Below are 60,948 nucleotides of genomic sequence, written 5' to 3' on the forward strand. Positions count from 1 at the left end.
TTTTAATGAATTTCTGCACCCGAGACCTCTTTTATTCCAAAGAACCTGAAAACATAGAAAACAAGCGTAATTCCGTCCCAACACAGCTAGAAATGCACATAAATTGGATCCAAAACATAGGCTAAAAATAGCCTAACAAACTCCCCCAAACTGACTCTTTACTCGTCCCCGAGTAAACTAAGACTAAACTAAAAAAAAAACTGACAATGATAGCTGAACTTTCCAACAATTTAATTGTTACCACCACCTGCACAACTTCAATCCATCAATAACCAGAATTTCAACTTGCCAACTCTAAGAACTAAGTTGAATGTGCAATTTACAAGTAAGTAATTCATACAAACATAAAGCATCGCAATTTCCATCAATATCACAACTGTTCTAACTTTCCAACATCCCACTAACACATGATCAATAAGTTTGAATGACATACCTCTCTCCACTAATGTTGACAAATTTCTATTTGGAATCAATAGGTCTTTTTCGGTTAGCATCACATGGCTTAGGTACATGGGTAGGTGAGAAGTCATTTAGGCTATACTATACCATAAGCACAATTATACCAAACAAACCTAGACAATTCTTTTGCTTTCTTTCCATATATCCCAAAAACAGAAATAAGAGATTGCAATTTTTCTTATGTGTGTACCTCATAATTTTCTTAACTTTTTTTTTTTTCAAGAAGACACATTTTTTTTTTCATAGGCACAACACACAATATTATTCTCTTTTTTTTCAATCTCTCATTCCTACACTTTATATTTTTTTCACTTACAGCACTTATTCCCCCCAAACTTGCTTCAAGGCTCATGGCATAATAAGATATGTTCAGGGTGAAAAAAGTTCAAGATAACGCTCAGTTAAGTGGTGAAAAATTTTTTCAAACAGGCTAAGGCTCAACTTTGGGTATACTATGGTAAAAAAATTCATAGGCAGGCTTGAAAGGCTCAATCGTTCCAAAGAAAACTTGCCTAAATCACTTTCCAAACAAAAATCATCAAGGATTTCGCTTCAAGAGAGTATGTCAAACAAATTCTATTCCATGTTCAATCAATCATTCCACAAACCAAATAGAACAGAGGTGATATGTGAGAATAGCAAATGTTTTAAATCTACATGAATCACTTCCTAGCACACATCCAATTTAATTCAAACAGTTGCAGGTCAAGCACACAGTTATGTTTTAATCCATTGCACAAGTGATTAACAACAATTCAATCCATCTCTCAATTTAGCTATCACGCAAGACTAAAAAAAACTAAAACAAACTAAACTAGAACAAATAAACGCGAAAAAAATAAATTAAGTTCCCCCCCCAAACTAAAATGCACATTGTCCCCAATGTATGAAAATAAACCAGGGTGAGAGAAACTTACCTGAGCCCCATCAGAAGGGATCAAGTCCACCCTTTGCATTCAAAAGAGCCCTCGCACTAAATGAAGAAAATTTACCACCAATAGTGTTGATTTCAGAGTTTTGCACAAGAGTAAGCTCACCTTCAGAACTACCACACATCAATCTTTTCCAACGACGCTGAATCGTTCGAAGTCGCTCTTTAGGCTTTGCTTTCTTCTTATCAGTTTTAACAAAAGAACCCTTCACCACCTCAATCTTGCAACAGGTAGGAATGTCAGTTGGGGCAAAAACATTAAAATTGACCTCTTCATCTTGGACTCGCAACTTTAACTCCCCCTTTTGAACATCTATTAATGCTCGACCCGTGGCCAAGAATGGTCTTCCCAAAATAATGGGAATAGTTGAATCTTCCTCCATATCAAGAATTAAGAAATCCACAGGGAAGATAAACTTACCAACCTTCACCAGTACATCTTCAATTATGCCACGAGGATGAGTTAGAGAACGATCCGCTAGTTGTAGAGTCACTGTTGTGGGCTTTGCTTTTCCCAATCCTAGCCTTTTGAAGACAGACAACGGCATTAGATTAATGCTTGCTCCCAGATCACATAGAGCTTTAGTTTCCACTGAACCCCCTATAGAGCATGGAATATTGAAACTACCCGGATCTTTAAGCTTGGGCGGTAGTTTCTTTTGCAAAATGGCGCTACACTCCTCGCCAATGCCACTGTTTCATAGTCCTCCATTTTTCTCTTCTTAGACAATATCTCCTTCATGAACTTCACATAACGGGGCATTTGTTCCAAGGCTTCAGCAAAAGGAATGTTGATGTGTAGTCTTTTGAAGACCTCTAGAAATTTTGTAAACTGCTTGTCTAGATTGGTCTTTCGGAGTCTGCGAGGATAAGGTATCTTCACATGATGATCAATACTGATTGGTGGAGACTGTTGTGGTGGTGCAGGGCTATCAGTAGCCTTCTTTTCCTTTGGTGCCGGTGTCTGTGCCTGTTGATCCTGAACCCCATCTTCAACTGGTTGCTTGCCACTAGGTCCTTCATAACTCTTTCCACTCCTCAAGGAAATTGCTTTACATTGCTCTTTTCCTTTTGCCTCACTAGTGCTAGGTGAATTTCCTTGAGCTTGGTTTGCCACTTGAGTAGACAATTGTTCCATTTGAGTTTCTAGAGTTTTAATAGAGGCTTTAGTCTCCATCATGAATTGGAGCAATAAATCAGCTTGGATATTGGAGCCTCCACTAGGACTTTGTTGTTGGTTTTGTTGGGGCTGATTTCTCTGCTGGTAGAACCCCTGTTGGTTGTGCCCATAATTATTATTTTGGGAGTAGTTCCCAATGGCTTTAGCTTGATCCATTGGCAAATTATCCACATCTGCCTGACACTCTGAAAAGTGATGGTTGCCTCCACATATCTCACAAATAACTTGGGCTTGTTTAGCTTGCCCTGCAATCAGCTTTGTCAAGGCCTCAACTTGAGCTGTCAACTTTGTGATGGCATCAACCTCTAGCACACCAGCTACTTTCTTAGTTTGACTCCTTTCAGTTGGCCACTGCTGATTATTTAGAGCCATCTCCTCCAATAGATCGTAAGCCTCATTAGCACTCTTTCTCATAAAAGCTCCGCCCGCTGCTGCATCTATTAGAGTTCTAGTATTACCAACCAGCCCGTTGTAGAAGTTGTGAACCAGCATCCACTTCTCTATACCATGATGAGGGCATTTTCTGATTAGATCTTTAAACCTCTCCCAAGCCTCATGGAGAGATTCATTATCTTGCTGACAGAAGTTGTTTATTTCTCCTCTCAGCTTTGCAGACTTTGCTGGAGGGAAGAATTTAGACAGAAATTTTGTTGCTAAGTCTGTCCATGTTGCTATAGAATTTGGTGGCAAGGAGATCAACCAACTCTTGGCTCGCTCTCTCAGTGAGAATGGAAACAGTCTCAAACGGATGGCGTCATCACTAACCCCATTGACTTTGAAGGTCTGGCATAACTCCATGAAGTTCGATAGATGCAGATTGGGGTCTTCAGAAGGGAGTCCACCAAACTGGACTGAAGACTGCACCATTTGTAGTATGGCAGGCTTAATCTCGAAATTGTTTGCATCCACTGCCGGTGGCCTGATACATGACTGCACTCCCGTCAGAGTAGGGAGAATGTAATCTCTCAAGCTACGGCCATTAGCTTGATCTTCCACGGCACCTCCATTATTACCGTTATTACCCCCATTGTTTCCAGCATTATTGTTCACATTCGCAGCCATGATCTCTGATGTTTCAGCAGTTGCTGAAACTCTTTCTTGCCTCTTGTTCTTTCGATTCCTCCTGCAAGTTTTCTCAATTTCAGGATCAACTGGTAATATGACTGTTTGTCCTTGACGGCGCATGCACTTAGGATTCCTGAAATAAATCAAGAAAATATTGCAAGAAAAAGGTTAGAAAAATCAGCAAGAGAAAAATATACCAAATTAGAAGTTAGTATAATTTTATGTAATATTAATCTTTAACAATTCCCCGGCAACGGCGCCAAAAACTTGTTGCTATAAATTATAATTTTAAACACTACGCAAGTATACGCAATCAAGTAGTAAATCTCACACAGGTGAGGTCGATCCCACAGGGAATTGGATTAAGTACCACTAAATTATACTTATGATTCTATTCGGTAAATCAAAAGCAATTATTATTTAAAAAAAACAGTAAAATATGAAAGAAATTCAGAAAACTTAATAACACAATTTAAAGTTGAGCAAGATGAGACAATAGGGAGGAGAATCCTGTTGTTGTTTACCCAAGTCGTTAATGCTTAATTACTATCCTATTCTTGGAGTGAATGACAGATTATGAAATAACCTAGCTCCTTTCAGATCTTCTAGATTCTAAATCACATGTTATCTAATTGATTTCTTAATTAAACTAACATGAAATCAGCATTAAGTAATAATCTACTCGTCACATAAGTCATGCGAATACTTTCGTTTCACATAGAACATCGATTATCTTAATTTTAGCATTCTCAATTCTCACTTTTCAGATTTTGAATTGAGATCATAGAGCATGCACAAGGTGATCAATCTTAAACATGAAATTAAACACAAATTAAGATAATTTCACAAACAAGAATTGAGGAATGGTAATTAAACATTAACTAGGCAAAACATTAAACAACAATCATCATCCTCCCTAAATGGGAAATTTAGTTCAGAAACAAATCCATAACCATTCCTATGACAATATTCAACATAAATAAATTAAAGAGGAATAAAGAAAAGAACTGTTGGTGGATGAATTCTGGATCTTCACTTGAATCTCTATGCTCTTCCTGCCGCTCTCAGCTGTGTTTTAGGGTTCCAAATCGCTCTCCCTGACTTTCAATCGCAGTTTTCTATTTATAATTGAAATTTAGGGTTCGATGGACGAAAATGCCCCTGGTCCGTACGGGATTTCGCCGCGGCCAAGCTTCCTCTCGCCGCGGCGAGAAATTGCCAAATTTAGGCTCTCTCTGTATCTCGTAACTCGCCGCGGCGAGCCTCTTCATCGCCGCGGCGACTGATGCTTCTGAATTCTCGAGATCTAGCCGCGGCCAAGTTGTGTTTAGCCGCGGCCAGATATGCACAAAAACTCAAAAATTGAGTTTTCTTCGGCTCAGCACGTCTTTTAATGAATTTCTGCACCCGAGACCTCTTTTATTCCAAAGAACCTGAAAACATAGAAAACAAGCGTAATTCCGTCCCAACACAGCTAGAAATGCACATAAATTGGATCCAAAACATAGGCTAAAAATAGCCTAACAATAATGACTATTGCCCTTGAATGCTTGTATGTATGTTATATGGCCCTAGGGGCATTATTGTCATTTTGATATTTGTGTTATTTGTAACAAAAGGTAATTATTTTGGTTTGATTCAAGCTTCGATTTGTGAAATTTTGTGCTTGGACTTTGGAAGAGCTTAAGGTAGTGTTTCTACCACTTTTACCTTGAATTTTATAGCTGTAATTTTATAGTGAAAATATATGTGAAGCCATGGATTATGTTCTTGAAATTGCATGCTTGTGAGATTAGAGTTGATTATGGTGTTGTAGTCATAGTTGTGTTTAGAGTTAGTAGATATTACTTTGTGTTTAGATTGTGAAATTGGGTTATGTTCTATTGAAGATTTAGACCTAATTGAGCTTATTGTTTAATTGTGTGGTTGAGCAAGTTTGAGTTCAAGTACTCAAAGCTTGCTCAACAATGACACTTTTTGATTCTTGGTGCAATTATTGTGTTTGAGCTATAAAATATGTTTAATATGTTATATGATGATGCTCTGGAAAGTTTGGTGGTGATTGGGGAAGATTTGAGTAGGTTATGGAGGCTTAAACGTTGAGATTATTTTTCGTGTTGTCTCGCCCGTACAACTGGAATTTTGGTTGGTTTAGGGCTGTTCCAACTGGAATTCCGGTTGGACTGTATCGGGGAAGACTGAATTTTGTTTTGGCTATAACTTTTGACTCAGGACTCCGTTTTGGATGTTCTTTATATCGCTAGAAAGCTTGTTTCAAACTCTATATGTTAACCTGTAAATGTAATGCAAATTATGTGATTATTGAAAGTGAAATTTTGGATTAAACCTATTTATGAAATCCAGGAAATGTGTGACTAGGACTATCGACGCTTTCTCAGGAACACTTGGGGATTTGGAATCTCCACATTTGCGGGACATCAACTAAGACAATAATTAGCATGTAGAGTTATGCGTGGTAGCACTTATGTTGAATATTATATTTGGGATTCATTAGAAACCGGGATTACAGTTATTACCCTAAGTGAGCGGTTTTGTGGTCTAGGATTATTACCATAGTAATTGTTAAGGTTTAAATGCTATGCCATGCTATTTATATTGAAATTAAGAATTATGCGTTTAAGGCATAATTTAGTTAGACTCGGTAATTAGAACTGAGATGAACCATTCTAAGGCCTTATTGTAATTAGACGTGTTAGCGTAACACGTAAGTCTATGCCACATAGACATATATAGGCGTGTGAGTGTAACACGCATGTCTATGCTAAATAGACAATTAGTGCAATGGCATGATTATAATGTATGTGAAATATATAATTGTGATTAATGATATTTATACTGTCTTGCTGGACTTGGCTCACGAATTCTCTACTTTGTAGGAAAGGGTAAATCTATTACTGATCAGCCATGAGCGCGAGGGCTTGGCAATGCTTGTACATGTTCGAACCACACTAGACCAAGCGAGTTGGGGTCTACTTGTGATGTATTTTGTAATTCTGATTTTGTCGCTTAGGTCGACACGTAAAAGAGACTTGTAATATTTTGTAAAAATATTTACGGGATCCCGGAGCATGTATCTTTTAATTATTTGTAAAGTTAAAAATTATTACAAGTTTAATTTTCGACCTTGATTATATGCACTTGCGTAGTTATTCATATTTTTCGTAACAAGAACACATTTTATTTTTCAAAAATAAGAATTTAATAATAAAAATTTTACTTTTATTTTTGTGATTAAAAAATTTAAAAACAAAAGTGTTACTAAATGCCACTTAAATATCACATCAAATATTTTACCAAGTAAATATATTTTACTTAAAAGATCTCGCATTTTATATTATTTACATTAATAATCTAATAATTAATTTATTAAATAATTAGTAAGAATTATATCAATTCAAAACTATTAGTAAAAATTTAAAATCTTAAAATAGTTTAATAAAATATAATATTTATTAAATCAATTAAACACTATAATTTTTTTTTTTTAAAAAAAACTTATTAAAGTTCTATAATGATCCTATTGTATTATACGCGACTATTTTTAAAATAAGCAAAAAATAATTATGTAGAAAAAAGCTCTCCAACAATATCCAACATCTCAAGAATGTAAATATTTTCAAAATACTTAAAGTCTATATAATTAATATTTTGATATTCTTCGTAGTTAAGATTCACAAATGATCAATTTGACTTTAAATTATTATTTTAATTAATATTATTCTTTTTAGGTCTAATAGTATAGGTCTAGTAACCAGATACACTATAGCAAAACTCTACCATATTCTATTCTGTAATAATATGTATATCTTAGTAGAAGACATTTATACTTGTCCATTTTTAATCAACCAACACTTTATTTTCTTTTTGTAATTTCCACTAATTATATTTATATAGTTCAAAGTGTATGTTACCTATAAAATCATCAGGTCAGATTCATTATTATTATCACAACTTATTTCATTCATCAGAGGCCGTTTATTTCTGTTTTGAAAGCTTGGAAACATCTATTCATAAAACCCTCATTTCTTGTGCTTATTGTTTTCTCATTTGGTTTAATTATGAAAAAGAAAAACTTCTCAATCATTTTGAGGTTTTTTTTTTTTTTTTGATTGATGTAATTGCTCTTAAACATCTATTTGATTGACACAATTGTTTATGAACACTATAAAGGTGTTTGTTTGAAAATTCTATTTTGAAAATTTTGTTTCCATACAGAGTCAGATTGCTTCTCTTAACATATAGAATGTTAGTTAGTTAATTATGATGTAACAAACTCATTAATCAATGAACCTTATTATTCTCATTTTCATCAAAATCACATCACCTACCCACATTCATTAAGACCAATATTAATAAAAAAACAGAATAAAAAATAAAATATTTATTTATTAAACCAAATATTGAACAGTATGCTACATACATAATAAATTAATTTCAAAATAACCTACTTTTATTAATTAAGATGAGTTCTTAATGTTTTGACAGTTTCTGTTGAGTGGTCTGCCAAGTGACTTGCGATAGTTCTTTTTGTACACATCTGCCCAATCTTTATTTTTATCACAACGACGTCTCGTTAACTTTTCATATTCTTGTTTCAATTCTCTTAATATAAAAGGTGACGTACCAAGAGGGTTCTTTCTCATCGCATCGACAATATCATCAACTCCAAGCTCGTTGTACAACTTTTTAATACATCTAAGATTTTGAGGTGTTAAGTAATCTTCAATACGAATTATTTCTGCGATGTCGATGTTGTCGTTGATCTTCTCCATGAGCTGTGCCACATTCTTGATTGTTGCTTTCACAGACTCCACTAACATGTCAAATTCAAACATCTCATCTTCACATTTTAACATAAGTTTTTCGTATTTGTTTTTCTCAGCATGCTTGAAATAGTACTCGTCACTTTTTCCTGAAGTGACTAAAGCACAACGGTCGTTTAATACTTCAGAGCATAATCTTTCGGTATCAGTTAAAGAAGTAGGCGTGATTGCATCAAAGGAATTCTTTGGTAGAAAACGATAGCTCGGCGTCCCTATAGGAATCTTTATTTTGAATCTAAGATTAGGGCGTTTTTGATTACTATTATTGTTATTAGTTTTATTATTATTTGTGGTGGTATTGGTGAGAGGTAGCAAAGTATCATTTTTGGTTTTATCATGATGATGATGATGATCATCTTCTCTCGATCTCTTCATTTCTCACTAGCTAATTCTCTTCTTTACAACAAATAATTGAAAATGGAAATGAAATAATATTTACAAATGCACTACTCGTTTGTTCTATATATATAGTTAACCTAAAACCAATCCTTCTCCTAATAGGAGTACTTAAAATTTAAAAATAAAAATCAAAATCATTCAAATAAAAATATTTATATTACATAGTAAAAAAAAAATATCATTGTCCTAATAGCACTAGGAAATATTTAAATTAAAAAAATCAAGTTAGGTTTATGAAAATTTTAAACAATGTAAAAATCTTCAACATTAATTTTGAAAAAAAAAATTAAAAAAAAAAACATTACAATGAATATATATTTGTAAGTTTCCTATAGAGCTAATAACTCTTAAAAAATAAGTTAATAAACGGCTAATGAAATTATTTGTATGACATTATTATGTTTTTTTTTTCAATGAAATTATTCCTTGTTAAAAAAATATATATAAAAAATTAAAATTGATATTGGTTGATTTTTTTTATGTGAAAAGTGGTTCCAAAAATAAAATTAAAAAATGAAAAGAGGCTTAGATGTATTAGTGGGATTGATAATTTGAGTCACATTATTATTATCTTTTCTTAATCCATTTTATTAGTGAGTGGATTCAATTCAAATTCCAAATAATTTTATTGTGATTATAGTGAAACGACAATGTCATCTCAAAAACGACATAACACATTACAACAAACCAATACGCAGTTTTGTCTATTCAATGCCAGATTGAAAAATTCATAGCAATTATTCACATTCATATAGCTCGGAGAATGAAAACCCTACGATAATCATGAGTAAAGTGTTAAAAGCTTTTTAGAACCTTAATAAAGATAAACTTGTTAGATAATTAGGTTGTTACTAAATTAAAGGGTAAATATCTTTTGGACTATGTATTTTGAAATATTTATAAATTAGACATTTTATTTTGTTAAATGATAAAATGGACTTCGCAATTTTCAAAATGATATATATAGGATTTTAAATTGATTTTTTGTCAAAATAAAATTTAATGATAATCCGATTTAGATGTGTTATGACAAAACTGATTAAATTTTTTGCATCTGTTCGTGTTAATAATTGTCTTCAAATTGATTATATTAAAAAAAAAATTGTCAAAAATTGAACTCATGATCCTATTTGTAATATTTTAAAAAATACAGATTTTATTTTATCATTTAACAAAACAAAGAGTCTAATTTGTAAATTTTGTGAAACACATTATCCAAAATAGTATTTACCCTAAAATACTCAATGCCATTCTGTTTAATCTCTCAAATTCAAAGCCCTCCAAACACCATATGATCACTGCAACAAACAAAAAAAAAAAATACGAGAATAAATAACACATGTGAATGTGGTGAGCTTTTCATAATTAATAATTTAGCTACCATATTAAGCTAGTCTGTTATATAGAAGAGAGAAAAATTAACAAAAACATATTAACAAATGTAAGATAAGAACAAAAATAAATATGATGAAGACCAAATTTAGTGAATGAAGTACCATTTCTCTAACACTAAGAACAGAGTTACTACTGCACTTCTATGATTCATATAATTATTACTTCAATTCCTTTCCAATAACTAGAAACAAAAATCAATCCCACCCAAAAAAAATTCTTACTAGTATACTGAATCAAAAATATGGTAAAAGATGCTTCAAAGATATTGAAATTTTGAATTCTGGCATCGCTGAGCTTACATTAAACATATAAATATGTGAATATATGGAAAAAAATTAAGAGACATCTCAGGAAATGGTGAAATTTGGAATAATTTGCAATTCTTTCGATATTGAAAAGAAATCCTATACATTAATTTGCATTTTTAATTCCTTAGTAATGAAAAAAAGTAAAATTGAGCAAGTAATAATATAACAGAAAGAAGTAGAGATCGATTCTTACAAATTTTATGTTAATCCAACCTGACAGAAAGAATATTAAGCCCTAAAAATTCAGAATGAGGGCTTCGCTGGAGAAGAGAGCGGAGAAGTTTTTCTGTTGAGTAAGAAACTCAAATTTGTGAGTGAAATGAAAAACAACCCTTAAAATGGGTTTCACTTGCCAGCCAACAAAAATAAAATTATTATTTTTTTAATAATAGATGTAAAATTTTTATTATTATCCCTATTCCCTAAACTTTGAAATTATGTAAGTTCCAGGTTATTAGATTTAAATATTTTTTTTGTTTAATTTTAATAAAAAAAAGGTTCAATATAAATAAAAATTCAAGAAATAATTTGATACATTCGTATTTTAAACTCTGTGATGTAAAAACTATCGATTAGACTTTTTATTTTGTTAAATAACAATTTAAATCTTGTGTTTTTAAAATAGTACAAAATAGTCCTTAAGTTTTTTTGTTAATTTAAAATTTAATAATAACTTGATTTGGAAGTGTTATGATAAGAATGCTTATATTTTTTTTTATTGTATCTATTCGTGCTAGAAATTGGTTTCAGATTGGTTATATTAAAAAAAAATAACAAAAAATTGAGTTGTGTATTTATTTTGTACTATTTTAAAAAATACACGATTTAAATTGTCATTTAACAAAACATAAAGTCTAATATATACTTTTATAAATTTTGCAAAATACAAAATCAACAATAGTATTTATTCTTTTCCAAAATATAAGGGTATGACGTTGTACTCAGGCTAAATAGAATTTCCACTCATTTATTGACTTTTGGATCTAAAAAAATAAATGAACAAATTTAGTTGGGGAAAACAATTTTTAAAGTGTTTAATTGATCTCTTTGATGATGATTCTAAAATAATGAAAAACAAGCTGAGTTTTAGGATCCAATAGTCACTCATAATTTCTGGCATTTACATTCATATAATGTCAATAATTATTAATTGTCATTACATTGTTCAACACCAAATAATAAACAGAAATGTGAGAAGTTTCAAATTCTTGTTCAATTTTATAATTTTGCAATATGTTTCTACTGTTTAGTACCAAAATGATTTGTTTTTCATTTGTGTTGAATGTCTCTCTTCGTTAATCAAGAAATTTGAGTTTAAAGGGAATTTGAGAGGTTGTAAAGTGGCTCATGGAGCTCATATTATTTCTCATATACTATTTGCAGACGACAATAAGATTCAGCTTAAAATGTAATGAAGATGTTAAGGGGTGCTTGAGTTGGCTTCTGGTCAAAAATTAGAACAGGTATGCATCTTAACTTGATGGGAATCATAGAAGCTGATGAAAGAAGTTTGTATTTGGGGATGCCTTATCATGGGGTGGCATAAAATGTAGAAATAATTCATAGTATGAAATGTCGTTTTTTGTCTAAAGCAGTGGCTCTAGCTCATCCAAAAGTTATGCAATGTCTGTTTTTCTCTTCCTTTTAAAGACTTGTATAAGCTTGGAAATAATGGTGTATGTGCATTGTTGGTCTTCTTCTAATCGAAATTCTCATGGTATTAGTTGGATGGGGTGAGACCGATCGAATGTGTATACAAAAGCATGTCGGTGGCTTTGGCCTTGGTTGGAGGTTGTGCTACATGAATATCAACTAGTTGGCCAAATTTATTATAAGGCTAGATATTATCTGCAGGGGTCAGTTGGGCTAGACATTGTCCTTTTGTGATGTCTAGTCATCCAGGCTTGGAGAATTGTTAGTCCAGCTAGTGTTGCTCTAGAGATTGTTTATATTCCATGTGTTTGGTGGGATGTTCTGGAACCGGTCTGGTATGTTGGTCGAGGAGGCTGTGATGTGTTGTGGAAGAACAAAGGTAGTTCAGCAGCTAATGTGGCTCTCTATGCTCGAGTTGTTCTTGATCATGGAAGCATGATCAAATAAGGAAATTTGAACTATTATTAGTTCAGCATGAGCTAATAATGGAGATGATCATTGAACTAAGCCAATTGTGTTCATGTGTTCAAAAACTGTAAAAGCAGATTATCGAGCAGAGCAGATAATGCTGTCGAAAAACTCGAATGACTCACAAGCAGGCTGCCTTACTCATGTACTTGAAGATCTGACATTTCATTCATGTAAAAAAAAAAGGTGCCAATAAATGGTGATGTGCTATCTTTAAAGGGTGTCTGAGTAAGTTAGTTAAGTTAGTTTGGATGTGTTGTATCCAGTTAGTTGACATGTCATATTCTTATTGGTTCGCTCTATAAACGAAGCAATCACCTCACTTTTGTTATGCATTGTGCTATATTTTGATATGGGATCATTCCATATTTGATTTCTTCAGGCTTTGATAAAAGCTTGTTCATTTTCTGTGAGGACTGATTTTCTTGACATGAATTCCTTTGAAATGATTTTCAGCGATTCGCTGGGTTCAAATGATCAAGTTGGCGGGAATTGAAAGAGATGTTGTTTCAGACTGAAAATGCTAAAAATTCCATCAAGTCAGGCTCATCACAATCATCAATTGCATTTCACAGTTAATCTTTTAGATTAGAATGATCTTTATTTCAATTGGGAGATCATTAAGCAAAGCAGCTGAGAGATAAGTTCAAATTTACAAGTCTCAACAAGAAAATTCAGAGAAATGAGATAAGAAACATCACTGCTGAACAATTACAAGGCAATGCAAAGTTGCTGTGCTGTCAAGTTTGTAGATTATTAGTAAGAATTGTAACAATATGTATAAAAATAATTTGAACAATATCAACTGAGTCACAAAGAAGAAAAAAAAAATCTAAAGGAAAAAGTATCATTCTTAAGCAAATAGTCATTGCTACTCACAATTATTATAATGCAAACTAAAATATCTCCTTTCCGTTAATAGATAATGTTTCTAAAAGAGGTGACATCCACATCAATAAATACAAAGGTATTGAAATTATGCATTTATGGTATGACTGAGCTTTTATTAAACATATAAGTATAACCATTGCCTTATAGAAAAAAGCATAATATAATACTAATTTGAGCATATCCATTTCTTTCAATATTCAAAAGAAACTGTTAGAATTTGGTGATAAGATGAATGAGATTCTATCTCAAAATTAATTGGCAATGAGAGGAGTAGTTCATTCCTCTTATATATTCTATTATCTTTACATAGCAATTTAAGACTCTCTAACACCCCCCTCAAGATTCCTCTTATAGAACACATTTTTGTTTTTCAAAAATAAAATTTTAAAAAATTTAAAAATAAAAGTGCTACTAAATGCCATCTAAATATCACATCAAATATTCTACAAAGTAAATATATTTTACTTAAAATCTCGCATTTTACATTATTTACATTAATAATCCAAAATAACTAATTTATTAAATAATTAGTAAGAATTATATCAATTCAAAACTATTAGTAAGAATTTAAAATCTTAAAATAATTTAATAAAATATAATATTTATTAAATCAATTAAACACTACATTTAAAAAAAATATTAAAGTTCTATAATGATCCTATTGTATTATATGCGACTATTTTCAAAATAAGCAAAAAAATGATTATGTAAAAAAAAGTTCTCCAACAATATCAAACATCTCAAGAATGTAAATATTTTCAAAATACTTAAAGTCTATATAGTCAATATTTTGATATTCTTCGTGATTAAAATTCATCACAAATGATCAATTCGAGTACTTTAAATTAGGGTTGTACATCGGTCGGTTTATACTACATATTTTCTAACCCAACGTAAAGATCGGTTTGTAAAATTCTGCATGCAACCTGCCCAATTAAAAAAAAAAAAAATCTTAACCTGACCGACATTTTGGGCGGTTTGGTTGGGTTAACTCGCCCAAACCGAATTAAGAGGGTTTTTTTTTTTTTTTAGTTTCAACTAAAATAAAAATTAACCACATAAATACACAATATATGTGAGAAAGAATTTTTTTGAGAGGTTGAGAAAGAATTTTAGGATTTGGGAATTTTTTTTAATATATATTATATATTATTATATTTATATATTATATAATATATATAAAATAAAAAAAGTAAAAATCGGGTTAAATCGGGTTGGGCGGTTTGGGTCAATTTTCAACCCGCCCAATTAACTGATTGAGCTGTTTAGAATTTTTTCGAGTTATGTCGGTTTGTATTTTTTATTGATTTTGTCGGTTTGGTTTGGGCGGGTTATTCGGGTTGGGCGGTTTACGAAAATTTTTATACAATCCTACTTTAAATTATTATTTTAATTAATATCATTCTTTTTAGGTCTAATGACATAAGGGTAGTAACCAGGTACACTATAACAAAACTCCACTATATATTCTTTTATTCTGTAATAATATGTATATCTTAGTAGAAGACATTTATACTTGTCCATTTTTAATCAACCAAACACTTTATTCTCTTTCTGTAATTCCCACTAATTATATTTATATAGTTCAAACTAGTGTATGTCACCTATAAAATCATCAGTTCAGATTCATTATTATTATCACAGCTTAATATTTCATTCATCAGAGGCCGTTTATTTCTGTTTCGAAAGTTTGAAAACATCTATTTATAAAAACCTAATTTTTTTGTGCTTAAATTCTTTTCTCATATGGTTTAATTACGAAAAAGAAAAACTTCCCAGTCATTTTGAGTTTTTTTTTTTTTTTTAATTTTTGATTGATGTAATTGCTCTTAAACATCTATTTGATTGATGCAATTGTTTATGAGCACTATTAAGGTGTTTGTTTGAAAAGTTTCATTTTGAAAATTTTGTTTCTATACAGAGTAAGATTGCTTCTCTTACGCGTCAAAAAAAAAAAAAAAAAAAGATTGCTTCTCTTAACATATAGAATGTTAGTTAGTTAATTATGATGTAACAAATTTATTAATCAATTAACCTCTTTATTCTCATTTTCATCAAAATTACATCACCTTCAATATTCATTAAGACCAATATTAATAATAAAAAAAAACAGAATAAAAAGTAAAATACTTTATTTATTAAACCAAATATTGAACAGTATGCTACATACATAATAAATTAATTTCAGAACAAGCTACTTTTATTAATTAAGATGAGTTTTTAATGTCTTGACAGTTTTTGTTGAGTGGTCTGCCAAGTGACTTGCGATAGTTCTTTTTGTAGAATTTTTTTTTATGAATTAATTAACTTATACTGTTTCGATTTTAAGACTTTAATTTTTACTATAAATATTCAAAAAAATATCTGATTACACATTTAACCCAAATTTTACATCATTCAATTTCAAAAAAACAAAAAGATCTTAAAAAAGAAATAAATATACTAATCGATATTTTGTTGATTTTTGTGTGAAATATAACCTTTTTTTTAAGAAGATTTTCTCTATTATATTAGAAATAAATAATCATTTACAATAACAATAACAAAGAAAATAAGAGTGGTAATTTCTCCCATCCAACAAATATTTTAATCCAACTCTAAAGCATAATTGTATGTTTTGTTAATTAATTAGTCATAATACTTGTTGTGACTAAAATTAAATTAGAAACAACTTGTATCTAAATACTATATTTTAGTCGCAAGTAACATTTTATTGTGACCAAAAATCACATTTAGTCACAAAAAAAATTATGCTGTGACCAAAAAATTGTCACCAAAAATAACATTTTTTTTGTAGTGTATGTGAAATATAACTTGAAGCTCTATGTGTCACACATTTTTAAAAAACAAAAATTGATATTTTTGGTAATTTTTATGTGAAAATGAAGTTGTTCCAAAAGTAAAATAAAAATAAATGAAAACTATACAAATTATGGAAAACTTAAAGAGTTTAGTTTTTTGTGACATATTTTTTAAAATTCAATTTGTTATGGACTTTTACAAATATTTACATTTTTATGGTTTAAAATATATCATATTTTTGTAATATAAAACTATGGTTTAAAATATATCATACTTTTGAAATGACAAGTCACAATCTTAAAAGTTAGGGTTGGATGAGTGAGAAAAAATAAAATATGACATTTAATTAATAATAACAAAAATATGACAAAATAAATAGCATAAAATGATAAAAGAAATGCTTAAGTCCATAAAAATAAAAAGCAGACAAATATAAAATTGCCATATTTTCAAATAAAGTTTCAAAATACCATATTAAGTGTAATTTTCTCTTTTATTATTTGGTTTGTTTTTGTATTTTATTTTTACCACCTTGGAGGACAAGGTGATTTTGAAAGGGTGGGAAAGTGTTATGAAAATAATTATATAGGGGCTTATTAGTAATTTGTAAATAGTGTGAAAGCCTATAAATATGTAATTGTGTAACTATTATTGGATAGAGAATGAGAAATTAGAGCTTTATAGTTCAATTGGGAGATTGACACTATCTCCAAGAGTCTATTTCAAAAATTTGTCTTGTCTCGAAGAGGATCCGTTACCTATCAAATATGCTCATGAAGATTAATATGCATATCCATCATTTAATATAGATAATGACTTTTCTATCTTGAACTTTTTCATTCCTCATCATCTAATATAGACGTCTTCTCATTGTTGAGAATCATGGGGTTCCATCTCAAAACCAATTGGTGATGAGTGGAGTAGCCCATGTTCTTATATATGCGTGGCTCAATACTTTACTATTTATTCAATGTGGGACAATTTCCACAATATTCTCCCTCAAGATGGTGACTATTTTTTTTTTGCTCACCAATCTTGAACCATATCCGCAAGGGATATGACTCTGATACCATGTTGAGAATCATGGGGTTCCATCTCAAAACTAATTGGTAAACCAATTGGTGATGAGTGGAGTAGCCCATGTTCTTATATATGGCTTAATACTTTACCATTTATTTAATGTTGGACAATGTCCACAATATTCCCCCTACCGGGCTTTCGATCCACACCTATCAAAGAGTTAGCCAGCCGCAAGCGAGCACAATGGTACTCCCAGTAGTAGTATTTGCACTAAAGATTTGGCGGCATTACTTATATGGCGAGAAATGTGAGATTTACACTGACCATAAGAGTCTGAATTACTTTTTCATCCAGAAAGACTTGAACACGAGACAAAGGCATTGGCTTGAATTGGTAAAGGATTATGACTGTGAGATTCTTTATCATCCTGGGAAGGCCAATGTTGTGGCTGATGCCCTAAGTAGAAAAGGCCAGAGTCAAATAAATATAGTGAAGCAGATCTCCCAGCAACTACCAGATGAAATGACCTGAGCTAAAATTGAGTTCGTTGTAGGGAAATTGGCTAATATTACCCTACAGTCTACTCTTTTGGATCGTATCAAAGAAGCACAATTTCAAGATCCAGAGTTAGTGAAATCTCGAGATAGGGTTTCGGCTAGAAAGACTAGTAACTTTACAGTGGATGACACGGGAATGCTATGATTTATGAATCGTGTTTGTGTGCCTATGGATGATAATATTAAAAGAAAAATCTTAAACGAGTCTTATACGACTCCTTACTCAGTTCACCCGGGAACAACGAAGATGTACCAAGACCTCAAGACCATGTTCTGGTGGCCAAGCATGAAGAATGATATTGCTAGTTAATATGTTGCAAGATGTTTAACTTGTCAACAAGTGAAAGCTGAACACCAGAGGCCTGCAGGGTTGCTACAGCCACTGAATCTTCCAGAGTGGAAATGGGAAGACATTTCCATGGACTTCGTGGTTGGATTGCTTAGGACCACGGGACAGTATGACTCTGTGTGGGTCATAATTGACAGGTTTACAAAATGAGCGCACTTTTTACCTGTTCGGACGAACTTCTCCATTGATCAATATGCTGAATTTTATGTTAGAGAAATTGTTCGTCTCCATGGTGTCCAAAAGTCCATTGTTTCTGATAGGGATCGTAAATTCACATCAAGATTCTGGGAGAGTTTACATCGAGCCATGGGTACTCAGTTGAAATTCAGTACGACATGTCATCCTCAAACGGATGGACAGTCCGAGAGGACCATTCAGATTTTAGATGATATGCTTCGGGCATGTGTGTTAGATTTTGAAGGATCATAAGTAAAGTACCTTCCCCTGATCGAGTTCTCGTACAACAACAGCTATCAAGCAACAATCAGGATGGCTCCTTATGAACTTTTATATGGAAGAAAATACAGGTCACCTATTCACTGGGATGAAGTGGGTGAAAGAAAGTTCCTAGGTCCTAAAGCTGTTTTGAGAACAAGTGAGACAGTTGATAAAATTAGAGCGCGAATGCTCGTGGCTCAAAGCAGACAGCAGATTTATGCTGATCCAAAGCGTCAGAACATTGATTTTCAGATCAGAGATATGGTATTTCTCCGAGTATCGTCTATGAAAGGCATTAAGCGCTTTGATAAGAAAGGAAAGCTTAGCGCGAGGTTCAATAGACCTTTCGAGATCCTTGAAAGGATAGGGCAAAGTAGCGTGCACGTTGGCTATGCCCCCCAATGCTGGCAGTAGTGCATGATGTGTTCCACGTTTGGATGCTTCAGAAGTATGTCTTACACCCGTCCCATATTCTGAGTTATGAAGCATTGGAACTTCAACCAGATCTATCATACGAGGAACAACTGGTTCAAGTACTTGATAGAAGAGAAAAGGTCGTGAGAAACAAGACAATTGCACTGATAAAGGTATTATGGAAGAACAGTAAAGTGGGAGAGGCAACCTGGGAACTCGAGACGTATATGCAGAAGAAATATCCGGAGTTGTTTAGGTAAATTTCAAGACGAAGTTTCTATAAGGAGGGGATAATTGTAATATCCTAAGATTAAGAAAACGGATTAGCGAATCCTAACTAGTTAAATGTGTATTTATATGGAATTATATTATTATATAATTTATTATGTGTGGATTAATTCGATAAATGACATGCTAAGACCCCGTTGTGAGCCAGGGACATTTTTGTAATTTTGAACCAAGAAGGGTAAAACTGTAATTTTAATGTGATGACATGCTTATGGAATATATTATTATATAGTATACTTGTCTTGTCCTTTTTCAGGTATTTTCTGACAGGTCGGCGCAGTATAGTCACAATTGTGAATTTTGGGCCGAACTGGGTTCGGGGCCGAAATACATTTTTGGGATTTTATATTGGCATTTTATTGATATATGAATATTCTAAAAGTTATTTGAGTAATGTGATATGTGAATAATGACTATTGCCCTTGAATGCTTGTATGTATGTTATATGGCCCTAGGGGCATTATTGTCATTTTGACATTTGTGTTATTTGTAACAAAAGGTAATTATTTTGGTTTGATTCAAGCTTCGATTTGTGAAATTTTGTGCTTGGACTTTGGAAGAGCTTAAGGTAGTGTTTCTACCACTTTTACCTTGAATTTTATAGCTGTAATTTTATAGTGAAAATATATGTGAAGCCATGGATTATGTTCTTGAAATTGCATGCTTGTGAGATTAGAGTTGATTATGGTGTTGTAGTCATAGTTGTGTTTAGAGTTAGTAGATATTACTTTGTGTTTAGATTGTGAAATTGGGTTATGTTCTATTGAAGATTTAGACCTAATTGAGCTTATTGTTTAATTGTGTGGTTGAGCAAGTTTGAGTTCAAGTACTCAAAGCTTGCTCAACAATGACACTTTTTGATTCTTGGTGCAATTATTGTGTTTAAGCTATAAAATATGTTTAATATGTTATATGATGATGCTCTGGAAAAGTTTGGTGGTGATTGGGGAAGATTTGAGTAGGTTATGGAGGCTTAAACGTTGAGATTATTTTTCGTGTTGTTTTTGCCCAGACAACTGGAATTTTGGTTGGTTTAGGGCTGTTCCAACTGGAATTCCGGTTGGACTGTATCGGGGAAGACTGAATTTTGTTTTGGCTATAACTTTTGACTCAGGACTCCGTTTTGGATGTTCTTTATATCGCTAGAAAGCTTGTTTCAAACTCTATATGTTAACCTGTAAATGTAATGCAAATTATGTGATTAGTGAAAGTGAAATTTTGGATTAAACCTATTTGTGAAATCCAGGAAATGTGTGACTAGGACTATCGACGCTTTCTCAGGAACACTTGGGGATTTAGAATCTCCACATTTGCGGGACATCAACTAAGACAATAATTAGCATGTAGAGTTATGCGTGGTAGCACTTATGTTGAATATTATATTTGGGATTCATTAGAAGCCGGGATTACAGTTATTACCCTAAGTGAGCGGTTTTGTGGTCTAGGATTATTACCCTAGTAATTGTTAAGGTTTAAATGCTATGCCATGCTATTTATATTGAAATTAAGAATTACGCGTTTAAGGCATAATTTAGTTAGACTCGGTAATTAGAACTGAGATGAACCATTCTAAGGCCTTATTGTAATTACACGTGTTAGCGTAACACGTAAGTCTATGCCACATAGACATATATAGGTGTGTGAGTGTAACACGCATGTCTATGCTAAATAGACAATTAGTGCAATGGCATGATTATAATGTATGTGAAATATATAATTGTGATTAATGATATTTATACTGTCTTGCTGGACTTGGCTCACGAATTCTCTACTTTGTAGGAAAGGGTAAATCTGTTACTGATCAGCCATGAGCGCGAGGGCTTGGCAATGCTTGTACATGTTCGAACCACACTAGACCAAGCGAGTTGGGGTCTACCTGTGATGTATTTTGTAATCCTGATTTTGTCGCTTAGGTCGACACGTAAAAGAGACTTGTAATATTTTGTAAAAATATTTACGGGATCCCGGAGCATGTATCTTTTAGTTATTTGTAAAGTTAAAAATTATTACAAGTTTAATTTTCGACCTCACCTATGTGAGAACTACTTGATTATATGCACTTGCGTAGTTATTCATATTTTTCGTAACAAGAACACATTTTATTTTTCAAAAATAAAAATTTAATAATAAAAATTTTACTTTTATTTTTGTGATTAAAAAATTTAAAAATAAAAGTGTTACTAAATGCCACTTAAATATCACATCAAATATTTTACCAAATAAACATATTTTACTTAAAAGATCTTGCATTTTATATTATTTACATTAATAATCTAATAATTAATTTATTAAATAATTAGTAAGAATTATATCAATTCAAAACTATTAGTAAAAATTTAAAATCTTAAAATAGTTTAATAAAATATAATATTTATTAAATCAATTAAACACTATAATTTTTTTTTTTAAAAAAAAAACTTATTAAAGTTCTATAATGATCCTATTGTATTATACGCGACCATTTTTAAAATAAGCAAAAAATAATTATGTAGAAAAAAGCTCTCCAACAATATCCAACATCTCAAGAATGTAAATATTTTCAAAATACTTAAAGTCTATATAATTAATATTTTGATATTCTTCGTGGTTAAGATTCACAAATGATCAATTTAACTTTAAATTATTATTTTAATTAATATTATTCTTTTTAGGTCTAATAGTATAGGTCTAGTAACCAGGTACACTATAGCAAAACTCTACCATATTCTATTCTGTAATAATATGTATATCTTAGTAGAAGACATTTATACTTGTCCATTTTTAATCAACCAACACTTTATTCTCTTTTTGTAATTTCCACTAATTATATTTATATAGTTCAAAGTGTATGTTACCTATAAAATCATCAGGTCAGACTCATTATTATTATCACATTTCATTCATCAGAGGCCGTTTATTTCTGTTTTGAAAGCTTGGAAACATCTATTCATAAAACCCTCATTTCTTGTGCTTATTGTTTTCTCATTTGGTTTAATTATGAAAAAGAAAAACTTCTCAATCATTTTGAGTTTTTTTTTTTTTTTTGATTGATGTAATTGCTCTTAAACATCTATTTGATTGACACAATTGTTTATGAACACTATAAAGGTGTTTGTTTGAAAATTCTATTTTGAAAATTTTGTTTCCATACAGAATCAGATTGCTTCTCTTAACATATAGAATGTTAGTTAGTTAATTATGATGTAACAAACTCATTAATCAATGAACCTTATTATTCTCATTTTCATCAAAATCACATCACCTACCCACATTCATTAAGACCAATATTAATAAAAAAACAGAATAAAAAATAAAATATTTATTTATTAAACCAAATATTGAACAGTATGCTACATACATAATAAATTAATTTCAAAACAACCTACTTTTATTAATTAAGATGAGTTCTTAATGTTTTGACAGTTTCTGTTGAGTGGTCTGCCAAGTGACTTGCGATAGTTCTTTTTGTACACATCTGCCCAATCTTTATTTTTATCACAACGACGTCTCGTTAACTTTTCATATTCTTGTTTCAATTCTCTTAATATAAAAGGTGACGTACCATGAAATTCCGTATTTTAATATTCCCAGTTTGATTATTTAATTAAATGATTAATTAAATGCGGAATAATAAAACTGGTACTGAAAACAGTTTTCTGTAGTTACAGAATGCAACTTCCGTAACCTCCGTAGAAACCCGTAAAAACAAACAAAGGCATAAAAGTAAAAACACACAAGATTTTTGTACGTGGTTTCAACAATCCTTTCAGATTGTTACTAGTCCACGGGGCCACGCCCAGAGATAAGATTCATTAGATCGGTATCAAAAATACAAAGTAATTGACTTATGCATAAATAGACTCCCTCTTATTGTATGCCGCAAGCTTGATGTATTCCACCTACTAACCGAATCTTGATAAAACTCCAAGTGCTCGAACTCCCTTCGATCACCTTGAAGAGTGCTTGAATCCTCCCGATTCAAGGCTTAAAGGCTATCTCCCGAAAGCCTATACAACCATCTCCCGAAGGTTGTGTGCTTGTATCCTCCCGATGCAAGACTTCAAAAGCAATCTCCCGAAAGCTTGTAAATACCCTTCTCCCGAAGGTGCACTGATGTTCTTCTTCGTTGTAGACTTGAATACAGACTCAAGACAATACAAACAACAAATAAACAGAGTAAGAGTAGAACAACTCTTCTCTACAAATCAAAGACTCTCTTTTCTAAAGATATGAATGAAATTCAAAGATACAAGAGAGGTACCAAGAGAGGTACTAAACAAAGACACTCTTTCCTTAAGATATGAAAGCAATTCTAAGTGTATGAAAGAGATACAAAACCTAGCAGCTATAAGATGTATTTATAATGAATATACATCTCATAGACAGCTTACATTCGGTCTGAACAAGACCTCAACCCACTAGAAACTTCCCTAAAATAATTCTTCAATCAGTCCAGGAATTTCCGTTTATGTACCTGCAGAATCGTGGGCAGTAACTACAACTTTCCTTTTATAGAAAAGGAAAGTCTAGCTCCGGTTTTCTCTTCAAGAAACCTGATATAAGAAAATGGGAAACTCAACACAAGATCAGTTTACACAGCTGGTTAGATAAAAACGAAATGGGTAACCAAGCTTACCATTTTTACCTTTTTTCCAAAAATAGGAAAGCTAGACAACTTTCCTTTCAAGTTTGATTTACACAAATATGGAAACCATATCAATATATGCCAGCCGAAATATACAAAGAATAATAAAATATTTTTGTCAATAAAATATGCCAAAAATGGAATTAACAATCTCCCCCTTTGGCACTTTGATTGACAAAACATTTTATTATGAGAAAACCTGCATCAAGTGTTAGAAACCAAAGCAAATAGCTTTTTAAAGATACAAGAGTATAGAAAATACTCCCCCTGCATGAAAGCTCTCTAACACATAAAACATAGAACTTTTTTTGGACGGAAAAGCTTGCAAACCGAAGAACACAACTTTTTAAATGGAAAAGTGTTAAACCACAAACAACTTTTTAAACGGAAAAGTGTTAAACCACAAACAAGCAACTCCCCCTAAAACCAAGGGTCCAGAGTTGTAACAAAGAGTTCAATGAATCCAAAAAAAAATATGACTACTCCCCCTTTTTGTCTATCAAGGAGCCAAAGATAACAAAAACAAACAAGAACAAAGTCATAAAGTCAAATAAACATTAAAAAGCAAAAGATAAAAGATTGAACCACTTATTCATCATCATTGGGTCGGAAGTATTTCATGATGCTGTCCATCTTCCTAAGAAGCAAGGCCTGACTTGTCTCCATTCTTCCCAAACGCAAGTTGAATTCTGCCATTTCTGTAGGAGCAGAAGTGGAAGCAGATCCAACAGCAGGATCATTTGTAAGACCAGGGGAAGCAGACCGAGCCTTTCTTTGAGCAAACTTTTCCTTGAGGAGGCTTCTCAGAATTTTAAAAGTGGTTCCAACAAATAGTGCATCTCAATTGATTCATTCTCAAGAATCAATTCCTCTTGATCAAATAAAATTTTATAGATTAAGTGAGGAAAAATGAGATTGAGCCTAGGTTTCTTACCCTTTCGAAGAGAGACAATTTGCTCCCAAATCATGTCAGCCAAATCAATTTTAGCACCAATTGAAACTTTATATAAAAAGAAAGCAAGTTCATTTGAAACATTTACCGGATTGGAGCAAGGAAACCAATTGGATAGGGCAAACCTCATGAGAGCAGCATGTTGATAGGTGAGTTGAGACATATGCATGGTGTCGGAGAGTTCAATTTCATTATCACCAGAGAGATAACCAAACACCTTTTGACGATCAAACTCTACATCGCCTGGCTCAATTCCCATAGGCAAATTGAGAGCCTCGCAACATCCTTCACAGGAAGGAATACCGTTGTCCTCTCGACAAAAACTTTGCCAAACATGAAAGAGTCCTCATCGAGAAACTCATCAGTGATGTTAGCATAAAATTCCTTCACAATTCTATCCACATACCCATCAAAACCGATCAAGGTATCTACCCATTGTCTTTCTTTCAACATGTTATACACTCCAAAAGGCTTATGAGCAATAACATTAAAATTTTTCTCCACAGTAAAATTCCTATTCTCATAGAATTTCATATCTCTAGCATGATCATTATAACAAAAATAATGAGAGTGAGGCTTGAAGTTATCAAGAGAAATACCAGAGGGCCTCTTTCTTTTCTGTGGAAGAACAGGATTAGAGACAATGGGCCTTTTTCCTTTGTCCTTCTTTGGAACAGCAGGAGGCACTGGAGCAGATTCTGTAGTGACATGCCGCTTCGGTTCTTCACTCTCGGATCCGTAATCATCAACAACAGGAAGATCTTTGGGCACAAATTCTTCACTTGAGTCGGACAAGCCCCTTGCCGAATCATGATCCTCCTCACTTTCTTCTGGTTCAGAATCCGAGGAAGAGACCGAAGGGGGATTCTCCTTGAGATTTTTGGTCTTTGAAGATGAAGAAACCACCTTTTTCCCTTTGGATGCAATTTTAGGTTTAACCACTTCAGGCTTAGAAGGAGTGGAAACCTTGGACCTTGTTCGAGAACTCACCGTGGGCAAAGTCACCAAAGCTTGGTCGACATTAGGAGCACCATTCGAAGAAGAGGACTTTGACAATGTGTGATCGGATGAATGGGATTCATCATGATCACCCAACCCAGGTGTTGGAGAAGCAATAGGAGAGGCACCAACAAGAGGAGATGAGAATTTTGCCACTGATTTTCGAGCTTGGGTCTTCGATTTCTTGGCAGACTTCGTCGGAGCAGAAGACGAACCAGAAGCTCCGGTTGCTGGAGCAGGCTGCGCAGGCGGAGACACCGGTGAAGCAGACGCAGATCCACGAGTGGGCTTCTTGGATGGTTGGGCATTCTTAGTTTTGGCCATTTTTTCTTTGAAACCCTAGAACACAAACCCTCTTACACTTTGAACAATGTTAGACCTTTGAGAGAAAAAAAATAAAAAGAGAAGAGAGAGTGGTGATCGTGGGATTATGGGAAGTTGAGAATATATAACTTTCAATTTTAAATGCCCAAATTAAAAAAACTGAAAAGGAAGGTAACTTCCTTACCTTTGACCCACGTGTGGAAAGAAAAAAGGAAACCAAAGAAAGGTTTTTCAAATGTGGTCAATGTTTCCTTAAATGAAAAAAGGAAACCATATATTCCCACAAAATCCAAGAAATAAAAACCCCACCAAATCCGAAATAGCCACCAAAAAGGAAACCAAAAATAAAATTAATTATTTAAGTACAAGTTTCCTATAAACACCAAAAAGACCAAATCTCCACAAATAAAGGAAACATTCTAAATAAATACAATTAAAACATGTTTCCAAGAAATAAAAAATAAAAGAAAAAATATATACAAGGATTCGAAAATGAATTCGAAAAAATATGCCCCCCTTTTTCTTTTATTTTTTCAAAAGATGCCCCCCAAAGAAAAAATGCAAATAATGAACAAGAGAACACACCAAGACACAAAAAACACTAATCACCACTTAAGAGCAAAAATTGTGTCTAAGAACATAATGAAACATAACAAAAAATAACAAAGAATTTTTAACAAAGCTCACTTGACAACTCGATCACGAACCCCTTTTTTTTTATTATTTATTTAGTTTTATTTTTTTTTATTTTTTTTTTGATTAAAAGACAGAAAAATTAAATAACCTTGATATTTTTGCAACTAGAATTCACAATGTCCATTTGTCTTTGTCCCTGATGAAAAAATCAAACTCATAAGAATAATCAGAAATTATTTTATCAAACTAATGAAGTAATAGAATGAGGTCATACCGGTTCACAGGAAAAATTGACTCCATCACCAAGAATATTAAAGCACATCAAACAGTATGTAATAGCTTTATAACACTATTTTCGAGAATAAACAAATTTTACCACAAACTGTGTCAAGCATTAGTGTGTGAAAGTGTGTTGTGGAACATTGCCCAATTTGTCAAAAAGACTTTTTCTGATAAATTGTACCCATAGGAGACGCTGTCACACAACCTCAATGGTAGCCCTTTTCAATGGTAGCGTATCTTCTACATAACTCCTAATTACATAGTTCCAACTTACTCAGAGATGGCTTTCACACATTGAGATAGGTAGCTCTATTCATCCAATGGAGCTTGAACACACAGTTTTTTTGAACAACATCATTCGAAAATGGTAGCTTACATAACATTGTTTGATGAACCTGAATATTCCTGTGAGGAGTGGTCAATTTTCCTGACAAACCTGTATGACATCATAATATTACAACATTAGCCATAAAATAATGACTGAAATTCTTATAAGGTTGAAATTTTCTTCTAGGACAAAGACAAGACATTATGAACTCTAAGACAACTCAAATATCAAGGACTAAGGAAAAATAAAAGCATTAAACAGTACAAACCCCTAAGGATTTCCTTAGAGAAATAAATCGGACCGAGTCAAGAGCTTTAGTAAAAATATCTGCAATTTGTTTGCTAGTTTCAACATATTCTAAGACAAGAATTTTATTTTCCACAAGCTCTCTAATAAAGTGATGACGAATGTCTATGTGCTTAGTGCGAGAGTGTTGAACAGGATTCTTAGAAATGTTTATAGCACTAGTGTTATCACAAAAGATGGTTAAAGTTTTCAGATCAAACCCATAATCTGCCATCATTTGTTTCATCCATAACAATTGGGTACAACAACTACCCGCAAAGAATGTACTCAACCTCCGCATTGTGGACAGAGAGATTGAGTTTTGCTTCTTGCTATGCCATGAAACCAAATTGTTTCCAAGATAGAAACATCCACCACTAGTACTTTTTCTATCATCGCATTACCTCGCCCAATCGCATCACTAAAGCAAACAAGGTTAGAATTAGTGTCTTTTGAAAACCAAATCCCAAAATCAATAGTGCTATTTACATAGCGAATGATTCTTTTCACAGCAGAAAGATGGGATTCCATGGGATTAGCCTGATAACGTGCACAAACACCAACACTATAGCAAATGTCAGGACGACTAGCAGTAAGATAAAGCAAACTTCCTATCATACTTCGATACAAAGTTTGATCTACCTTTACTCCTTGTTCATCTTTGCTTAATTTCAAAGTTGTGCTCATGGGAGTGTTGGTATGTTTGGCTTTCTCAAGGCCAAACTTTTTCACCAAATTCTTTGCATACTTGCTTTGAGTGACAAAAGTTCCCTCATCTGATTGCTTCACTTGAAGACCGAGAAAATAAGTGAGTTCACCTACCATACTCATTTCGAACTCCTTTTGCATTTGGGAAACAAAAACCTGCACTTCAGAGTTAGAGGTAGAGCCAAACACATATCATCAACATATATTTGAGCAACAATCACATCAGAATTAAAGTTTTTAATGAAAAGTGTTTTATCAACATTTCCTCTCTTGTAATCATGAGAAAGCAAGAATTCAGTTAGACGCTCATACCAAGCACGTGGTGCTTGTTTTAGACCATACAATGCTTTGTTTAACTTATAAACATGATCAGGAAAATGTGGATCCTCAAACCCTTTAGGTTGTTCCACATACACTTCTTCTTTTAACAGCCCATTAAAAAGCGGATTTGACATCCATTTGATACAATTTAATACCAAGAATGCAAGCTATGGAAAGAAGTAACCTGATCGATTCCAGTCTAGCTACTGGAGCAAATGTTTCATCAAAGTCAACACCCTCAACTTGAGTGTATCCCTGGGCAACCAACCTTGCCTTGTTTCGAATCATAGTGCCAAACTCATCACTCTTATTTTTGAAGATCCACTTGGTTCCAATGATGTTCACAAACGGTGGTCTTGGAATCATTTTCCAGACTTTGTTTCGAACAAACTGATGAAGCTCATCCTGCATAGCTAAAAACCAATCTTCATCCATTAAAGCTTCTTTTACAGATTTAGGTTCTAAAGAAGAAATAAAACATAAAAATTGAATTATATTGGCATATTTTCTTCTTGTAACCATGCTCTCATCCAAGTTTCCAAGGATGAGATCTGAAGGATGATTCTTTTTAACCCTGGAGGATGGTTCCCTCTGTATTGGATCAGTGATTGAATTTAAAGGATACTCAGATTCTTTTGTTGTTGGTTTTTCTGTAGCAACAGATTCCCGCACAAGAACCTCGACGACCGCTTCGAAGCTTCGTCGGGTTCCTTTTCCTCGCAGCTAGGTTTTTCAAGCAAATCTTCAATCTGTTCTTCTGTGGAAAACTCAGAAAAATCATTTAGATCATCAACAACAACATTAGCAGATTCCATAGTTTGGGTTCTCATGTTATACACACGATATGCCCTACTATTTGTGGAATATCCTAAGAAAACACCTTCATCACTTTTAGAATCAAATTTACCAATGTAATCACGATTTCGTAAAATATAACACTTACATCCGAACACATGAAAGTGACTTACATTTGGTTTCTTACCTTTCCGCATTTCATATGGTGTTTTGTGAGTACCCGGACGCAAGAATACTCTGTTGATGGTATAGCAAGCAGTGTTAATGGCTTCGGCCCAAAGGCGCTTTGTGAGCTTCTTGCTATTCAACATTACTCTAGCCATTTCTGTTAGAGTACGATTCTTTCTTTCAACCACTCCATTTTGTGGAGGAGTTTTAGGAGCAGAAAATTCATGAGAAATACCGTTAGCTTTACAAAATTCATCATATACGGTATTTTCAAATTCCTTACCATGATCACTCCTAATCCTAACAATTTTGCCAATGTTACAATCTTTTTCAACTCGTAATTTCAAACACGTAGTTTGGAAAGCTTCAACAGTATCAGATTTTTCTCTCAAAAAATCCACCCATGAGAATCGAGAAAAATCATCAACACAAACAAAAATATATCTTTTACCATTTAAGCTTTCTACCTGGATTGGACCCATTAAGTCCATGTGCAAGAGTTCGAGAACTCTAGAAGAATTCACATCTGGGACACTCTTGTGAGAAATTTTCAGTTGCTTACCTAACTGGCATGGACCACATTTTCCCAATGACTTTTTACCTAATTTAGGTAATCCTCGAACAATCCCTGAAACAGATAATTTTTTCAGATTTTTAAAGTGAATGTGACCAAGTTTTTCATGCCATAGGTCAGTAACATTTTCAATGACAGAATGACAAGTGGCATGCGTAGTGAGAGTATAACAATTATCACTAGATCGCAGCCCTTGTAACACAATTTCATCAAGAATATTATATACATAGCAATGATTGCTATCAAAGCTCACAGTATAACCCTGATCACAAATCTGACTAATGCTAAGTAGATTAGCTTTTAGTCCTTCAACCAACATGACATTCTTTAGTTTAGGAAGCCCTTCGAACTTGAGGGTTCCCATTCCTATGACTTTACCAGTAAGACCGTTACCAAATGTAACTTCTCCACAGTGCATTGGTCTTATGTTCACAAGAAATTCTTTTTCACCTGTCATGTGTTTGGAACAACCACTATCAAAATACCACATGTTAGAAGCAACAATTTTAAAACAAGTAGAACCTACCAAGCATTTGTTTTTGACAACCCATTTTTGTTTTTGTAAAGCATGTTTATTTCCAATGTAATTAGATTTAAGCATGTTATGCATGGTTATGCATTTAGGTCGAATGTGACCTTTTACTCCACAAAAATGGCAAATAGGAATGAAACGTCTTCCTTTCCCTTTGAAGTTATCAAACTTACCGTGCTGCTTCTTTTCTGTAACAACAGAGTGCTTTGCTGTCGAGACAGAGACCTGTGAGGTAGAAACAGTTCTTCCAGAAACAAAACTATTAGTGGTATTAGACACAGGTTGATTTGGAACATAACCCAGCCCAGCATGATTGGTTTGGCCAGATTTTTGAATTTTTTCAAAGATGGTGGAACTCGGATTTAACATTTTAACATTCTTTTTAATGTTATCAATTTCCTTGGTTAAAGAAATAATTTTTGACTCTTTTAAAGACAATTCAGATTCACAACATTTGAGTTTATCTTCCAACTCATTAATGTTGTTACACAAAATTTTATTATCTTTAACCAGGGAGCGATTTTCAGCACTAGTTTCCAACCACTTACCAAACATTACCTTGTAGGATTCAATCATGGAATCCTCATCAATTTCTGACTCATCTGATTCGGATCTGGATTCTTCCTTGTTGTCATTGATCAGGATATTGTTCAAGCAAATGCTTTTTCCTTTTTCCTGCAAATTTCTTGACAAAACACTTGTTAGGACAACTTTTTCTTTTTCATCCTCACTACTCTCAGAATCATCACTCCAAGTAACATTCAATCCCTTTTTATTTTTCTTTAAGGTATTAGCACATTCAGATTGAGTGTGACCAAAACCTTCACATTCTCTGCATTTAATACCTTTTTTATTGTTAGATGGAAAAGGTTTAGAGGGAATGTTACCAGAAATGTTACCTTTTGGGTTCTTTGAAAAGAACTTTTTATTTCCACCAGATTTCAAGAATTTTTGGAAATTTTTTGCCAATAGAACCATTTCATCATCATTTTCATCATCAGAAACAATATTTTCAGAAGCATTAAAGGCAATACCTTTGCTTTTCTCATTCGAGAGATTTTGCTTACTCTTTTTCTTGATTTGTTGATTCAACTCAAAGGTTCTTAAAGATCCCATGAGTTCCTCAACCTTCATTTTGCCAAAATCTTTCGCCTCTTCCATTGCAAGCAATTTTGTATCAACCCTGTCAGGAAGAACTCGAACAATTTTTCGAACCAAGACAGATTCATCTAGTTTTTCTCCCAAGGCAAAAAACTCATTAGAGATGTCAGATAATCTTTCATAGAAATCATTTAAAGTTTCAGTATCTGACATTCTCAATTCATCAAATCTAGTTTGAAGCATGGTAAATCGTGATCTCTTTACATCGACGGTACCTTCAAATTGAATTTGAAGGATTTCCCATGCTTCTTTTGCAGATTCACAAGATGATATTAATTTAATAAAACCTTCACCAACACCATTAAAAATAGCATGTAAAGCCTTATTATTATAACCAGACAGTTTTTCATCTTCAGTGGTCCAACTGAGTTCAGATTTTACCTGAGTATTACCTTTTTCATCATTTTTAGTAGGTTGAGACCATCCTGTAAGAATAGCTCTCCATGCTTTCTCATCTTGCGATTTGATGAAAGCTCTCATCCTGACCTTCCAATAAGGATAATTCGACTCATTCAATAGAGGAGGTCTAGAGATGGAACTTCCTTCTGCAAACAAAGACATCTCACACAAAACAAGTTAAACGGAATAACCTCAAGATCTCACTAAGAATTTAGTGACTTGCTCTGATACCAATTGAAATTCCGTATTTTAATATTCCCAGTTTGATTATTTAATTAAATGATTAATTAAATGCGGAATAATAAAACTGGTACTGAAAACAGCTTTCTGTAGTTACAGAATGCAACTCTGTAACTCCAGAGAAACCCTTAAAAACAAACAAGGCATAAAAGTAAAAACACACAAGATTTTTGTACGTGGTTTCAACAATCCTTTCGCATTGTTACTAGTCCACGGGGCCACGCCCAGAGATAAGATTCATTAGATCGGTATCAAAAATACAAAGTAATTGACTTATGCATAAATAGACTCCCTCTTATTGTATGCCGCAAGCTTGATGTATTCCACCTACTAACCGAATCTTGATAAAACTCCAAGTGCTCGAACTCCCTTCGATCACCTTGAAGAGTGCTTGAATCCTCCCGATTCAAGGCTTAAAGGCTATCTCCCGAAAGCCTATACAACCATCTCCCGAAGGTTGTGTGCTTGTATCCTCCCGATGCAAGACTTCAAAAGCAATCTCCCGAAAGCTTGTAAATACCCTTCTCCCGAAGGTGCACTGATGTTCTTCTTCGTTGTAGACTTGAATACAGACTCAAGACAATACAAACAACAAATAAACAGAGTAAGAGTAGAACAACTCTTCTCTACAAATCAAAGACTCTCTTTTCTAAAGATATGAATGAAATTCAAAGATACAAGAGAGGTACCAAGAGAGGTACTAAACAAAGACACTCTTTCCTTAAGATATGAAAGCAATTCTAAGTGTATGAAAGAGATACAAAACCTAGCAGCTATAAGATGTATTTATAATGAATATACATCTCATAGACAGCTTACATTCGGTCTGAACAAGACCTCAACCCACTAGAAACTTCCCTAAAATAATTCTTCAATCAGTCCAGGAATTTCCGTTTATGTACCTGCAGAATCGTGGGCAGTAACTACAACTTTCCTTTTATAGAAAAGGAAAGTCTAGCTCCGGTTTTCTCTTCAAGAAACCTGATCTAAGAAAATGGGAAACTCAACACAAGATCAGTTTACACAGCTGGTTAGATAAAAACGAAATGGGTAACCAAACTTACCATTTTTACCTTTTTTCCAAAAATAGGAAAGCTAGACAACTTTCCTTTCAAGTTTGATTTACACAAATATGGAAACCATATCAATATATGCCAGCCGAAATATACAAAGAATAATAAAATATTTTTGTCAATAAAATATGCCAAAAATGGAATTAACATACCAAGAGGGTTCCTTCTCATCGCATCGACAATATCATCAACTCCAAACTCGTTGTACAACTTTTTAATACATCTAAGATTTTGAGGTGTTAAGTAATCTTCAATACAAATCATTTCTGCAATGTCGATGTTGTCGTTGATCTTCTCCATGAGCTGTGCCACATTCTTGATTGTTGCTTTCACAGACTCCACTAACATGTCAAATTCAAACATCTCATCTTCACATTTTAACATAAGTTTTTCGTATTTGTTTTTCTCAGCATGCTTGAAATAGTACTCGTCACTTTTTCCTGAAGTGACTAAAGCACAACGGTCGTTTAATACTTCAGAGCATAATCTTTCGGTATCAGTTAAAGAAGTAGGCGTGATTGCATCAAAGGAATTCTTTGGTAGAAAACGATAGCTCGACGTCCCTATAGGAATCTTTATTTTGGATCTAAGATTAGGGCGTTTTTGATCATGAGTTGTACTATTATTGTTATTAGTATTATTATTATTTGTGGTGGTATTGGTGAGAGGCAGCAAAGTATCATTTTTGGTTTTATCGTGATGATGATGATGATCATCATCTTCTCTCGATCTCTTCATTTCTCACTAGCTAATTCTCTTCTTTACAACAAATAATTGAAAATGGAAATGAAATAATGTTTACAAATGCACTACTCGTTTGTTCTATATATATAGTTAACCTAAAACCAATCCTTCTCCTAATAGGAGTACTTCAAATTTAAAAATAAAAATAAAAATCATTCAAATAAAAATATTTATATTACATAGTAAAAAAAAAAATATCATTGTCCTAATAGCACTAGGAAATATTTAAATTAAGAAAATCAAGTTAGGTTTCTTAAAATTTTAAACAATGTAAAAATCTTCAACATTAATTTTGAAAATAAAATTAAAAAAAAAAAAACATTACAATGAATATATATTTGTAAGTTTACTATAGAGCTAATAACTCTTAAAAAATAAGTTAATAAACGGCTAATGAAATTATTTGTATGACATTATTATGTTTTTTTTTTCAATGAAATTATTCATTGTTAAAAAAATATATATAAAAAATTAAAATTGATATTGGTTGATTTTTTTATGTGAAAAGTCGTTCCAAAAATAAAATTAGAAAATGAAAAGAGGCTTAGATGTATTAGTGGGATTGATAATTTGAGTCACTTTATTATTATCTTTTCTTAATCCATTTTATTAGTGAGTGGATTCAATTCAAATTCCAAATAATTTTATTGTGATTATAGTGAAACGACAATGTCATTTCAAAAACGACATAACACATTATAACAAACCAAAACGCAATTTTGTCTATTCAACAGATTGAGAAATTCATAGCAATTATTCACTTTCATATAGCTCGGAGAATGAAAACCCTACGATAATCATGAGTAAAGTGTTAAAAGCTTTTTAGAACCTTAATAAAGATAAACTTGTTAGATAATTAGGTTGTTACTAAATTAAAGGGTAAATATCTTTTGGACTAAGTATTTTGAAAAATTTATAAATTAGATATTTTATTTTGTTAAATGATAAAATAGACTTGACAATTTTCAAAATGGTATATATAGGATTTTAAACTGATTTTTTGTCAAAATAAAATTTAATGATAATCCGATTTAGATGTGTTATGACAAAACTGATTAAATTTTTTGCATCTGTTCGTGTTAATAATTGTCTTCAAATTGATTATATTAAAAAAAATTGTCCAAAATTGAGCTCACGATCCTATTTGTAATATTTTAAAAAATACAGAGTTTATTTTATAACAAAACATATGATCCAAAATAGTGTTTACTTAAACTAAAAAACTCAATGCCATGCTGTTTAATCTCTCAAATTCAAAGCCCTCCAAACACCATATGATCACTGCAACAAACAAAAAGAAAAAATACGAGAATAAATAACACATGTGAATGTGGTGAGCTTTTCATAATTAATAATTTAGCTACCATATTAAGCTAGTTTGTTATATAGAAGAGAGAAAAATTAACAAAAACATATTAATTGTATGTTAGATCCTTGGCTCCCTGATACTGTTAATTCCCATCATCCTGGTCTCACTGGCCAAAATGTTGTTATTTTAATGTGTGGTCTCTGATCTGTTCAACTCAAGAGACAAGCATCTTATTCTTTCTATTCTTTTAGGTATATTGGCAATCATGGATAATTGGTATTGGAACAAGAAGGTTTTTGGTACATACGATCGAGATTAATGTCGATGGAGTTATATTTGATAGTGAGAGACGATATGGGTTTGGCTTTGTCGTCCGTGACCATGACGACTGCCTATTAGAAGCCGTGGCTGACAATAGACTCGAGACTGTGCAACCAGAGCTTGCTGAAGTGTTCGGGGTCAAGGAAGCGCTAAGCTAGATAAAGCGCAAAGGCTTGTCGGAGGTGGTGGTTGAATCAAATGCGTTAGTTATAGTACAAGCTATCAATAGCTCGGTTCCTATGACCTCTCAGTTTGGATTCTTAATCATGATTGTCGTTTATTACTCTCCTCTCTAAACTATGTTTCTATTTGTTTTGTTAAATGATCTGTAAATAAGATTGCTTTGCTAAAGGATTTTATTTTCTGTCAGATTGTAGTTATGATGAGCTCTCTGCTCCCATTTCCTTAAAAGATATTGTAATAGTTGAAGATATTGATAATATTCACAACTTTTGTTCAAAAAAAAAAAAAACATCATAGATGGATAAGATGAGGTGAGAGGAGAGAGTTCTAACTTGACAACAAATGACAGCTTTTAAGAATTCATCAATATATTCCATCATCTTTTTTGTCTAAATAATCATACTCCTATCATCTTTGTGTAAAATAAAATACACACGTATACAATAAATAAATTTCATTTTTATTTTCAACATTATTAATTATCCTTAATTTTTACTCACATAAAAATACAATATAAAACTATAACTATTTAGTTACCGTAAACATGAATACCTGCTTCGATACATTGAAATTTTAAAATGGGGTCCTTTAGAAAAAAAAAAAAAAATATATGTACATTAAAATTACAATTCTATCATTAGCTTTTTTTTTTTTTTTTAATTGCTTCATAAATTTTCAATTAATTTTTTTTTATTTGTATAAATAATAGGAAAAAAAGAAAAAAAAATTTGCCTTTTTTTCAACCAAAAAAAAAAAATTAGACCTTAAAAAATGGGGGCCTATGGCAATGACCCAAGCTGCCCAATGCTTGAGCCGGCCCTGACACTATATTATATAAGCATCTATAAGTTTTCGAAAAATTATAAATAATTTACCGCATAAAAATAAAGTTCAAAATAATGAGCTGTACTCGTATAAAGTAAAACATGATGCGACTTTATTTTAATCATATTTTCTACCCCTTAAATTACTCAAAAAAAAAAAATAAAATTATATATATTTTTTACTAACTTTGAAAAATACCACATTTTTTCTAATATAAGAGCCCAAAAATAATTTTTTTCCTGTGGCCTACTTTATTTCAGGATCGGCCTTGTCTATAGCTAATGACACCTAAATTTTCCTATATTAAAAAGTAAAAATATTTTAATAAAAGTCAAATATATTTTTTGAAAAGATAAAAAAAAATGAGGGATATTGAAACTAACTTTACCTTAAAAAAAGGGAAAAAAATATTACAAGTAGTTACTAATAATTTTGTTATTTTTTTTTTCTTTTCTTTTTTGGTTGGGATATTTACTCGGTTTTGTTGTACTACAAACAAACAAAGATGAACGAAACCCTCTCTACTCTCCACTCAATCTTTGAATTTTGAGCCTTCATTCTTTCTACTTCAACAAACTGAAAATTGGTAAGAATAATTTTACTTTTACTTCTTGATCTCTCTATGCTCAAATTTCACTTTGGAATCTATTTATTTATTTTTCGTAAATACTTAGAAATGTTTAACAGCATGTATAATTTATTTATATATTTGTTCGACACATGTTTGGCAATTATTTCTTAGTATATTGTGCTTTTTACGAGGCTTTCCTTTTGTTAAATTAAATTTGCATAAATCTATATGTATGTTTAATGTGTTATATAGTTAATTAATAAGAGCTCAGCCATCAACATAATGCAAAAAATCAATATAGTCTTATCTGTTATGTATATATATATATATATATATATATATTAAATAGCAACTTTTTGATTATTACTTTGGTTCTATTTTGGTCATTTTGAGAGCTAAAATTAAGAAAATATTGTATCTACCATAGCTGTACATTTGTTTTATAACATTATTTATTATTATGATATAGTGGTGTACATATATATGCAATTATATTTGTCTATATATAATGGAATCAAACTAAACTAAAGGCATTTGGTTAGAGGTGATGAAATGAAATAAAATAGAAAGGAAACAATTTTCATTCTATTCTTTTGTTTGGTTGCATTTTAAAGTATTGAGATATTAACACCCTTTCTACCATTTTGTTAGAATAACTATTTCATTTTAAAAATACAATCATTCTAATGTAACAAAGAAAAAATTTAATGATTTTTTTATTAATTTTTTTATGCATTTTAAATTTTATTTCATTCCCAATCCTATTCTTATATTTTTATTCATTCCAACCAAACGCCAACTAATTGATGAATTCTCTAATTTACAGTTCACACTTCACAATATACTTTGGGTCATTTTCAACTTGAGGATTTTTTTGTTCCTACTAACGAAGTTGTTCGAACGACATCATTCATGGCTGATGATGACAAAATTTCGAAACTACCTGATGCATTGATCACTCACATCTTGTCGTTTCTCCCCACTGAAGAAGCCGTTCGAACATGCATTCTTTCAAAGCGTTGGAAATTCATTTGGTATTCAGTCCCCACACTCTTATTCTACAACACTAACGACGATGATCTTGAAAAGTTGTACAATTATGTCAATAAATATTTGAAACATCGCAAGACAGGTATGAAATTTATAGCTGATTCAGGCATAACTAGTTTTGTGCTTCGTATGACTGGAGAATGTGAAAGAAGTAAGACTCACCTCATAGATAAATGGTTAGCTTTCGCAGTTGAGAAAAAGATCAAGAAAATAGAACTTTCAATCAATTTAGATCTTATTCCCATTGACTGGAATAGTGCCTACTACTGCATACCTAAAATATTATTAGAAAATGCAAGATATTTGACCATTTTGGATTTAAGCGGGATAATGTTGGATTCTTCTTATTCATTTAGCTTTCCATCTTTAAAAACCTTGTCACTAGAAAGTGTTTGGCATTCAGATAATTCAGATTCAGAAGGGGTAGTTAAATTTTTGTTGGGTTGCCCTTCTCTTCAGAAATTGCGGTTATTTGATCATCAATTTCTAAATGATGGTAAGTTTCGATTACAAAGTTTAAGCCTCAAGTTCTTAGAACTTACATGTTTAGACAATCCTAAGTTAAATGTTCAAGTTGAAGCCATAAATCTTGAGTCTTTGATACTATATGGTGTTGCTTTGAACAAAATAAATATCTCTTGCAAAAAACTTAGAAATCTCTCCATAGAAGATTGTGCGGAAGATAAGCAATCATCATTACAAGTTCTTATCTCTAATAATCCTCTTCTTGAGAATTTAACTTTAAGGCGCTGCCATATATATAATTCAAAGCATTTTAATATCTCGAGCCAACACTTGAAAAGTTTCGAGTTTGAGCAACGTTGGTATGATGAAGACGAAGACGAAGATAATGATGAAGATGAAATGATTATCAGTGATGTTACAATTGAATCAGCTCCAAATTTAGCGTCTTTTTCTTACGATGGTGTTACCGATTTTGATATATCAATCGAGTCATCTAATTTGTTGAATGGAAAATTCCATATTTTTGAGGATCAAGAGCTTGATTGTGACACAAGGTCTACCAATATGATCAATTTCTTTTCAAATATTAATTGCTCTTGGAATATTATAAGCCTACAAGTTCACACAGATAAGGTAATAATATGCTTTATTTTCATTTGATTTTGTATTTTTTTATTTATTTCGAGTTATTATTATGTTTATACCTTTATACATTTTAATGAAGGCTCTCATCTTGTCGGAAAAGTTGAAGAACATGAACGATTCTCCCTTGTTTAAGTGGAAGCATCTCAAACTAGTTATTACTGAATATGATCCTGAAAGATTGTCAGAGTTGAAGGATTCATTATCATGGATTTCACCTTCTTTAGAAACATTATCTATTAATGGAGATGTGATATTTTAGTTTTGCTTAATAACATTGGAACTACTGATTAGAGTAGGGATGACTATTTTTTGTCTCTTTTCTTTTTTGCTGACACTTTTTGAGGTTATTTGCTTTAGTAGTTTTGCAATGATGAATATTTGCTTTTTTGCGCTAATGAAATTGATTTTTTTATGCTCAAACTTGAGATTACATTAGCTGCACTTACTACAGAATAACTAAAGTTCATTTCCATGTCATATTCCATAAATTTATATAGATAAATATAAATAAATATATAAATATATATATATATAAAAATATTCCAAGAGTGCATTCTTTTCACTCTGCTTTTCTTTAATTATTATATTATGAGTTTCTTGAACATTATCATCAAACTATTGTGCTCTTCAAAATAAAATAGCTAGAAACATTCAATAATAATATATACAATTACACTGAGACATAAGAGGATATAATGCCTTCTAACTTGACACATGAGAAACCCTTTTGATTTATGATCTCTTTTCTTGGTCTTAATTTAGCTAAAAAACTTAACATGACCTTTGGCTACGAATTTTTGGCGGTGACATAATGTGGTGACGTGGTATTCCGTCACGAAAAGTCTAATTTTTTGCTGTCATGATATGTCAAAAATGTTTCATGTATTAAGAGGATTTAAGAAGAATAAGAACTCTGATTGCTTCCAAAGTTAGGACCAATTAAGAGAGCAAAGAAAATGGCATGTAAAAAGTATCAGTGGAGACTAAAGTTTTTCTTTTGCTTAATTATATTAGTTTAATACTTCGAGGAAAACCTTAGACTGTACCTAATTATAGGCATGTATAATAATATAAGTTTACGAGCTTTGTTATGGTTTTGATACCCTTTCTGATTTCTGTGCTAAAATATGTGTACTACTCTACTAATTAAGTTGGTTTACACTCTTCTATTATAGATCCTGTGACTGGTCCTACTCCAAGGCCAAAGGCAGTGCCTTGAATCGAATTCACTAAGCAGAAATGCGTTACACCCTGATAAACAATGTGTACAAAGTATTTGATGAGAGAAAAGTGGGCAATTGTGATATATATATGGAAAATGGTTTATACAATAGCTATATTTAGCCTTACAAGTGGACAAGTACTGTCCAAAGAAGCATTTGTACACTCAATTTGTTTAACTCTAAGTTGATTAGGCTTAGAAGCATTTATAGTGTTAGAAGTACAAAACAGTCTTGGGGTAGAATGGTCATAACAGAGCCAATGGATTCTGTTGTAATTGAGCTGAGTTCTTGTAATCTTGAAGTTAGTTTATAACCGATAACTAACTAGCTTGAGTACTGTTGAGGTGTCCAATCCGAGTGAAGCTCTCTCATTGGACACAAGAAAGTATGAGCCAATACTTCACTCTGTCTCTGTGTATCTCTGTTGGAGTGAAGGAAGGTGTAATAAACTTGAATATAATATTGGATTCGACTCGAAAAATAGACTGTTTGCCTTGCCTTGGATTTGATGTACTGCATTGACTTGAACCCAGAAAAGTTCTGGAGTGAAGGAACTTTATAATGCAGAAAACGTAAGTATTTTAAAACACTTTTTGAGCATACTTTTAAATTAGTGTACATTCTTAAGGACCTAAGAATGTACCTACTACATAGCATCATCTAATGTTCTATGATTGAATAACGATACTCACTAATAATTTTTACATTAAATTATATAAGACTCGATACTTAATTATTGCACTAAAAATAATGTGACACTTAAGATAGTACTAAGTGTTATATCAATGCCTTTTAACATTTCTCTTTAAAATTCGGTTAATTAACTGACATATATAGATAAATCTACATACGTGGTGGTGAATATTTAAGAAAGATTGGTAAGGGTCACCCCTAAAATTTGGATAAAAATTCTACACTTGACAAATTATTCACTATATATGTTTTTACACTTATAACAAAATACTATTAAAATATCCAAATCTTAATATATTATTGTGGATTTTAAATATTGAAATAATGTTGAATTGTATCATTATTGTTGGGTGGTGTGGGGCTTGTAAACATTGGTCACTTTCATGGTCCTTTCTCATGGTTGGATTCTTGCCCACTGATTACTTTAAGGTAGTATTTTAATGTTACAAATCCATTCACACTTGCATGGTATTAGAAAGAAGTATCAACTTACATGAAAATTTTATTTAATCATTTATGTAGCACCACAAATAAACAAAATAACACTTTAATATATGCACATAAAAGATAAATGGGAAAAAAAGGAAACACTATTTATTAGACTAATCAATAATCATGGTATTCTTTCCACCAAAAAATAGACAATAATATTAAAAAGAGTAATTTGCGGCATAAATACTTAAGTTTAATTCCTAGTTGCAAATAAATACCTAAGTTTAATTTTTGGCGGTAATAATACCTAAGTTATAATTCTGAAACTTTTATAGGTACTTGACGGTTAATTGTTAAGTAAATTGCCACGTGACAATTCCTAATTGGTTCAAGTCATTAAGTTTTTATTTTTTTAAAAAAAATTAATTAAAATATACCAATAAAAAAATGACACGTGAGTAATGACATAATATTTTAACGGTTAGGTACTTAAAGAGTTCCAAAAATATAACTTAGGTATTATTACCGCCAAAAATTAAACTTAGATATTTATTTGCAACTGAGAGTTAAACTTAGGTATTTATGCCGTAAATTACTCTATTAAAAAAATGTCATTCTTTCCACATTAGAAAGCATATAATGAACCCATACGTACCCATTATTAAAGAGTCAAGTACTAAAAATATAAAGTATCGTTATTTGGTACCAATAGTACTCAACACCTTTTATAAGTGTTACCTTATGATTAGTTAGTGATATTTTTTAAAATTTATTTTTCTTAATTTATATGAGAACCGCTACTTAATTACACTAATAACAATAGTATGACACACAAAAAAAAAATACTAAACAACAGTAATACCTTTTAGGACTTTACTCTGGCTTCGAAATCTATAAATATATATAAATATATTTATATATATATATTCATGTATAGGATTTTTTAGGAAGGTGCAAATGCTCTCATTTTAGGTGGCGTTTGGTATGTAGGATTGAAAATATAAGAATATGAATGATAATGAGAAGAAGAATAAGAATAAGAATGAAATAGAATAAAATTTAAAATATATAAAAAATTATTAATTTTTTTTCTCATCATGCATTGGAATGATATTTGTTTTCATTTTAAAATAGAATAGTCATTTTACTAAAATAGTGGAAACGTCTTTCCATCAAAATAACATTCTAATTTTTTAATATGCAACCAAACAAAAGAATAAATTAAAAAGGGAATTTTGATTTTATATACTTAAAAAATTAAAAAAATTTATTATTAAACCAAAAACTTAAACCATAAAAAAACTATACCTTTTTTTTTCAAAACCCCAAAAATACCCCCTCACAATTCTCTCTCTCTGTGCATCATCTCTCTCTCTCTCTCTCTCTCTCTCTCTCTCTCTCTCTCTCTCTCTCTCTCTCTCTCTCTCTCTCTCTCTCACTCTCTCTCTCTCTCTATCTCACATCCCAACCGCCCACCCTCACCACCACCTCCGACCTCCGACCCTCACCGCCACCTCCGACCACCCGCACCAACACCCCGACCCAGCCCCACTCTCTCGGACCGCCCAAAAGTCGCACCCCGAAAACCCACTCTCTCTTCCTCTCTCTCTGAAATCGCAGAAAAAAAAAATTGCTCCAGGTCCGATGGTCCGACCATGGGTCCGATGGGGTCCGACCAATCGAACCCATGGTCCGACCATCGGACCTGGAGTAATTTTTTTTTTTTTTTTGCGTTTTCAGAGTCGGACCCCATCGGACCCATGGTCCGACCATCGGACCTGGAGCAATTTTTTTTTTCTGGGATTTCAGAGAGAGAGGAAGAGAGAGTGGGTTTTCGGGGTGCGACTTTTGGGCGGTCCGAGAGACTGGGGCTGGGTCGGGGTGTTGGTGCGGGTGGTCGGAGGTGGCGGTGAGGGTCGGAGGTCGGAGGATGGAGGTCGGAGGTGGTGGTGAGGGTGGGCGGTTGGGGTGAGATAGAGAGAGAGAGATGATGCAGAGAGAGAGAGAATTGTGAGGGGGTATTTTTGGGGTTTTGAAAATAAAGTATAGTTTTTTTAGGGTTAAATAATTTTTAGTTAAATAATAAATTTTTTTAATTTTTAAGTATATAAAATTAAATTTCCCATTAAAAATTGATTCTTTTCTATTCCATTCCATTTCATTACTTTCTTAAAAATAATATAAATATTGGTATTCATAGTTCCAAGAAATAGCACATGTACCAATAAAATTAGAAAAAAAAAAAAACATTTACATAAATGTAGCAAAAATAATAATAAAAAAAAACTAAAGGGTGATGAGAATTATGAAATTTTATATCAAAACCAATTACTAATAAGTAGAATAATCCATGTTGTTATATACAGTTGAATATTTTCATATTTAATCCAGAGATTATGTTCTCCCATAAAAAACACCATAATGATACTGGTACGATTTAATATGGACTGTTTGGGTAGCTGTAAGAGATAAGCATGGCTTACCTATGGTGCTATGGTTCCTCCCATTGCCAGTGGGGTAAGCCTAATTGTCCTTGTATTGTATACTATATGAGCTCGTTTGGAACGTCGTATTAGCTCGTATTGTATTGTATTGTATTATATTGAATTGGATTATATATCATATTTTTATATAATACTATGTTAAACTTTAATTTATACTAAAATATTATATATTTAGGTGTCCATAAAAGTTATTACCACATATAGCTTTACATAAAAATATTGCATAAAATACAATTCAATATAATACAATACAATACATTACGACCTAATACGGCGTTCCAAACAAGTCCTATATGTATTGTGTTGTGGTGTTTGCTTGTTTAAACATAATTTGTTGATCTGGTTTCACCTTCATCATTCTCTGAATCTGTTTGTACAGTGAATGTATATATTTTGGTGGATTCTTTTAATGCTCTATTATTCACTACTAGAAAAATGGGTTTCAGTGACCCATATTGAGTGACTCTAAAACTATTTAGTGACACTTCACTGCGCGTCACTAATGAGGGTGACTGGAAAGCCTATTTTTAGTGACACTTCAGCGCGTGTCACTAAATCCTTTTACAATCACTCATTGTGCGTCACTATAAGCATTTAGAGTCAGGTTTTGTCAGGGTGAAAAAGTAAAAGCAACCTCCAAAACGCGTCACTGTAACTTTTTTTATATATATTTTTTATTATTTTACAGATATAGTGACACACAAAAAATGTCACTATATCTAGTTTTTTTTTTAAAAAAAAAAAATATTCAATTTTTTTAGTTCAGATATTATAGTTTTATGATGAATTACTTTCCTTTTTTAATTCACATTATTGTTCTTATTTAATTTAATATTAGGGTAAAAAAAAAGTGTAGATCGGCTACTATTTCTTTTTCAAAAAATGATACTACGATTTTTTAATTTGTATGAATAATGATATATGTATAAGTAACAAATTTTTATACACTTACATCTAACATAAAATGCTGAAAAGATTTTATACCAAAAGAAAAAATATACTTAGAAAATTACAGTAAAAAATCACATGAACAAACACAAATATAAAACCTAAAACAAATTACATTAAAATATTTCAAAAAGAATACATAATTGTTTTAAAGAAAATACAAGAACAATGTAAACCCAGAATTATGGGTATGAGAATTTGATAAAAAAAAAATAAAAAATAAATAACTTAGTTCCATTGATAGTGTTGATCTTCGTCCCTATCTAGCTGCAACCCTGGAACCGACCAGTTTTGAGCCTGAATCGATACAAATCCTCCATCGTCTGAGTAGAAAGAATGGACATAGCAGATTCAACAAGAGAGAGAGAGAGAGAGAGAGAGAGAGAGAGAGAGAGAGAAACAAGGCACATAGCAGATCTATAAACAGAAAATTAAAAGGAAATTTGAGAATAGAAAAATAAAATCTAATTGAAAAAGAATCAAAAAAAGAAGATGAAGAAGAAGAAGTGGAGGAAGTGCGTACCTGAATATTTTCGAGGTGAAGATCTGAGCTTCCGGCTTCGTTGAAGACGTCGATCGCCGAAGACCCATCCATCGCATGGGTTGATCTCTCCGCCGTAGTCGACCTAGAGATCCTTGGAAAGCGTCAACGTTCCCTTGCCGTGAGCGAACTCTGAGATGATCTTGAACGTCAATCTCGCCGACGTTCCCTTGGTTGGCATTGTCTCTTAGATGTGTGGCCTGAGAAGAACTAAAATGAGAGAGATGAAAGTGAAAAATATAAATCTAGGGTTTTTTTTAATGGAATAAAGTTAATGGCTGTCTCTTAGATGTACGAGACTAATTGTCTTTTTTAGTGCAATTGCTTTTTAATAATTGATTTGTAAGCCATTTATTACCCATTATATTTTTTATTTTTATTTACTTATTAAAAGTATATTAATTGTAATTGTATTTTTATTTTTTATTTTTTTAATTTAGTTATGATATAGTGACGCGCCATGTGTGTTGGGATACATTTATCCAGTCATGCCTGGTGTGTCACTATAGGTTTATATTTTTTCACATCAATAAAAATTAAAAAATTGTGGGATTTACTTTTTAGTGACACTCTATATTTTTAGTGACCCGCATTACATGTGACTAACACTGAATATTTAGAGTCTATTTGTGCCTGTCACTAAAAATTATTCCTAACTATTTAGTGACCCACACTAAAATGTGTGTCACTAAATAGTGTCACTAAAAGGCCAAATTGTAGTAGTGATTCTTGGCGTTTTAATATACGATCTAAGCTCATGAACCTAGAAATGTAAATATAATAATAAGAATAAAAATAAAAATAAATAGTCATTGCTCCTGAAAAAGTCACTTTATTATAATAATAATTCCAATATTTTAAAATACAACTAAACATAAAAAAATAATGGAATAAAAATTATTTTCCAGAATTCATCCAAAATTCCAACAGGTTCATTATAAGGTTATATTTCATGATATAAATTCACTCAAACTTGTATCCTATAAACACTTTGTTTTCCAGAAAACAATGATTATTTATTTTTTTGTTCTTCTATTATTAAATCTTTTTATATTTCTATTTTGGATTTTGAAATTCATGTTCTTGTTCTTACTCAGATTGAAGTTACTCCCTTCCTCTTCTTCTATCATCATCATAAGCTAATAATAAATGGAGTTCCCATCATTTCTGGTTACCTTATTAGTTGTTTTGAGTCTATTTTCTCTGTCTACAACAACTTTTGCTGTGGTTGATACCATTAGACCATCAGAAATTCTGAGAGATAGTAACAACACAGCTATATTGGTATCCAAACAAGGAACTTTTGGACTGGGATTCTTTACTCCAACAGCTACTTCATCAAAGAATCGTTACCTGGGAATTTGGTACAACAAAATTACAGGTAACCAAACAGTTGTTTGGGTTGCAAACCGATGTGAACCCATCAAGGATTCATCTAGCTCGTTGACTATAAACAACAAAGGAAATCTTGTGCTTTTTTCTGGACAGAGTAATAACAGAGTGCTTGTTTGGTCTACAAACTCGTCTAAACAAGCCCGGGAACCACTAGTTCAGCTCTTGGATAATGGTAACTTGGTTTTAAGAGATGACAAAGATTCAAACACAACAAAATATTTATGGGAAAGCTTTGATTATCCAACTGATACAATGTTACCAGGAATGATATTAGGATGGGACTTGAAGAGAGGTCTAAATAGGCGATTATCGTCATGGAAGAACTCTGATGATCCTTGTCATGGAGATTTAACTTATGGAATTGAGCTTGATGAGCCAGACCATATAGCTCCTCAACTATTAATCCGTAATGGGTCTTCGATTTTGTATCGCGAAGGGCCATGGAGGGGGGTAAGTTTCGGCGGAACTTCAAATTATGTATCAGTTTTTTGGAAAAACTCTGGTTATGAATTTGTGCACAACAAGGATGAAATTTACTTCACTTACAATGCTCAAAATAAGTCACTAATCTCAAGAATTTTCTTCAGCCAAACAATTAGTTACATGAGATGGGTAGAAGAACAACAAGTATGGGAATCTTATTACCGAATTCCAGGAGATAAGTGTGACATTTATGGCACTTGTGGAGCTAATTCTAAATGTACAATAATGGATGATAAACCAATCTGCCAATGTTTACAAGGTTTTGAACCAAAGAATCAAAATAATTTGTCACAAGGATGTATGAGGAACAGTTTTGTGAGCTGTAATGATAAAGAGAAAGATGTGTTCTATTTAACTACTGAGTTGAAAGTGCCTGAAACTAAGTATACTTGGGCGAGTAAAAGCATGAAACTCGACGAATGCAATGCTAAATGCTTAAGCAACTGCTCTTGTTCGGCGTATGGTTATAATTCCAATTTAGATGGTAGTATTTCCGATTTAGCTATAGGCACTGAGTGTGTACTATGGTTCGGGGATTTGTTCGATACTCGAAATCCCAAGGGTTATGGTCGAAAACAAAATGTTTATCTTCGAATACCCTTTTCAACAACAGGTACATACTAAACTATCGAGTTTCAAAAGGAAAAATTTTACAAATTTATATTTTTACGGATGTTTATTTCTTACTTGTTTTTAGGTTGTTCTAAGAAAGACCGTTGTTTTCATATTGCAGAAACATAATATAATATTGCAGCAACTTAAAAACAACGTTGAAAAACTCAAAGTTGTGAAAATATTAGTAAGAAAAAAAAGTTCATAAAAATGTAAAAAACTTCTGTTTTTAAGTGTATTGGGTAAATTTCTATTTTTAAAATGTTGTTTATATCCATTTCAAGTTCACATGTTCTGTTTTTGTTACATTTTGTTGTCTTTCTCAGCTCCAAAAGAAACACTTGTTGGTAGTAATGGTAATTCCAAGGTGAAGAAAGCAGTGATAATTATTGCTGTCATTCTCTTCGTCGGATTAGTTTTGATTGGCTTTTACATTTACAGGAGGAGATGCATTAATGGTAACAGTCTCTACTTTTGGCTTGAAATTATTTTGATTTGAACACAACACATTTGGTTTTGTAAATTATTAAGTGCATGTGCATACTTACTAAATATTTACTACTGAGATAACATTAATGGTATTTTTTGAAAGGGAAAATCTTCTTTGGTGGTTAGGAGGGCATTAGGGGTGGTTATGTTAGTTAATTGGATTGTAGATTAATGACTTTGCATATAACTGTTTCTTTCCTATTTTCTAAGAGCATGTTTGGTATTGTTTTATGTTTTTCGGAATATAAGAATTCTTGGAAACACAATCCTGTATTTACATAAACACAAGATACTAAATACCTGTTTATTACTCAGATATTGAACATTGGGAATATTGTAAAGAGATAGACAAAATGAGCTAAAGCTTGTAACACTATATTACAAGATTGTACAAGACGGGTTTTCTTATCATTTCGACGTTTTAATCTTCACAGCCACTAATAATTATTGTGCAAGAAACGAAAGCGAAGATGATGACATGGAGCTTCCATTGTTCAACATATATACAATTAGTACTGCCACTAATAATTTTTCAGAGGCTAATAAGCTTGGAGAGGGTGGTTTTGGACCTGTATACAAAGTAAGTTCTCATTTATATTATTCAGAGTATTCTCTTTTCTTTTTACCAATTATGAATATTTTCATTGTGATTTATTAGGGTACCTTGGAAGGAGGTAGGGAAATTGCTGTGAAGAGTCTATCAATGAATTCTGGACAAGGAGTCAATGAGTTCAAAAATGAAATTAAACTAATTGCTAAGCTTCAACATCGGAATCTTGTCAAGATATTTGGTTATTGTACTCATAGAGAAATGAAACTATTAATTTATGAGTACATGTCTAACAAAAGCCTTGACTATTTCATTTTCGGTAACACTCTTTTGCCATTCTTTTAACACATGTGATGTTCTATATATTTGTAAAAAATTTGCCAATTTTGTTCAAATGAAAGTAGAAAAAGTTATATATTTGCAGATGAAAGTCGAAGCATACTATTAGATTGGCCTAAGCGCTTCCAAATTGTATGTGGAATTGCTAAGGGGCTTCTATATCTTCATCATGATTCAAGATTGAGAATAATACACCGAGATCTCAAAGCTAGTAACATTTTGCTTGATGAAGACATGAATCCCAAAATTGCAGACTTTGGCTTGGCTAAAACTTTTGGTGGAGACCAAATAGAAGGGAACACACACAAAGTAGTAGGAACCTAGTAAGTCATCTTTAAAAAATTCAATTCTATTGTAATATTAATCTATTGGATACTAATTATAAATATTATTATGCCAATGCAGTGGTTATATGGCGCCAGAATATGCTTCTGACGGCATATTCTCAATAAAGACTGATGTATTCAGTTTTGGCATATTGATCCTAGAAATTGTAAGTGGGAGAAAAAGTAGATCCCTTTATGATGAAAATAGTACTCTCAATCTCGTTGGATATGTAAGTTTTATATACAAAAATACTTAATTAATGTTACATTAAAAGTGAATTTTGTCCATTTATTTATGTTTTATTTAATATTTGGTAGGCATGGAATTCAATGAAGGAAGGCAATGAATTTAAGCTTATTGAGAAGTGCTTAGTAAAAGATCCAAATGACAACATGGAAGAAGCATTGCGTTGCATCCACATTGGCCTTTTGTGTGTGCAACAAATGCCTGTTGATAGGCCGAATATGTCTTCTGTTGTTCTAATGTTGAGTGGTGAGAGATTGTTGGCTCAACCCAAACCGCCGGCCTATTGCAATAGCACATATTCTTCGGATGTAGATTATTCCTCCTCTAATCGGCCCCAATCAGGCAATTTAAGCATAACAGCTCTCGAGGGGCGATAGAGAATTCATACAACAAATCACAAATTTTCATGTAAATTTTCAGGGTTTTAGCATCATTTCATTTGTTATATCAATTCATGTGAGAGACTATGAGAAATTCAACCTAGATGAATGGCTCCTTTCGATCCAAGAATATGCTAATCATGACAGTAAAAGTGAGATATTTTTGGAGCTTTCTTCAATTATAATAATCCATTATTAGATCCATTCGCCTACTATTGTCATTGTGATATGTTCAACATTCATCTAATGCAAAGGATGATGGGGTATTTAAGTTTTTGTTGGGTTCCCCTTCTCTTGAGAAATTGTGGTTAGATAAATGATCAACTCCAGTTACAAAGTTTAAGCCTCAAATTCCTGGAAGTTTCATATTTAGACAGTCTTGAAAGCCATAAATCTTGAGTCTTTTAGTTGAATGTACGGAAGATGAGCAGTCATCATTACAATATCTTAATATATTAATGTGAATTTTAAATATTTGTTGAATTGTATCATTATTGTTGGGTGTTGTGGGGCTTGTAAACCTTAGTATAATTAATAATAGTCTCTATGTATAGTACAATGCTCTATGGTACAAGGATAAAAGAGTTGTATGGATCATGTGAAATACAAATGTCTCTGTTGGTTAACTCAATTCCATTGCTACTGCAATTCGACATTGTTCTCAAGGCACTTACTGAAAGGATTACTCACACTAATCCGCTGCATCGGTGCTACAGTTGCAGCAGATTGTGCTTTCAAGAAGGTAAAGAGAGGATTTTGTCTTTGTTTTTCTTAACTAAAAATGTAAAAAAAAAACATCAAAATCAAAATGCTTAGCTCAACAACTTTTGTCACATTGTTATTTCTTTGTTTCTCCTCTCTCCTTGCTAATTAACTAGGCAAAAAACTACAACTCGGCCTTATGGCCAACTGAATTATGCTCTACTTTCTAAATTACCGACGACACAGCTGAAAACAGCTTGATGTATCTATGATATTTTTCATGTTGGATTATGAACAGATAGATATAAAATAATAATAATAAAAAAACTATTCACCTTTTTTAGAAAATTTTAGTTGTGACAGGTAATACAGGTAGTAGTTAGTTAAAGTTAGTTGGTTGGTTACCAAGGGCCTAAGCACATTGGACTAAATATTTCTTTGTTTTTTTGTCTTTTTTATTTTATGTCCAAACAATTTGAATATTCCTAGGCGGCATTATTTGCTGTTCTGTCTTTTGAAAGTTTTCAATCAAGTAATGAAGAAAGTTATCAACACTAGTGTTAATGAAAATATGTTGAAAAGGGTACACAATATTTGGTGTAAGCAATCAATTTGAGCCTCACAATTCAGAACTCTCTTCCTCTCTTCTCTTTTCTGTTCAACTCTTCTTGTGTGTGTGTGTGGAGGGTTGTTAAGTGTCCCTCGTGTGATTGCCCAAGGGAACACCAATGTGAGATTTAATTACAATGATGATCAGCATTTTAGACTCAATGAGCAGTGTATATAGCTCGGATTCAATTTCTCGTTTTTTTTTTATTTCTCTTTTTGTTTTTGATTGTTTGTTCAAGTTGTTATTGTTCTTGATTGCTGTAACTGTTTTTGGTTCAGCATTTGACATGGCAACATACTAGAAGGGTCAGTTTTTATTCCTCTGTTTATTTATTTATTTATCAATTAGTATAGGAAGGTTTAAAAGAGAGTTGAGCAAAGCTTTGAGGATAATCTTTAATCCATGTTATTTTTTTTTTTTTTTTTTTTTGAAAGGAAATCTTGAATCAGGTGAAACAATTCAATTTTAATGCAGTCTTACAGATTGAAGTTTCATACCATTAAATGTAGAAGTAGTAGTAGTAGTTGTCTTAAACCAAGAAAAGAAAGATTAGTTAGTTAGTTAAGTTTGTTAGTGTTGATAAAGGCTGTTGAGCTAGCTGTTACTATCTTGTAACTGTTTAGTTGTGAAAGCTTAAGTATAAATACTTAGCTCTGTAATTCATTCTCTTAACAACAACAAAAAAATATTAGGCGTAAACTTTTGATTTTGGACTTCAGCAGTACTATGAGTAACATTAAATAGGAAATAAGAATATATATGTACATTAATTTAACAATTAAATTAATTTATGGAACAAAACAAAAATAACTACTGAAAGATTGATTAAAATTAGAATTACATACACACTCAAATTGGAATTACACTCGATCGAGCTGGATTTTTTTATTCTTTTTAATTTGTACTTAAGTGAAGTATTGTCCAGTAGAAAACAAACTAATGGGATCATAACCATAATATAAAAGGGATTCATCTTCGTTAGTACTCTGATCATCTTGTTGTATGAACTGCAGTTGTTGTAGTGATTGATATTGACCATTGTGTGAAAGGGATTCTTCATCGCTTTGCTGTATGAATGTCTGTGTTTGTGGTTGCAGTTGCAGTTGCTGATGTACTTGTAATTGATAATCACCGTTGTGAAAAAGGAGTTCTTCATTTGTACTCTGGTCACTTTGTTATGAACTGTGATTGTTGTTGTAGTTGATATTGAGCATTGCGTAAAAGGAATTCTTCATCACTTTGATGTATGAATGTCTGTGTTTGCGGTTGTTGTTGCTGCTGTAATTGTAATTGATAATGATCATTGTGTGAGAAGAGTTCATAATTTGTATAGGGTTGTGATTGTGGTTGATGATAACCGTTATTGTATGAACAGGGTTCTAATTGTGGTTGCGGTTGACAATAATCGTTGTATATGAATGGTTGTGATTGCGGTTGTGGTTGTGATTGTTGATGATGATAATATTGTTGTTGAACATCGGTACTAGTAGTAATATTTATTTGTAGTTCTTTTTGTTGATTTTGAGCTTCTAATAACACTGATTGTAGTTGCTGCTGTCGCTGCTCCTCATCTTTATTATTTCTATATTTCTTTGGATTTTTGTATATTTTGCACAAAGCAAAATCATTTTTACTATTATTTGAATCATCATTGTCGTTGATTATTATGTACTCATGCATAATCCATTCTGTCTTGAAGCTCTTTTTATTGCTTCCGATGTGAAAATTGAGAACATTTTTTAGGCCAATGTCTATGCCATTATGTTGGATTGGCTTTGCTGATTGAGACATTCTCCAAAAACCTAGGTGTGCTTTTCGAGCAGCATGAGTTCTATTTTTGCATACCCTCGGGCTAAAAAAATACCATTCTTTCACCTTTTCTCCTTGAAAACCTTCGTACAAATCTATAACCAAAACACAAAATTAATTATTTATTGACTAGTAAACATAGCGGCGCTTCGTGCGGGTAAATATAAATTTAAGTTCTATATTTTAAAAATTATTGGTCGTTCTCCATATTTAGTTAAATTATTTAGATAATGTGTTTCTCAAAATAAAGAAAATGATTCACTCTTTCTAATTGTAATCAAATATTTTTACCTTAACTTTAAAACTTTCTCTTACTAACCTTCAATAACGATTGTGATCCGATTTATGATTTAATTACACTGAACCAATTCAATTACACCGAACCAAATAAATCCAATTCAATTACAAAAAATGGACATCAAGTTACCATTGGATTGGATTGAATGTGAGTAGTTGGATTGAATCAGTTTTTTGATGAAATTTTAAAATCTAATTAAAAACCGATTTAATCTAATTACATGTAGTACATATTAAAAAAAAAGTTGCCTTTATTCATATATAATAAGAAAAATATTTAAATTTTATTTTTATTTGTTGTTTATTAATTTTCGATAAATGTGTTACACATAACTAAAGAAATTCCTAAAAAACCCTAAGAACTCATTTATAGTTTAGTTGTAGTTAATATTAAAACTCAAACGTTGAATAGAAATAATATTTATGATGTCCATCCATAGTTTAAACTATCTTTTTTTACTAAGCTGTCAACACTACTACAAAAAATATATTTAGCAACACTTAATCAATAACACTTGAATAAAAAGTGTTGTTAACTTATATATTTTTAGAATTACACACACTAATAGAAAAAGTGTTGCTAATAAACTCATATTTTTGAATAATTAATTTTTAAAAATAGAGAATAATAACTAATAGCAACACTTTTTGATAAACGTTGTCAATACTCATAATAAATAATAAAAGGTAACACTCTCAATATAAATGTTGCCACATATAATTATAAATTAAATGATTTTTTCTTGTTTTTAATAAAAAAAATAATTTAATTGAATTCAATCGTATCAATCATTGTGGTAGTGGACAATAACTTCTTTCAATTTTAACTACCCATATCTTCTATAAAAGAACTCCATAAAAAAATTACAATAGCTTCCTCTCTAGAAATCTACCATTGATAGCAAGAAATTATTAAATATTACTTTTTAAATAATCAAATGATTGCATTATGTTTGAGATAGGATGAGCATAAACAATTTGTAAAATTTACATTTTGGTTCACATAAGGTATCTACATATTTTTCTTTTTTTGTTTTAATTTCAATTTTAATCAAAGTTTCACCTTCTTCTAATAATTTTGATTTTTCATATGCAATCATGTTGCAAAAATAGGTGTTGAGGGTGTTCGGCATGCAAAATAATTTGTCAAGAATTTGATCAGTACAATAACTTAGGGCCCGTTTGGCACAGCTTTTGGAAAAGCTAAAAGCTGCTTTTCAAAAAAGCTGTGACAAAAAGGTGTTTGGTAAGCAGTTAAAAAACAGCTTATTGAAGAAATTATGGAAAAGCTACAGCTAAAAGCTAAAGCTGGTACAACCCAACTTTTAGAAAAAGCTGTTTTGATTAAAAGACTCTATAATAAATTATTTTTACTAAAAATTTATTTAATTATTTATTATATATTATAAAAAATAAAAATATTTTTTAAATGAAAAAATATTTAAAAATAAATAATATTTAAATTTCTAATTTTTTATTTTATTTTAAAAAATATTTTATATTTATATTTTTATTATTAACAAACAATATCAATTTATGTTTCTTATAAACTACAATTTTATCTTTTGCAAGTGATAAAAATATAATTTAAAAATATTAAAAATTATTTTTATCAAATGCATATAAATTTATACTATAGAAAAAAATAATTAAAAATATATAAAAAAATAAAAAATTTATATAACATATTTTTTTTTATATATATTTGTAATTATAATGAACTAGATTTAAATATTATCATTATTGTAATAGAATCTTAACAACTCACAGCACTTTAAAAATTATAATTTACCAAACACTCAGTTCAGCTTTTTTCCACAGCTTCACATACTGCTTTTTCCTACAAAGACACGTAAATGCTTTTCCCCACAAAGACAAATTGCCAAACTAGCCCTTAAGTAGGTATAATGTTATATATATTTGATGAATTTGTGCTATATTATTAATGTTTGTTTTTTTTAAAATAATGATAATATAATTTATTTTTATTCCTTGCAGGTGTTTCTTTCACAAATTGAGTGGATCTTGATTCAAAAAAGACAAAAAAATTTGAACAACTTTTAGCTTATGAGAAAATTTGTATAGCTAGAAGATGAATAGTATTTCTCTCTCTAACATTTTGCTCTACTTAGAATGCCTATGTAATCAAATGTATAATGGTATATATATTCATAGAATAAAAATAAGTTTGTACTTTTATATTAAATTGGAATTGCATATTGTAAACGTAAATTATTCAATGCAATATAAATTTTGATTTTTTTTTATTTTTTTTAATTACATACTAAATATAATTGAATTAATTTAATGAAATTTGATTAATTAATTAATTTATAAATTTATTCTGAAAAAATAATTTTAATTTTATTTTTAAAATAAAAATAAAAAAAAAATACTCTATATAGCAACACTTTTATTATGAGTGTTGTTGTAAGGTGTGTTGTCATCATTTTTTAAGTAAGTATATGGTAACACTTTTTTAAATGTTGCCAAAGACTTAGCCTTTTAGCAACACATTAGGAGGCAACACTTTTAAAAGTGTTGCATTTTGATTTTCTTTAGTTAAAAAAAATGTTACTAAATGTATTTTTTCTAGTAGTGCAAATAGCCAAATAAATTGTGAATAAATTAAATTACTATAATAAATTCTAGTTTAAAATAATTTATTTACCTAAGAATTTTGATTTTGATGTTTTTTTAGTTAATTATGAAAATTATTATTCTTATTTAAATCATTATAATATTTTATATCATAAATTTGTTTATATATTGTGTGTAATTCCAGTTTTAATCAATTTTGTATAACAAAATTTTAATATTTTTTTAACTAATCAAATGGAAAAAAATTAAAAAATAAGTTCTTTTTTTTTTTTTTTTAATTTTGAAGCTTTGAGCAAGATTGAAAAATGCAAGAATGTATTTGTTATATTTTTCTAAAGAAAATAAAAAATTATAATTATAACTAATTGGGTAAGACAAATCTCATTAATTACCCACCAAAAGAATAATGTAACACTAACTTTATCACAAAGTAAAGTAGAAGACATAGTCATTTATTTATAACCTATAATACAAAATTCACATTAGTATTTAAACCATGAAGGATTGTTTTAACTAAGGAGTCAAATTACCATATTTATATAAATATATAGATATATAGATATTGATGATAAGATTTATTTATTTATATAAAATAATTAAAATTGTAATAATTTATTAATATATGATATTTTATTAGAATAATAAGACTCTTACAAATATTTTTTTTTGTATAAATTTAGTGATATAAATAATTTAAATTGTATAAAAAAAAAGTAGTATTATATTAATAAATTATTATGAATAACTATATTTTTTAATTATTGTATATTCATAATAATTATTATATATATTCAACTAAAATTAATAATTTAAAATAAAAAATATAAAAATATTTTTTATTTGATAGAAAGCTTAAAAGATTTTTTTTTAATTTTAAATATTTAAAAAAAAAATTAAATAATATAAAATATGTATTGCATTAATTTAAAGACTAAGTCTGTCGATCAATTAAACGTAGTAAATAAATAATATAAATCACTCGCATATAAAATATATAATACTAATTTTAGGATGAACAATAGTAAAAATATATAATTTATAAGTTTAACATTCACAATAGTCTCATATCACAATTATATAAATAAAATATCTTTGAGGAGTACTTATTATTGTAATAGAAATCACATGTTAATAAATTATTATAATTTTAATTATTTTATGTAAATATATAATTTAACATTCACAATAGTCCCATATTACAATTATATAATTCACATAAAAAATAAATAATGCTAATTTTAAGACAAGCTAAAGCGAAAGATTAGATATCTATATATAGCCTATAAGTATAATCTCGTTATGGTTTTTAAACCATGTGAGACTTTTTTAAAAAGATTCAAATTTCAAAGTATAGAGATTATTGAAAAATAGAAAATGAAATAAAAAAATTTAAAAATTCTATAAACTAAAAAATATATATGAATTATTAGAATGAGAGGATGTCACATGATGTCTTTGTAATTCTCTTTTATATATTTATATATAGATACATAGATAGATTAGCGATCATTAATTATTAAAATAATAAATTTCTATATATATATATATATATATATATATATATATACCTGCCAATAATGATGGTTGGGAAGTATAGATGTTAGCATGATGAATCATTTTATTATAAGGAATTTGTTGATTTAATACGGTTGGCTTCAAATAATAAGTGATTAATTCTTCGTCAGTTGGCTGAAATCGAAAGCCCGGTAATAATGCCATTGCTATTGATCTATAAAATAATAATAAGAACATAAATTATAGTTAAAATTAACTATCATGAAACTAGAGTGATATGAAAATTAATATTTTTAGAATGTTAATTATGATTAAAAAAATAAAATACCTTCAATGGTTACAAATATTCCTTAGATCCACTCCTTATAAACTCAACGATCAACGTACATACGTAGCCAAATGTATTCACTAAGCTTAATTAGGAAAAAGGGAATTTGGTGAGTGTTCTTGTTCAAAATATAAGCACACAAAACATCAAGTAGTAGAGAGAGAGAGAGATGAGGCTTGGAAGTTGATCAGGGGGTATATAGAATTCCAAGCCCGGGGGCTTTTATAGGGGTATATGGAAGTTTCTCATTTATGTTTGGAATGATTTCCAAACCTTGATTATCTCATTAGGCTAAATATTATAATAACAGTTGAACCTTGGATATATTTTTATATTGTTCACATCTTAATGACGTACGTTGTATTTTTTTGTCCGGTTAAGAAAAGTAAAAGAAAAAAATAAATAAATACAATAGAAATTAGTAACGACAAACAGGATTTTTCCTAAGAAGTTTTCCTTAAATAAATAAATGATAATTCAAATTTCCTTGCTTTGAAAAGGTTCGCTTAGTTATTATGCGCGCTTTCTTTCAAAAAAAAAAAAGTTATTATGCGCGCTGGTCTGAGATGGTTCGAAAATGAGAATTGATTTAATAAAATAAATATATGTGATGTGAACATACAAATTACAACCACGTCATTTGCCAACTCTAAAAAAATTGATAAAACTATATGGAAATGCATTTGAAGTCTGACTATAGGGGTACGTATTTATAAAACAAAAATGATTTTTTTTTTTTTTTTTGAGAAAAAGTACTGTTATATTAATCATTCAAACAAACAAAATGTAATACAACCAATCCAAAAAAATCTCTATCCACAGATAGAGTAAAACAAAAATGATTTAATAATTTAAATTGTAAATTAAACTGATTTATAATGTGCACTCTATAGTCGGTCGAAATAATTTCTCATAATATAACTAATTAAATATGTTTTATACCTATATATATTTAAAAAAAATTCTATGGTAGAGACATTAGTTTTGTTTGTATAGTATAGTGACATTTTTTTGACCTTTGATATAAATGACTTTGAGTGCGCACACTCTCAAATATGTTCTAGTGTGTATCAGATTAATTATTTATAAAACTAATATTTAAATTTATGACAAAACACAAAAATATGTTCTAGTGGCATTAGAAAATGCCTAATAACTATTGTTCATAGTCAATAATAAGTAGTGGAGGACAAAAAAATTTTTGGGATGGTATTAAAAATTTTACAAATATGAACAAGAGAAGAGCTGAGAAAAACAAAACAAAAGATAATGGTTAAAGAAAAAGAAAGGAGAGAGAAAATATATTATTTTAATAATTTATTAAATTTTTATTTATGTCCAATAAATAATCTAGTATACTCTAAATATTTATTATTTTATACACTCATTTGTTTACAATCGTTAGATCTATTATCAATGGTTATAAAAACAGTAGTTATTACTATATACATATCCTATATATATTTAAAAAAATTCTCTTTTATTATATAGCCAAATAAATTCGAACTTTCATGAGTGTATAAAACAGATTTTTGTTGATTTTTGGTCAAACTTTTATCAATTTTTCAACTTAAAAATTTAAATACATGCAATACTATCACTATTACAATACAAAATAAAAAATGTTTTGTACAGCTTCTAACAATTTTCTTCTCAAAATCTTCACCAACGTGGCTGCTTTGACCATAGCTTTCTACAATTGATTCAACTCTCTTGTGACATAATGTATGGGTTCAATTTAGAGTTTTCCTAGCCACAATTTATATTTTTAGGTTGGATGTACTTGAGATCAGTGACGAAGCTAGAAATTTAGTTGAGTGAGGGCTTGAATAAATATTAAGTCAAAATTAATAAAAATAATGATAAATGTATCTTTCAAATTTTCATCTTCAACAAAATAAAATAATACTATTGACAAAAATAAAATAAAATATTGTCAGTGGTATTAA

The 60,948-nt window shown here is 31.1% G+C and overlaps 2 protein-coding genes, 1 long non-coding RNA gene and 1 other non-coding gene across 4 annotated transcripts; 3 read left to right on the plus strand and 1 right to left on the minus strand.

Moving 5' to 3' along the window:
• The first annotated feature begins 3,072 nt into the window (after positions 1-3,072).
• Positions 3,073-3,179, plus strand: LOC115721572 (small nucleolar RNA R71). Its single transcript, XR_004012587.2, has one exon. It is a non-coding gene; the product is annotated as a small nucleolar RNA R71 (small nucleolar RNA).
• Positions 3,180-37,521: 34,342 nt separating this feature from the next.
• Positions 37,522-40,477, plus strand: LOC115719807 (F-box/LRR-repeat protein At3g26922-like). The gene is made up of 3 exons (XM_030648997.2): positions 37,522-37,830; positions 38,642-39,963; positions 40,055-40,477. The coding sequence occupies exons 2-3, from the start codon at positions 38,728-38,730 to the stop codon at positions 40,232-40,234; spliced, it is 1,416 nt and encodes a 471-aa protein (XP_030504857.1). The 5' UTR covers positions 37,522-37,830; positions 38,642-38,727; the 3' UTR covers positions 40,235-40,477.
• Positions 40,478-45,870: 5,393 nt separating this feature from the next.
• Positions 45,871-46,790, minus strand: LOC133034665 (uncharacterized). The gene is made up of 2 exons (XR_009686067.1): positions 46,299-46,790; positions 45,871-46,098 (listed from the first exon to the last, which is right to left on the minus strand). It is a non-coding gene; the product is annotated as an uncharacterized LOC133034665 (long non-coding RNA).
• A 552-nt stretch (positions 46,791-47,342) lies between these two features.
• Positions 47,343-51,198, plus strand: LOC115719146 (G-type lectin S-receptor-like serine/threonine-protein kinase At4g27290). The gene is made up of 7 exons (XM_061109087.1): positions 47,343-48,813; positions 49,133-49,264; positions 49,730-49,875; positions 49,954-50,164; positions 50,270-50,507; positions 50,590-50,740; positions 50,829-51,198. Exons 1-7 carry the CDS (start codon positions 47,466-47,468, stop codon positions 51,132-51,134), a joined length of 2,532 nt encoding a protein of 843 aa, XP_060965070.1. The 5' UTR covers positions 47,343-47,465; the 3' UTR covers positions 51,135-51,198.
• Positions 51,199-60,948: the final 9,750 nt, after the last annotated feature.

Source organism: Cannabis sativa, chromosome 2 (assembly GCF_029168945.1).
Source record: "Cannabis sativa cultivar Pink pepper isolate KNU-18-1 chromosome 2, ASM2916894v1, whole genome shotgun sequence".
NCBI lineage: Eukaryota > Viridiplantae > Streptophyta > Magnoliopsida > Rosales > Cannabaceae > Cannabis > Cannabis sativa.

What these genes read in the sequence shown, in the direction of transcription:
- LOC115719807 (XM_030648997.2), top strand. Translation starts at nt 38,728, where the DNA reads ATGGCTGATGATGACAAAATTTCGAAACTACCTGATGCATTGATCACT. An exon ending in TACAAGTTCACACAGATAAG is followed by an intron (nt 39,964 to 40,054) that starts GTAATAATATGC and finishes ATTTTAATGAAG; the next exon opens with GCTCTCATCTTGTCGGAAAA.
- LOC115719146 (XM_061109087.1), top strand. Translation starts at nt 47,466, where the DNA reads ATGGAGTTCCCATCATTTCTGGTTACCTTATTAGTTGTTTTGAGTCTA. An exon ending in CTTTTCAACAACAGGTACAT is followed by an intron (nt 48,814 to 49,132) that starts ACTAAACTATCG and finishes TGTCTTTCTCAG; the next exon opens with CTCCAAAAGAAACACTTGTT. An exon ending in CAGGAGGAGATGCATTAATG is followed by an intron (nt 49,265 to 49,729) that starts GTAACAGTCTCT and finishes TAATCTTCACAG; the next exon opens with CCACTAATAATTATTGTGCA.